This window comes from Solanum dulcamara, chromosome 11 (genome assembly GCF_947179165.1).
Source record: "Solanum dulcamara chromosome 11, daSolDulc1.2, whole genome shotgun sequence".
NCBI lineage: Eukaryota > Viridiplantae > Streptophyta > Magnoliopsida > Solanales > Solanaceae > Solanum > Solanum dulcamara.
Window position 1 is genome coordinate 51,870,202 of NC_077247.1, and position 72,089 is coordinate 51,942,290.

The window sequence follows — 72,089 nt, forward strand, 5'->3', positions numbered from 1 at the left end:
ACAATCAGTATCAATGGAGCCAACAAAGGGATATAATGCTGCACATCATTTCTGGCAATTTGATTGCACATTAAACATGGAACAAAAATGAACAAGTAACATGTTCTAATAGACAAACAAGAATCACACCTACCCCCTCACCCACCCCACCCACCCCTTTTTGTTTGTTTGTGGTGATAAGTCAAACAAAGTGGAAACTCTGAGCTGGTGATGAGAAGCATTTCTAACAAATAGCATAGCATTGGAGTCAATAGCTTCCTTTCCAGTTCATAGAAAAATGTTACAAAATCAGACTATGTAATCAGTTGACAAAAAATTCAGTAATCCTAAGAAGTGCAACATTTCTCAAGTTTGATCTAGTCCATGGTCTGCAATCGAAAACTAAAAGGAACCAAACGCAGTCCTCTGATTACATGTGCTCCCACTTCCTCCACTCATCAAAGAAAAATAAGAAAATTTTGTCACTTCTTCAGAGCCTATTCAAGCTTTTCCTTAATCCCCTCATTCTAATTAATAATTTCTAGTATTTCTTAAAACTGTTAGAACGTTAGTGTTCAAATGAAGCTAGTTCCTATAAGATGTGGATTGTATCTCATACAAGTTAGACCTGCTGGCAGGCAGCCTTAGCCAAAGACCAGCATTATTTACAATCACTCATTCTCTCTTCAGTATCTTATCTCTCTCCGGTGGTCGTTCCGGAGTGAACATGCCTCTTTTTGGCAACTGATCAAGAAGACCTCTTTCCAATGTCATGCCTCTTTTTGGGAACTGGTCAATAAGACCTCTTTCCAATATCATGCCTCTTTTTGGGAACTGGTCAATAAGACCTCTTTCCAATGTCATGCCTCTCTCTGACAACCATTCTAATAGAGTCACGCCTCTTTCCTATAACTTTCCGACAGAGTCGTGACTATTTTCAGATGATTGTCTGGTCGTGTCACGCCTCTTTCTGAGGAGCGTTCCCACAACATCGAGCCTCTTATTGGTGATTATTCCTGTACTTGCACCTCTTTTTGGTCATTTTTCTCACATTAACATTCACTTTCCTGGTAAGCTTCTATCTACTAGAACTTCTCTAGCCAGATCTTCCAGTGATGTTCAATTTCTTATATTTTCATTATAAGCAAACTAAGGTGGCTTCCTCACTTTGTGCTTGACTGGTGTCCAATATTAGATTATGTAGGTGTTAGTAAAAAGTTAGTCCCTCACCCATTAAATAAGAGATGTGAATTATTTTTTCAGAAAACAACCCAAACCAATTCTCACGAGACAACCCCTAACAAGTAAACTCAATTCTATAAAAGTAAATCCAAAGAGTCACACTCGTTTCCCAGCCCCAAAACAATTAAAAAATAAATGCCAACAAAATATCTCACCTTAAGTTCCACAGAGATCATTGAAGGCTCCAAAGTCAAATCATATAAAGATCTTGGGCAGTTTAGGTTCAAAAACAGTGGATATATCTGAGATCTACTTCGCTGATCAATGTCGGAAGAGTGTCAAAATTCATCGTTATGTTATTAACTAATTTATGCATTGGTCCTTTGGAAGTAAATCTTGAATTGATATCTGCATTACGAAGGGTAAGGAAAACAAAAACACCATAAAAAATAAGCATCCGATATAGTAAATGCTAACCAAAGATTAGGTTTCCGTTTTTTTTGTTTAGGAAAATATATTGAAATAAGTGGATAAAGATCTATTGAAGGACCTGCAAATTAAACAGTGGTTTTTAGGTAAACAAAGTGTACAAAAGATAACTAAAATCACATCTCTTATCCATCAATTTGGGCTTGTATACCTTCACTATGTAAACATCACGACCTGAGATGTATCCGGAGAGCTTGAATGAACCATCGATAGCATTCAATTTATTAAGGGAACTCAGATGAATCCCAAAACCACTGGACAATAGTGGCAATGGGGAAGGAGAAGCACGCATGCAAAGCAGGTCATCCTCACTGCATGCAAATGAACAAAATCTAAGAAACCAGCCAAGAAATATCCTAAGTTAGCTGGTATAACAGAGACGGACCTTTCAATATCAACAATTCTGAAGGAGACACTGGGATGCACAAGGGCAGTTCTTAGCAGAGACTCTTTCAGAGAATGCGAGACCCTCTTTGGGCTTCCAGATTATATATGCAAACCAAAAGATCAAACAGAGTACAGATTTAAAAGCAAAGTACGTAAATCAATATTGTTCATTTGTTTGAATTGTGAGAAAACTAGAAGTACTTGGAATGCGTTTGCTTCCTTCGAACTGGTTGGTTGTAAAATACATCACGAACAATGAATGCAAAAAGAAAAATCCCAACAAATTTCCTTGTTAGCAAACAACAGTCAACTCATGTGTCAGGTAGGCTAATACAAAATTACCTGTTGTACCAACATCTTGTCTACAATCATCAATTCCAAGGTACAAACACTTGCCATCCTGTTAACAATATCAAGAACAAAGACCAAGTTAGTAGTTTTACACCTATCCTAATGGATACTACCAACTGAATCACAAAAGAACTTTACCTTCAAAACCTTGTGATATTCACTTGGCCTCCTTGAGTTTTAGTAACAATTTCCAACAAAGAAGCATCAGAAATATAGCTCATAGCCTCTCCTTTGAAGCCAAAGCTTGCTGGGAAAGCATGCATATCATCTGAATGGCTGTATTTTGATGTCGCTGGTGTAAAGGAAGCATACGACACCATAATTAGAATGGCCAGACAAAAAGGAAATAGAACAGAAGATGAAAGAAACAGGCGCATATACTGTCTCCATAAACTGGGCTAAAAGTCCTATGCGCCAATGTGTATGTTCCAGCTCAACTTCAGTACAACACTTTGCAAAAAGATTATCATATATTTCTCCCATCAGCACCAGTCCATCTCATGAAACACAAAAGAAAGTACAACTTCAGATGATGAAGTAAAATAATAAACTGATTAGAACTTTCTGCAAATGCATTAGATCAATGTCGAAGAAACTAATACTTACCATAGTCGTCCACCTTAACATAGCAGGTCCCATTAACATAGCAGGTCCCACTGTCTATAGCAACATATACCTGGTGGAAACTAGGTTAAGTTCAAACTAGGAGTACACTTCTTATAAGATAACAAACATAAAAAGAACAATCCTATAAGGAAGTAAATCTCATGGAAAAAAGAAATAGAGTTGCGATATAAGAATATTCATTTGGAATTTATTTTTACTTATGATACTAGAATGGAGCATCATACTAAGAGGAGAAAAGGTATATCAATTTTCACATAAATATATGCCCTCATTATCAGAAGTAGCAAACAAAGGAACATAAGAAATCACTGAAGAGCCTCACCGATCACTGCCTTTTGTGCAACTAGTCTAAGTGATTTCAATTGCATAAAAGCAAAGCTTGCCATATTCTCAGCAGCCCACCTCTATTGATCCTCAAAACTTTAACAAAATCAGAAATAAAAACATAATTCCCCATTCTATTACATGGGAAAATTTTCAAATTCTAAGAAATAATAAAAATCAAACAGTCTAGACCATGTAAAAGAAACTAACCAGTGAGGGTGTTTACGGAAGTCTGTCCAATTGAGTGTCTTCATTCATATACTACAAATCACAACTTCTTTTAATTAAACTAAATTTTTTTAGAGTTGTGCGAGTGGGGCCTTCCATTTAGAAGGCTCCAAAGTCAAATCAGATAAAGATCTTGGGTAGTTTAGGTTCAACAAAACAATGGATATATCTGAGATTGACTTCACTGCTCATCGCTATGTTATTAAGTAATTTATGTATTGGTCCTTTGGAAACAAATCTTGAATTGATATATGCATTACAAAGGTCAAGGAAAACAAAAACGCCTTAAAAAACAAGCATCTTATATAGTAAATGCTAACCAAAGATTAGTTTTCCATTTTCTTTGTTCAAGAAAATATACTGAAATAAGTGGATACAGAAATATTGAAGGACCTGCAAATTAAATAGTGGCTATTAGGGAAACAAAGTGTAGAAAAGATAAACTTACCACATCTCCTATCCATCAATTTGGGCCTGTATACCTTTCACTGTGTAAACATCAAGACCTGAGATGTATCCTGAGAGTTTGAATGAACCATCACTTGCATTCAATTTGGTAAGGGAACTCAGATGAATCCCAAACCCACTGGATAATAGCGGCAACAGAGAAGGAGTAGCACGTGTGCAAAGCCATGAAAATGAACAAAATCTTAAGAAATCAGACAGGAAATATCCTTAAGTTAGCAGGAATAACAAAGACGGACCTACCAATATCAGCAAAATTGTATGAGACATTGGGATGCACAAGGGCAATTCTTAGCAGAGACACTTCATAGAATGCAAGACCCTCTTTGGGCTTCCAGATTATATATGCAAACCAAAAGATCAATCAGGACAGAGTACAACTTTAGAAGTATATTTGATTGAATTGTGAGAAAACTAGAAGTACTTGGAGTGCATTTGCTTCCTGCGAACTGGTTGGTTGTAAACATCACGAACAATGACTACAAAAAGAAAAATCCCGACAAATTTACTTATTAGCAGTCAACAGTGAACTCTTGTATCAGGTAGGCTTATACAGAATTACCTGTTTTACCAACATCTTGTCTACGATCATCAATCAAGGTGCAAACACTTTCCCTGTAAACAATGGCAAGAACAAAGACCAAGTTAGTAGTTTTATACCTATCCTAATGGATACTACAAACTAAAACTCAAAAGAACTTTATCAAAATCTCATGATATCCACATTTGGCCTCCCGTGAGTTTTAGTAACAATTTCCAACAAAGAAACATCAGAAATAGAGCTCAGAGCCTCTCCTTTAAGGCCAAAGCTTGCTGAGAAAGCATGCATATCATCTGAATGGCAGTATTTTGATGTCGCTGGTGTAAAGCAAGCATTCGAAACTATAGTTAAATGGCCCGATGAAAAGGAAGCATAACAGAAGATGAAAGAAACAGACACATATACTGTCTCCATAAGCTGGGCTATAAGTACCTAAGCACCTATATGTATGTTCCAACTCAACTTCAGCTAGAATAAATAAGCAAAATAACTCAACATACAGTAGTGATCAACAAAAAATATATTTTTGGGACGTGGTACAGGAAAAGAAAGTATCTTATTTCAAATGAAGCACCAGGAATGCGATGTACATGAACATTTTACAACAAAAGCAAAACAAACGTAAGCATCAATATTTTGTATTGTGTACAGCCATACCAGTTTACCTAATAACAAGTAAAACCACAAAATAAGAAATAAAAGAACATCTGTAAAAAGATACCAATGAACACAAATGGTCAAGCAGCCTATTAGTTGAGTAATGCATGCAATCAACTTTTGCCCAAAATTGATGAATTCATGAGATCAGAGACCAACTTTTGCCCTTCAATGATCAGAGACCAACTTTTATCTCTAATTAACCCTACAATGTAAAAAGACACATTTAACTCTAATTAGCCCTACAATGATCAGAGACCAACTTTTGCCCAAAATTGATGAGTTCATGAGATCCCACTTGACCAACTGGGATAACAAAGTCATTGACATTCAAGAAAAAACCAACAAGGTCAGTGCGTAAGTCTTAACAAATTTATTTGACAAAAAAAGTCTCTGTTTACTCTGTTCTAATCTGAGATTTTCCATAAATGGCATTTCTATCATCATTGAAGCAAATTCCTGGGATTGTATCTAGCTCTTTAGCTCAAGAATTCATGCCTGAATTCTTCAAGTTAGTACTAGGCACTCTTTCACTAGCTATCAACCTTCCCAACACCAACAATCATCGCGGATTTCAGGTAAAATTTCGCAATACTATCAGTATAATTTAACATGTTATACGCTTTCAGAGCATATCTAAATAATTAAGATAAATGTCTTTCAGGCAAGGAGAATTATTGTGAACCTACTAAGAACACTCATAGAAGAGAGAAGGGCTTCGAAGAAAATGAAACACGATATGCTTGGTTACCTGATGAATGAAGAAGCAAACAGATTCAAATTAACAGATGATGAGATGATTGATCCTCAAAACATGAACAAAATCAGAAACAAAAATATAATTCCTCATTGTCTTACATGGCACAATTTCAACTTTTAAGAAACAATCAAAATCAAAAAGTCTAGACCATGTAAAAGAAACTAATCAGTGAGGGTCTTTACGAAAGTCTGTCCAATTGAGTGTCTTCATTCATATTCTACAAATCACAACTTCTTTTAATTAAACTACTTAATTTTTTAGAGTTGTGCAAGTGGGACCATCCATTCAATACCTAGTAAAGTCATAAAGAATATTGAAACTTTGAAAGGGTAAATTACACCTTGGTGGCATTAGCATCGAGACTGTGCGAAATCGTACAGGATAACCCCTGACTGAATTGAACTCCAAACAGCCTCAGGCATTTTCTTAATGCTCCCCATCTCCCTAAAAAAGTAAAAACAAATTCTTGAACATCCTTAACATACAACAAAATTTTTTTTAAAAGACTTCTTGAATTTTCTTGATATGTTCCATGACAGTAAACATGTAACCTCAAAAAGCCAACAAGTTCTTGAACTTTTCTTTTAAAAGCTTGAATGCAAGAATTCCAAGAAAATCTTACAATATCAAGTTCTCGAATTTTCCTTCTTTCTTTTTTATATGGATGGAAGAATACCAAGATAAAGGGAAGATCAGTAGTATTACTTGAGCAGATAGAACGGCGGGAAACATAATTCTTGAACATCCTTAACATATGCTTTTAAGAATGCCAATATATTTGATTTCCTTAAAATATGCCAAGAATTAGCAAGATAATGGGAAGAGCAGTAGCATTACTTGAGCAGATTCATCGCCGCGAAAATTGATTTAGGGCTTTCATCGGACATCGTCACCGGAACAGTTAAGATCAGCAATCCGGTGGCGTACTCTAAGATACGCCGGTAGCGAATGGCTTCCGTAATATGATGGAGGTGTTCTAAAATGAGCAGCTGGTGTCTCTTTTATAGATTTCGAACTAGTTAATACACGCGGAAAAAAAAATAGTTAATACAAAATATATTATTTTTAAAATTTTTTTTGTTCTAGTACTTATTCATTTTTTTATACAGTTTTCAAACTAGTTAATACACGTTGAAAAAACAAAAAACTAGTCAATACAAAATATATTATTATTTTTTGTAAATTTTTATTCTACTACTTATTTATTTTTTAATAAGAGGAGTCTATTCCATAAATAATGTGAAAATTTATCATCATATATAACTTAAATTATTTAATTTGTGCAATTTTCATAAATTGATTATGATTTAAAATTTTAATCCTGTTACAAGATTATAAATTAATATTTTATACATATTACATAGATTTTTTAAAACTTAAATATAAAATTTAGTCTAAAGTAACTATATTTTAAATTCGTAGTCGAAACTATACATCTATCTCTAGTGACAGTAATCTCCATTCGAAATATTTAGTATTGTTTTATTTAACTTAAACTAGTAAATTAATCAGCACTTGGCGCGACAACAAATTAAATATTTTTTGTATTATTGAGTATAACAATCATTTTAAATGATACGTAGTATATATTTAAAAAAAATAGTCACTTTTTGAATAGCAAGTGTTCATAATTCTAAAACATACAGAGAGAGTATAAAAAAGACACTATGTTCATAGATTGGACATGAAAAACTCAAAAAAGACACTGTGTTATAGAGTAGACATGAAAAACCATCGTCAACACTCAACAATGAATTAATTAAAAAGAGACTATATTCTTAATCATTCCAAATACACCACATAGTAGATATAAATACAATCAAATCAAACAATTGTAGAATAAGTTATATCGATCATGATTACGAAAGACGCAAAAAAATATCTTAAAACATTAAATAAATAAAGATTAACTCACATCTTATGTTTGGAGATCCAAAAATCATTAGAGATTTTGCATAGTGACCTTGAAATGATTAGCCTTCAAAAAAACAAGTCTGAAACATCCAATTTCTTAAATTGCTTGTACAATTTCTAATCTTAAAATAACAACTAAATTAATTATCATTGATATCTGAGGCCCTTCTTTCATGAATTCTAATACATGTCCCTAAATTGGATAACATAAAAGAATTTATGTAACCCATGTCTCCCTTGTAGAGTTTAAATACTTAATTGTGTGACCACCAAGAATCTCTCTACATATAACAATAAAATCAAATTAACACCATACGTTATAGCATATTCATAAGCATTAAAAAATAAAATTAAATTATAGAAATTCAAGGATTGTATAACTCAAATATGCATAAAATAATTTTTTTTAAAAAATCACTTAAATATAAATTCAATTAATTATTGAATAAAAGCTCAAGCTTGCACGATGAAGACGGTCTCTCCATGCTGCTTAAGAAGTAAAATGTTCAGGATTTTTTTATTTTTCAAATATCATGACCCACTATAGAAGAAATCGATAGTTAGGCAATTCAAGTCCCAAACAAATCTGCATTTTAAAAAAAATATATTTAAAGTTAAAACTCTCAAAATTCAAGAGGAAATTCAAATGTATCAAACTAAAAAATGTTCAACAGAATTACCATCAGCTATATAAGTGAGTTTAGGAAAGATATTGTCCTACTAAATAACACAAAGTGTCAATCGTGATAAAACAATAAATACACCATCTTTTTTCACCAACTTACTGTAAAAATCCCAAAAAGCCTCTATGAAATATTTTGCAGTCTATTTTCACTACTTATGATGAAGTAGTATGTGATTGATTATGTGTACCCTACTTGAAATTCAGATAAAGAATCATTTACTTAACCTATTAAGCACGTAGTTTTGAAGGTAACCAAGAAAATCAAACCCCACGACTTGTGAAGTTATAAATCTTTACTACTTGGAAGGAGGATAACTGACGTTACCAGATAAATAGAGGTGCCTGTTCATTTTTATTTGAATTTTCAAGCAACTATTTCCACATAGAAACTATAAGCAAAGTGTTCACGAAATACCGACCAAGTCTATTGCTTCTATAAAGAGATATACCGGAGGAACATAGTAGAAATGTGAGTAATATAATTGATACAGGTACATATCTGTATTCACGATTAATCAAAAGAAATGTGATTGCAATATAAACTCCATAAAAGAACTAATGTATGAAATCTCTACACTAAGCTACTAAAATAGCTACAGATGGCCAGTAAATCAAAAAAGTATTCCACCACCTGATCCAGTGCGATTTTCGCCCTTTTCATTCAATGTTAGAGAATGCTGAGGATTTCTCCATACATGTAGAAATCATCCATATTACATTCAACCCAAAGAGGACATGCTATGTCAATCAACTCAAAAAATAACATAATAAATGAATTAAGTGAGGGAAGGTAGATTCATTTCAACACAGAAGAATATAATGATCATGTTAGCAATATAGTGATTTAAATATGGGATAAACAGAGAAGGAACAATATTATTTCTTGAACCTCAATTTGGTGTGAATTTATTTAGTTTAATGTGTCGGGTTCAGATTAAAGAGGAAAGTGGGTAATTTTTATTTAAATTGGGTAATTTTGGTTGATTTGGAAAAAAATCGTCCAAGTGAGGGATATATTTGCTAAGTTTGGTAAGGGCTAGTGTATAAATAACCGGATTAAGATGAACTTAACTAATAAATGAAATGAGGGGTACTTTTTATCCTATTTATCAATAAACAATTGTAGGAACTAGGAACTTCACGTTACGTTATCAGAATTAGAAAATAGAAAAGTAACGTAAACCAATCACCTTTTCAGATTATGCGAACAGTCAAACTCTAAGTTAGAAAAGTCATTTTTTAAAACTGGAAACAAATGTCACCTAAGTAGTTTACCTTAACTTGGCATTGAATGGACTCCACATAGCAATGATCTCATAGAGTGGCTTGAAATATAAACAACTATACATTTGTCTCCATCTTTGAGTAAGTTGTTGATGTAATGGGAAATTGAAATGGAAAACTAATAGAAGTGAATAACAGAAGTTTGTCTAAAGATGACATACAAAGGAAAAAAATGTATAAAAGCACTATCTTTCAGAATTTCGTTGGCAGCCTTCGGGTCATCTCCTCCGGTTCTTGTTGATGTATAATCAAAAGAAAAATGAGAGGGGTGGAGTAAATTAAAGGGAGGCGCTAATTGGATGAAGGGAGTAACGTCAAAACAGGGGAGTTAGTTAAGTGGGTTGCAAATACATTATTCAGAGAACATGACACGACATTTAAGCAAGAACATAAGCAAGATTCCACATGAGAAAGATTAGGGTTAATTAAATGAAGGAGTGAAATATGAGAGCTAGTTGAACATGAATGAGGTCATGACTTCCAAAATAAGTTGGAAGCTATTCAAGTTTCAAGGCCTCATAATTCAAAAGAGAGAGCCTCTAGCACTGTCTTGTTATTGAAGGTATTAGAACAAAAAGATTTCCCTTAGAAGTAACAATTCATAATTCACTCGTTATATTCAACCTAATTAAAACATAAAATGGACCTTAAGAGACAATATGCACAACTCACACTTGAAAGCCTTAAACCCTCAAAAATCCTTCTTGCTTTCAGCAAGACGGAACACAAAAATGATATAAACTGTAGTATTGATACCTCAGAATGGAATAACTAGACTGAGAAGAAGTGGTTTTCATGCTTTGTTTTCCACACTTAGACGGGCATATATCCTTCAGAGGGAGGAACAGGAACGCTAAAGAGACTAAGCTCTAAAGTGTAGTAAAAGGTTCGACAATGTAGGTGAGCAATCTCTCTCAGCCCTTGTGTATTTACTATACAATGTAGCTTTATTCCCAATAATTCCTAATCCCGATTCTTATTTCCTAATAGATGATGTCACTTCCTAATCCTGTATTAACAACTACAATCAGTACTATATTACCTTTTCCTTATAAGACTGATTAGCAAATGGTTTACATGTACTTAACTTTTTGAATGTATAATATGACAGAGACAAGTATTAGAAAATGTTACCGCAAGAAGTGTGACAGATGTTGGTTGCTTAAATTCCCGCTTTAACCAAAACATATAACTTCATGCTAGAGTTAGGTTCAACTTCAACGAATGTTGCAAAATCTAGTAGAATGGAATTTCAGGTAAATGACAATTTTATCAAGTTCCATAGACTGGTTCTGATGAAAATCTAAACAAAGATCCATAACTTACCTGGTAAATGATCTTGAAGCTTGAGAATGAACGTTGCATATCCAACCCAGTTTTGAATTTGGTCAGCATAGTTGTGTAGTAATTGCTAACCAATTTCAGGCATGATCTGCAAAAGCATGGTCAAAGACTCAAAATCAGTGTTACCTATTTTATATATAGAGTTTCAAGTCTTCTTCCTCACATGCCAAGCAGCACAAGGCAAATCTATTTCGCATTAGATGATCATAAACGTACCAATTCTTGCCCCGGATCAAGATAGGTTGTTGTCCTCTTTTGTCCAGATAAGACCTGATAATTCACTAAGTTACAGACTCCACGTTGAAACGACACATCAATGAGTGTTTAGACAATCATTACCTTCTCACACAGTTCTTCCAAAAGAATTCGCTCATCTGCAGCATGCCGTAGAACATGACAATAGGTGTAATGCTCAACGAAGATAAATGCTAGAATCAAACAAAAGATCATAATCCTTGACTATGCAAAAAGGGATGCACATTTATTTTGACATGGGCCTCAATTTCTACATAAGAATATACTCCACCAGACGGTCACATAGTTATGGAACAAAAGATAAAGTACCCTATATCACTCTCCTTTTCTTCAGAAATATCACAAAATTGCAACACAAAAGAGTAAGACATTATTTGGTTAAAGTATTAGACATGCAGGTAATGTTAATGTGGTGATAATAATGTAAAAACTGTTATGTGGTAAATAATAATGTAGGGATCCTAACGCAGTGAATAATAAATGAGTTTCCTTCTCTCATGCATCACATTTGAATTGTCATCAAGTTCAAGAGACTCCCTAAATGAGGCACCCTCCATTGATCTGCCAGCTACAATAGACTCATCCTCCCATCCTGAACCTAACAGGCAGTCTGATTTATAATTGGAGCTAGCTGAAGCACTGAATTCTGGATTTCCAGTTGACACTGACTGTGCAATGAGCAAGAGAGCCATCAATTTACCTATTACTTCTAAAACTCATAGCTATGTTATTAAGTAATTTATGTATTGGTCCTTTGGAAACATATCTTGAATTGATATCTGCATTACGAAGGTCAGGGAAAACAAAAACACTGTAAAAAAACAAGCATCCGAGATAGTAAATGTTAACCAAAGATTAGTTTTTTGTTTCTTTTGTCAAGACAACATACTGAAACAGGACGTGAGATGTATCCTGAAAGCTTGAATGCACCAACACTTGCATTCAATTTGTTAAGGGAACTCAGATGAATCCCAAACCCACTGGACAACAAAGGCAAGGAGAAGGAGAAGCACGTGTGCAAAGAAGGTCATCCTCACTTGCATGCAAATGAAAAAAATCTAAGAAACCCGACAGGAAATATCCTTAAGTTAGCTAGTGCATCAAAGGCGGACCTTTCGATATAAACAATTTTGAAGGAGACACTGGGATGCGCAAGGGCGATTCGTAGCAGAGATTCTTTTGGAGAATGAAAACTCTCTTTGGACTTCAAGACAGATCAGAGTACAACTTTAGAAGTAAAGTATGTAAATCAATATTTTTTACTTGTTTGATTTTGAGAAAACTAGAAGTACTTGGAGTGCATTTGCTTCCTTCGAACTGACTGGTTGTAAAATACATCACGAACAATGACTGCAAAAAGAAAAATCCAAACAAATTTCCTTATTAGCAAACAACAGTCACTCATGTATCAGGTAGGCTAATACAGAATTACATGTTGTACCAACACCTTGTCTACAATCATCAATTCCAAGGTACAAACACTTGCCGTCCTGTAAACAGTGGCAAGAACAAAGACCAGGTTAGTGTTTTGGTACCTATCCTAATAACTACCAACTAAAACTCCAAAGAAATTTACCTTCAAAACCTTACGATAGAAATTATGTACAGCAGCATCAATACAATAGAAAAGATGATGCCAGTCCAACATTTTGCAAAAGATTACCATATCTTTCTCCCATCAGCACCAGTCCATCTCGTGAGACACCAGATCCTTTAAAAGAAAGTACAACTTCAGGTGATGAAGTAAAAAAATAAATTGAGCAGAACTTACTTTCTGCACATCAATAGATCAGTGTCAAAGAAACTAAACTTACCATTGTCATCCACCTTAACATAGCAGGTTCAAATCCCTATAGCAACAGGTACCTGGTGGAAACTAGGCTAAGTTCAAACTAGGAGTACACTACTTATAAGAATAACAAACATAAAAAGAAAGGGCCTATAAGGAAGTAAATCTCATGTTAAAAAAAATAGAGTTGTGATATAAGAATATTCATTTGGAAAAAAAAAATGATACTAGAACGGAGCATCATACTAAGAGGAGAAAAAATAGTATTAATTTTCATATAAAGCATATGCCCTCGTCATCAGAAGTATCAAACAGAGGAACATAAGAATTCATTGAAGAGCCTCACCGGTCACTTCCTTTTGTGCAAGAAACACACATATTCACAGGAGCAATCAGTCTAAACGATTAAAACTGCGTGAAAGCACGACTTGCCATCGTTAGTCACTTAACTATGACGTTTTCAGCAGCCCACCTCTACTGATCCTCAAATGAAAACACTAACAAAATCAGAAAAGATGAAGCATATAATTCCCCATTCTCTAACATAGCACAGTTTTCCATTTTTAAGAAACAATAAAGTCTAGACCATGTAAAGGAAAATGGCCAGTGAGGGCGCGTTACAAAAGTCTGTCCAATTGAATGTCTTCATTCAAAATAGTACAAATCACAATACCTAATTTTTTTAGAGTTGTGCGACTATGGCCTTCAAGAACAACTCCACAAATTTCCATTCATTACTTAGTAAAATCATAAAGAGTATTGAAACATTGAAAGGGTAAATGAGTACCTTGGTGGCACCAGCATCAACAAAAAAACAAATTCTTGAACATCCTTAACACACACTGCGAGAATAACAACATAATTTTCTTTAAAAGATTTCTTGATATGTGCAATGCCAATATATTCTTGAAAACTACAATTTCTTTGATTTCCTTAAAATATGCTTTTAAGAATAGCTACAAGTTGTTGATTTTTTTTTCTTTAAAAGAATGCATGCAAGAATTCCAAGTTAATCTGACAATATCAAGGTAATCTGATTTAGGGTTCCAAGAATACCCATGTAACTTCAACGCGTTCTTGAATTTTCCTTTCTTTTTTAATGGATGGGAAGAACAGTAGCATTACCAATGTAAGTAACTTCAAAAAGTTCTTTCTGGAAAAAGTTCATCGGACATTGTCATCGGGGCTGTTAAGATCAGCAATCGGCGGCGTACTCTAAGATGCGCCAGTAGTGTATATGATAAGCGGGCTTCCATAATATGATGGTGGTGAGTTCTAATATGCGTAAGTGGTCTCTCTTTTATAGTTTTCGAACTAGTTAAGACGCGGAAAGAAAAACACTAGTAATACATTGATACTTATTTTTTTAATTTAATTTAATAAGAAGAGTTTATTCCATTAATAATGTGAAATTTGTTATCATCATATATAATTTAAATTATTTAATTTGTGCAATTTTTATAGGTCGATGCAAAATATGAAATTTATGGTTAGAAATTTCATCCCTAAATTATGAGATTATTAATTAATATTTATATATATTAAATAGATTTCCTAAAAATTAAACATCTAATTTAGCCCAAAGTAAATGTATTTCAAATTTGTAATTGAACTATACATCTGCTTTTAACGATCATAAGCTTATTTTCAACTTTCAAAATAAAAATAGATTAATTGTAAAAATAAATTAATCAGTTAAAACTTTGTGTTTGTAAGACAAAAAAGAAATCTCAAGTGATTATATTAACCGTCATCAGGTGAACCAGTCACTAAGATGATTAACTGAATCTCTTCATACAATGTATTTTATGTGGATATTATTTTTTTATGAGCTCATTTTATATTTTCTTATATTTGGAAATTATTTTAATTTTTAAATTCTTATTTTACCTTAAAATATTTTTTTTACCGCCACAAATATAATTACAGATTTAAGATTATATAAATTTTAAAATTCTATTTATCTTACTTTTCACATTGTGCAAAAGATGAAAGTTGCCGAGATGAGAATGTTGAGATGGATGTGTGGGCATACCAGGAGCGACAGAATTAGAAATAAGGCTATTCGAGACAAGGTAGGAGTGGCCCCGGTGGAAGACAAGATGCGTGAAACGCGACTGAGATGGTTTGGGCATGTGAAGAGGAGAGTCCCAGAGGCACCAGTGCGGAGATGTGAGAGGTTGGCCATGGATGATTTCAGAAGAGGTAGGGGTAAGCCGAAAAAATATTGGGGAGAGGTGATCAGACAGGACATGACGCATTTACGACTTACCGAGGACATGACCTTAGATAGGAGGGTGTGGAGGACACATATCGGGGTAGAAGGCTAGTACATAGTGACATTATTCTCCCTTATCTGTAGGCGTATTAACGCACTATGATTTCTTGTACTCTGATTTAGGTTATTTATGTTATGTATGCTATGTTATCTTATGTTATTTATGGTATTTATGCTATTATTTGACGATATCTACTGTTTTTTGGTGCTTTGATTATACTATTGTTTGGAACTCTTCCGTTATCTACTTTTCTACTTTTCTACTTTTAATATTCTTGTCTGACCTTTTTTTCCTATGCTTCTATTGAGTCGAGGGTCTTTCGGAAACAGCCGTCCTACATTGGTAGGAGTCAGGTCTGCGTACACTTTACCCTCCCCAGACCCCACGATGTGGGATTTCACTGGGTTGTTGTTGTTGTTACTTTTCACATTGAATCAAATATAACAACATAAATTGAAAACATGTTTCCTTATTTAATTTAGTATAAGTTTTGTCGTAAGATAATATGGATGAAATAACAGGTCAAAACTATAATGTTCCTCATGTATTTCCTTTTTTGTTCTTTTCTTTTTGACACAAACACAAATTGAAAAAACGAAAAATTACACCTAATAGATCAATTGTGAAACTATTTATCCAAATTAGACCAATTCAAATTATTTATTCTTAATAGACTCATGACCCAAAATATTTATCCTCTTACCACACTCTTTAATCTTTTTAATGATATCATGCTGACATCAGCATCACTGATACTCTTTGATACCATCAGAGTATATTATATACTCTCATGGTATTAAATGCACGAAATAATTAAAAATAAGGATATAAAACTAATAAAATATTCAATGATAAATAATTTGCTTTTAAGGGGTATAACAATAATCATCCCTAAAAAAATAGGTCAATAAAGTAATTTGATTTATTTTTGAAGGACATCAAATATAAGATAAAAGATCACAAATTTTAATTCACAATAAGACGCATGCCTAAAATTAAGACAGACCATATCTTAGGAATTTGGTCCATTCAAATACGTTTGGTAAAATCACAGGTGACAAATACGCGATTTGGAATAAGATGGACTCAACCGAGGATTAACTGAGTTAATAGATAGATTATTAATAGGGAAACCTATATAGATATACTATATTAAAAACAATTATAATACATATTACAGAGAACAATTTATAAAATACATGTAATACAAATTTTATTGATGAATAATATATTTATCACACATTTTAATACACTTATAATTCATTGTGTCAATTTCTTACAAAACAAACATTATGTATTTTAAAAACACTTATAATACATTTATATAACATGCATAATTCATTTTTAAGACGTAATGCAGATTTATCATAGTATTGCTATGTATTACTATAAATAATAAATAATAAAAAAATATCGCTAAAATTAATAATTATTTATTAAAAAATTAATAATTTTTCCTTATTAATAACCAACGTTGCTATGCATGTTTGAATAATTATTGGGTTGAACTGCTTCATGGATTGATTTTGGGTTAGCTTTTGTCACGAACTCTTCGTAATTATGTTACAGGAAATTACGCAACATGTTCCATAAAGTGTGAGGTCTTAGTGTTTTTGTCCCCTATTTTTTCTTTTTTTAAAAAAACACGCCTTTCTTCCTCTTTATATATAAAATAAATATAGCTTTGTCCCTCTAACCCTCAGATGTTTTTAAACAACTCATCTTAGCACCTACAAATTTAATTTTATCTAATACAAATAATCTAGACCTCTATTCATAATTATATCCTAGATTTTATTGAAATAAGGCCACCCTAACTTATTTTGTGTTTAGACCATCAACATCATACAAACTACTAAAGTAGATTTCACGAAAAAAACAATCATATAAAATAAAATTTTTTAGATTCAAAAAATGTCAAAAAAAAAACACCTGAACTATGCAAAATTGAACATAGATACCCTAATTAATAATTTGATCAAAAATGCTCTTACCGTTAATTGTTTGATCCAAAAATACTTTATTGTTACTTAATGGATAAAAAATAAAAGGGTTAGAGAGTGGGACGTACAAATTTAATCATCTCACCAGTTGAATGATATTACAATTAAATTACCTATTTCATTTTGTAGCATTTCTTTACATTATAAACAGTGAGTTAATCAAACTTTACATGAAAACCGTACAATATATTCCCTTTTTCCATTTTTTCTTGTGTGAACGTATTGAGATATCTAGAGAGAGAGAGAGAGTGTTTTAATGCCACCAAAAGTTAGTGTTACATTTAGTACATACATTTATTTGTTAAATCTGTATAGATGTACCATGCTCCAAATCATGATTATCTTTCAATGTGATGGTAACAGACTGCAGAGCACCTAAATTGAGAAGACGGACGAAAATAGTCGGTCATCCATGAGCACACTAACAAAACAAAAAGATATTGCAGTCATTAATAATATGAAATTCCTCTCTTAAACATACCATCAAATGCAATTCCAACACAATTTTGTGTCTGTTCCACTCTATCCATATCGGAGTTATTGTTCTAACACAAATGAAAACAAAGACATCATGAATAACAAAAAATAACGTAAATCACTTTTGGTTCTAATTTCCTGTTTTTGCACTTTTCTTATGTGGGTGTGGGTGGAGGCGAGAGAGCATCAAGATAGCTCCAAATTAATAAATTAAATAACAATTTACTCTTGCAAGCCTTGTTGTTCAGGACCCGATTCACTAATGGGGGAACTATTGATGATACGGGGGCACTATTGATGATACATCAGTATCAGCAAGCTGTGAGTTGCAAATGCATTATTTAGAGAACATGACACGACATTTAAGCAAGAACATAAGCAAGATTCCATGAGTAAGATTAGAGTTAAATGGAGGAGTAAAATATGAGAGCTAGTTAGTGTCGATGGACTAACCTGTTGAATAAATTCTAACAAATCCACATAAGTTAGATTAACTCCCAAAATACACGGACATGTATTATAAAGAAACAAATCATTTTTCTTATGAAACATGTGCAAGAGAATCTTGTTAGCTAGTGGAGTATTTCCTAAAACAAGAATGATGTCATGAATGACCTTCCAAATTAAGTTAGAAGCTATTCAAGCTTCAATGCCATTTAATTCAATAAGAAAGAATATCTAGCATTGTCTTGTTATTGATGGTATTAGAACAAAAAAGCTCTTTCCTTAGAAGTTACAATTCGTAATTCACTTTCTATAATTAACCCAATTAAAACATAAGACAATGCGCACAAATGACACTTGAAAGGCTTAAACCCTCAAAAATCCTTCTTGCTTTCAACAAGATGGACAAAACTGATAACTGTGCAATTGATACCTTAGAATGGAATATCTAGCCTGAGAACTAGTGCTTGTCATGCTTTGTTTTCCACATTTATACAGGCATATATCCTTCAGAGGAAGGAATATGAATGTTGAAGAGGATAAGCTATAAAGTGTAGTAAAAGGTTTAAGAATATAGGTGAGCACTCTCTCCCAGCCCTTGTGTATTTATACTACTCAGCGTAGCTTTATTCCCAATAATTCCTAATCCCAATTCTTATTTCCTAATAGTTAACGTGACTTCCTAAATCCTGTATTAACAACTACAATCAATACTATAATACTAAGACTCATTTGCAAATGGTTTACATGTACTTAACTATTTGAATGAATAATATGATAGAGACAAGTATTAGAGAATGTTACTGCAAGAACTGTGACAGATGTTAGTTGCTTGTGAATCAGATTTAAATTCCTGCTTTGACCAAAACATATAACTTCATGCTCAGAGTTAGGTTCAACTTTAATGAATGTTGCAAAATTTAGTGCAATGGATTCTGGTAAATGGCAATTTTATTAAGTTCCACAGACTGGTTGTGTAATGAAAATCTAAACAAAGATAGTAACTTACCTGGTAAATGATCTTGAAGCTTGTGAATGACTGTTGCAGATCCAACCCAGTTTTGAATTTGGTCAGCATAGTTGTGTAGTAATTGGTAGCCAATTTCAGGCATGACCTGCAAAAGCATAGTCAAAGACTCAAAATCAATGTTACCTATTACCAAAATTAACGTACCAATTGTTGCTCGGAATCAAGATAGGTTGTTGTCCTCATTTATCCAGATAGGACTTGATAATTCAATAAGTTACAGACTCCTAGTACTTGTGGGATTTCACTGGGTATGTTGTTGTTTCTTTTTGTTACAGACTCCAAGTTGAAATAACACGTCAATGAGTTTTTAGACAATCATTACCTTCTCACGCAGTTCTTCCAAACAAATTCACTTAGCTGCAGCATGCTGTAAAACATTACAATTAGCGTAATGTCCAATGAAGATAAATGGTAGAATCAAACAAAAGATCACAATCCTTGACTATATAATGCAGATAACTGAGTGCTACATAGTTATGTGGAAATTACTTTTTCTTACGCGGCCAACAAATATTATACTATTTATACATGACACCAACTTCATGTTTAATAGAAGTTTCAATCCCACTTTCAGCAATGTAAGGATTAACATCTTGAAACCTGGTCCCGAGCAAAGGATCTGGTGGCAGAGGAGACGGTTCTGGACTAAAAGATGGTAGGCCAGAACCATAATTTTCAGCAGTCTGTTTAAAGAAGTCCATAAGATGATCATATTCATCTAGAATGTCCTTGGTTAATGAAGACTTTTCTGAATCTCCTGACAGAAATTTTGACCTCTGCAATGCCTTGCTCTGAGTTTTGCACCTGGAGAACTTCTCAAAATATATTTCCTTGCCTCTAGGAGACCTATGATTTAAGACCTGATTAACATCATGAGCTACTTCAAATTTAACACTATAATCATCTTCAGGGTGGTTTTGTTTAGTTCTGCATTTACTTTTTTCAAACTTAATATCTTCATCACTATCAAAAGATGATCCATCATGTATCAGGCTTCTATGCAAAGACCAGCTCCGCATAAATGGTTTCCTTTTCTCATGCATCACATTTGAACTGTTATCAAGTTCAACAGACTCCCTAAATGAGGCATCCTCTGTTGATCTGCCAGCTACAATTGTTTAAGACTCCTTCCCATCCAGAACCTAACAGGCAGTCTGATTTCTAATGAGAGAACATTCTGAATGCATCAGCAAGCTGTGGGTTGCAAATACATTACTCCGAGAACATGACACAACATTTAAGCAAGAACATAAGCAAAAAACCATGAGAAAGATTAGAGTTAATTGGAGTAAAATATGAGAGCTAGTTAGTGTCGATGGACTAACTTGTTCAATAAATTCTAACAGATCCACAACAGTTAGATTAACACACAAAATACACGAAACCTGTATTATCATGAAAACAATCATTTTCTTATGAAACACGTTCAAGAGAATCTTGTCAGCTAGTGGAGTATTTCCTAAAACATGAATGATTCCATAAATAGTTTTCAAATTAAGTTGGAAGCTAATCAAGTATCAAGGCCTTATAATTCAAAAAGAGATAACGTCTAGCATTGTTTTGTTACTGATGGTATTAGAACAAAAAACTTTTCCCTTAGAAGTTACAATTCATAATTCACTAGCTATAATCAACCCGATTAAAACATAAAATGGACCTTAAGAGACAATGCCCTGAAATGACACTTTAAAGGCTTAAACCCTCAAAAATCCTTCTTGCTTTCAACAAGATGGAGCACAGAACTGATATAAACTGTTATTGATACCTCAGAATGGAATAACTAGCCAGAGAAGAAGTGCTTGTCAGGCTTTGTTTTCCACATTTAGACAGGCATATATCCTTCATAGGAGGAATATGAAAGTTGAAGAGAATAAGCTATATAGTGTAGTAAAAGGTTTGAGAATGTAGGTGAGCAACTAATCCTGTATTAACACCTTTCACTTCTAAGACTGCTTGGCAAATGGTTTACATGTACTTTAACTTTTTGAATGTATAATATGACAGAGACCAGTATTAGAGAATGTTAACGCAAGAAGTGTGACAGATGTTGGTTGCTTGTGAATCAGATTTAAGTTCCGGCTTTAACCAAAACATACAACTTCATGCTCAGAGTTAGGTTTAACTTTAATGCATGTTGCAAAATTTAGTGCGATGGAATTTCTGGTAAATTTCAATTATATCAAGTTCCATAGACTGGTTGTGTGATGAAACTCTAACAAAGATCGTAATTTACCTGGTAAATAATCTTGAAGTTTGAGAATGATTGTTGCCGATCCAACCCCAGTTTTGAATTTGGTCAGCATAGTTGTGTGGTAATTGGTAACCAAATTCAGGAATGACTGCAAAAGCATGTTCAAAGACTCAAAATCAATGTTACCTATTATAAAGACTTTCAAAACATCCCCACAAGACTTAAAATCAATGTTACCTATTATCAAAATAATCGTACCAATTCTTGCTCAGAATCAAGATAGGTTGTTGTCCTCATTTTTCCAGATAGGGCCTGATAATTCAGTAAGTTACAGACTCCAAGTTGAAATGACACTTCAATGAATTTTTAGACAATCATTACCTTTGTAATGACCTTGAGGGTGATTTTCGTAAATTTGTACAAAACACGCGTGAACAATAACACGCGTGAACAGTAACTTTTTGGGCAGAAAATGCCCCTTTCTTCCCATTTCAATATTTTTTTCAACATTTGTTTGAGTTCTTGAACTCCTTGAGGTGATTTGAGAAGAGATTTTCGAGGCAAAGTGTTGGGTAAGTGATTTTTGACCTAAAACCTTCCTTTTTCATTAAGTTTTTGACGATTTTAACTCTTAAATTTTAGTTTCAAACCCCAAAAATCCTTGTTTCTTCCCTAATCCGAATTTAAGGAAAATTGTGATTTCCAACTCGTTTTGAGCTCTATTTTTATGGGTTTTTCAACCATGAGTTCCTTATTACCAATAGAATGGGATTGTTCAATAAATTTACAGATTTGACCCTTTTCGAAAATAGTTAATTTTTGGACCATTTTACCCCCGGTTCCGAAACCTATCAATATGGGTGTCATTGGACTCCTTGTGACGTGTATGTTTCATTGTTGATAGTGGATTGTCATTCCGGGCGCTGAATTCGAGATTTGCTTGTCCGGTGGAGGTATTTGAGTGCGGTTTCGGCAATTGAGGTAGGTTTGGCTATCTTTCTTTGAGATTGAGATGGGGTAATTTGTCATTCATATGTTATAGACTTTGGGATGGGGTTGTAGTATGAGTTGAGAATGTTATATATATTGTGATGTCCGTGTGGAGGCTTATTTATTAATGTGTTGCCGTGACGGGGTTTATTTGTATTACATAGCCCGTGTGGGGGCCTTATTTGTTATCTTATTTGCTTTGAGAGCATGTGAATTATGATTTGCCTAAAAGAGAGGCTTGAGTATATTATTTGACTTGTGATGCCGCCTGAGAGATTGAGTTGGGGTTTTTGAGCATACTTGGGTATTGAAATATTGTTGAGAAAGGGGTGAATATTTAAATGAAAGTGTGTTCTTCCCGTTACTATTTATTGAGGGTGAATATCATGTGTAGGTTAAGTTTTGAGAACTTTGAACCTTATACCACATGTGAGTTGATTATTACTTCCATGCATATGTGTTTTGATGCATTCATCCTCATTCATCATATCATGAAACATGGGAAGTTGAGAAATATGGAAATTCTTTTTGAGAAAGAAAAATGAAACACCTTTAAACCTTTGTATCTTGAGTCCCTGACCGAGGCAGTTTTCCGGCAGGGTAGTGGATGCATTGTGATCCCAACCTTTGTATCTTGAGTCCCTGACCGAGGCAGTTTTCCGGCAGGGTAGTGGATGCATTGTGATCCTAACCTTTGTATCTTGAGTCCCTGACCGAGGCAGTTTTCCGGCAGGGTAGTGGATGCATTGTGATCCCTTGACCACGAGGAGGTGGCAAGGATAATGAGATTGAGGTATATGGTCTGCGAGACCCCCATGGGTCCTGCTTGGTAGCACAGCTCGGCAGGTGTATACGACAGGCTGTGATACAGTTTTGATTCCACCGTACCACCACATCATTGCATCATCATATTGCATTGCATTGCATTGACATTTGTGCTGCTTGAATTATTTGATTAATTGTGATTATGAGTTGTTATTATACTTTATTCGTGCCACTATATATATAAACTGGCGGCATCGATGCCGAAGTGGGACTTTTCTATATGCAGGTGGAAGCGTTCCTTAGTTTATTTCATAGGTTTGATTAATTCCTTATACTCAGTCAGCTAAAACCTACTGAGTACATGTGAATTGTACTCACCCCTACTTCTGTGTCCCTTTTTGATGCAGATACTAGTCGGGGTACCCCACGTGGCAGTTAATATTCTAGCGGATTGTGTAATTCTCAGATTAGTGGTGAGGTCCCAGAATTCGGATCGTCACTAGTCTATCTTTATTTTTCAGTCTTTTGTATCATTCAGAGACTTATGTTGTATCTTCAGATTCGAACCTTGTATTAGATGCTCTTTATACTTATGACACCAGGTTTTGGGATAATTTCTTCATTGTTTTTTTTTCTTTTTATTTAAATCGTGGAATCACTTTCCCCTTTGGGAGTCTTGTATGAATTTTATTTTTAGGGTTACACATCAGATTGGGTTTTGAGATGTGTGCCATCATGACCTCAGTTTTTGGGTCGTGACAACCTTGTCTCGCAGTCTCTTCCAAACGAATTTGCTCATCTGCAGCATGCTGTAGAACATGACAATGACTGTAATGTTCAACGAAGATAAATGCTAGAATAAGAAAAAAACATCATAATCCTTGACTATGTAAAAAGGGATGCATATGAGGATATTAATAATGGACATTTAAATACTGCCAACCAAATGTTGCATTAGTTATGTTGAGCTTATTTTTTCTTATGCGGATAACTGAGTGCTACATAGTTATGCAGATATTACTTTTTTTTACGCGGCCAACAAATGTTTTACTATTTATGTGGAAGTTTATGCTGAGATTTTTATTTGCTAATGGGTCCAACCAAACCATCCCTAAGAGAAACAATCGTCTAAAGTAAATGTATTATAAGGAAATTCATGAGAAACCACTAAGCAAAGGCCATAATAGACCTAATCAATTATAGCAAGTGTTGTGTTCGCCACAATTGGAATAACCTTCTTATCAACCTGTTGGAGAGCTTTGGCACCCTCCAGGCAATTTTTATTAATGGTGTCAGGAACTAATGAATCACCAACAAAATGCAAGACGCCAGAAGTGACATTGAGTATAGTATCCTAATTCTTAAGATTCTCTGTTCCAGTATCGCTCTGCATCTCATATTAGAAAAGGTAAAAGTCCATCATCTTAACAAAATAGAGAAGAAGTCACAAAAACATCTGAGATATAGCTAAGGTACTCAACTGTAATCTCTGGACGAAAGTCCCTCCATTTTATCACAAAATCTAAGAAATTTTGAGTTTTTGTTGGTGCAAATTCTGAAAATTTGAGTAAAATTGCAAGGCGTGACAATTCTATTACAAGATCAGAACATAAGCAAGATGGAATTAGAAAAAGACTATGTGGCCTAGGGGACTTAGAAAGAGACATTGTAGTCTCTAGTGCTTTCATGATTAATAAGAATGCAGTCTAAGAAAATCTTGAAAAGTGGGTGAAAGAAATAAAGCTAATTAACTGAAACACACTAGAAAATTCAGCTCTTATTCAGTCAGGATTGGTTAACCTTCTTTTGACTACCAATTGTGTGTACTTGTGCACTCCCAGCACTCCCCTTGAGTTTGTAATTTGCTATTCCAGATGTTAACAAGTTTCATTTTCACACTTGGCCAAAAGAGAGAAACATCAGGTTGTGTAAGTTACAAACATATTTGAGATGATATCAGAAAGAGACCTAACCCTCCCAAGAAATTTGATAACGTTACCTTTCATCAGATAATACACCGTCACCACAACTTTGGGTGGAAGATTGATCACACTGATGGGACGACTGCTGTGGAAGCTCTGAGCAGATAGCTTTTGTAGAATGCTGCAGTCTCCTTACAGTTCTAGTTTCTGCACGGTGGAAAAGAACACTAATTAGTTGCACACATTTTCTGACATCGTTGATTATTAACACAATCAAGCACTCAAGGACAAATTACCTGGCATTGTATGAAAGGGGTCGCGCAGAGCTTCTGGATTTCCAGTTTACACCAAATGTGCAATGAGCAAGGGATCTATCAATTGACCGACTTGAAATTTCAATCTGACCGAGGAATCTGGACTCACGATAATATTCTGTGAAGATCGAATCTCTCTCCGGACAGTGCACTCTCCAGTCAGTTTCTTTGGCTGTGGGGAAGGAAGCTCAAGTGTAGCTTTGCAACTCTGGGCCCTGCACCTCTTTTTCTTGAACTCATAATTCACAGGTTTATCTGAAAAGAGGAGTAGGGAATGGGATAGCAATAGATGAGAGGAAACTTCAACAACTATATTCTTAAGAGTAAAGAAAGCGAAAAAACTACACGATGTCATAGCACTGAAATGTTTTGCACCATCTGATGCATAAGTAACTCTCTTCCACAATTTGTTTCCTCCCCCCCCCCCCCTCTTTTAGGGAGGTAGGTGGGGAACTACAGCCTACAGGGAAGGGAATGTGGAGTGGGAAAAACCACATGTACAAATAACATCAAACAAAATGAATCCTAAGTGTGCATAAAAATGGTGATATCTCAATTGCTCTCACCAGCAGAGTTACCTTCAGTCCAGAGATTCATGGCAGTATCCACAATAAAGAGAAAAACCACAAACACCCACACACCCCGCCTTTTTTTCTTTTTCTGTAGCGATAAGTCAAACCACTCCTCTCTTAACCTACATATGGTACACAAAGTAGAAACTCTGAGCAGGTGATGACCAACACTTTTGACAAACAACATGGCATTGAAGTCAATAGCTTCCTATCCAGTTCATAGAAAAATGTCTACAGAATCAGACAATGTAATCAGTTGAAACAAAGGCTCCACAGAGGTCTTTGAAGGCTCCAAAGTCAAATCATATAAAGATCTTGGGCAGTTTAGGTTTAACAAAAACAGCGGATATATCTGAGATCTACTTTGCTGCTCAATGTCAGAAGCACTGTCAAAACTCATAGCTATGTTATTAAGTAATTTATGTAGTGATCCACTGGAAACAAATGTTGAACTGATATCTGCATTACGAAGGAAAACAAAAACACCATAAAAAAACAAGCATCCAATATAGTCAATGTTAACCAAAGATAAGTTTTCTGTTTCTTTTGTTAGGACAACATACTGAAATAAGTGGGTATAGAAATACCGAAGGACCTGCAAATTAAATAGTGGATTTTAGGGAAACAAAGAGAAGATTTGATGACTTATCACATCTCTTTATCCATCAATTTGGGCCAGTGAAGGTACCTTCACTGTGTAAACATCAGGACCTGAGATGTATCCTTAAAGCTTGAATGCACCAACACTTGCATTCAATTTGTTAAGGGAACTCAGATGAATCCCAAACCCACTAGACAACAATGGCAAGGAGAAGGAGAAGCACGTGTGCAAAGCAGGTCATCCTCACTGCATGCAAATGAAAAAAATCTAAGAAACCAGACACGAAATATCCTTAAGTTAGCTAGTGTATCAAAGACGGACCTTTTAATATAAGCAGTTTTGAAGGAGACACTAGGATGCGCAAGGGCGATTCTTAGCAGAAACTCTTTCGAGAATGCAAAACCCTCTTTGGACTTCAAGACTATATATGCAAACCAAAAGAACAGTCAGATCAGAGTACATCTTTAGAAGTAAAGTATGTACATCAATATTTTTTACTTGTTTGATTTTGAGAAAACTAGAAATGCTAGGAATGCATTTGCACCCTTCGAAAAAGGTTGGTTGTAAAATACATCACAAAAAACTGACTGCAAAAAGAAAAAAAAAGGTCAGTCCGGTGCACTAAAGCTCTCGCTATGCGCAGTCAACTTTCCTTATTAGCAAACAACAGTCAACTTATGTATCAGAATTACCTGTTGTACCAACATCTTCTCTACGGTCATCAATTCCAAGGTACAAACACTTGCCACCCTGTAACCAGTGGCAAGAACAAAAACCAGGTTGGTAGTTTTACACCTATCCTAATAGATACTACCAACTAAAACCTCAAATAACTTTACCTTCAAAACCTTACGATATCCATTTGGACTCCCATAAGTTTTGGAATTGCCAAAAAGAAACGTCAGAAAGAGCTTCTCCTTTAAAGCCAAAGCTAGCTAGGAAAGCATGCATATCTGAATGGCTGTATTTTGATGTCGCTGGTGTAAAGCAAGCATCCAAAACCATAGTTAAAATGACCAGACAAAAAGGAAGCGCAACAGAAGATGAAGCACCAAAAAATAATAATAAAAACAAGAACATCTGTAAAAAGATAATAATGAACACAAACCGTCAAATAACCTATCAGTTGAGGTAATGCATGCAATCCTATAGATAATAACAACCATTCCAAGGTATGAACATCATAGTTGTCGGGCATAATAAATTATGTACTGCAGCATCAATACAATAGAAAAGATGATGTCAGTCCAACATTTTGCAAAAAGATTACCATATCTTTCTCCCATCAACACCAATCCATCTCGTGAGACACCAGATCTTTCGAAAGAAAGTACAACTTCAGGTGATGAAGTAAAATAATAAATTGAGCAACATTTTTTGCACACCAAAATGCATTATATCAATGTCAAAGGAACTAATACTTATGTAACACCCCCCAAAATTCTTCACTAAGATTCGGACCCTTCTTCGAATACGTGTAGGATCGAACCCGACTATTGTGAAGTGTATGCATGAGTTAGGATGCGTTCCCAAGGAATTGACGAGTGTTAGAGGTGATGTGGGGTCACAAAGGATCCCTAGAACCAAGCTAAGTCCAAAGAAATTCGTCTTGGCTAAGTTTTACGATGAGTTCGTACAAGGGGTCGACTTCTAACGACCATATCTTTTGAAATATGACAATCTGGGTGGCCCATGACCTATTAAATTAAAGGTCTTCAAGTCTTCCTTCCAACGCCGCCAAGATTGTAATTTTTGGAGTTCGGAGTCAAAAGTTATAACTCTCCTAACACGGACTAGTACTGCAGGAATTTCAGGCTTGGGTGGCAACTGATGGAAACCTAGGCTTGGCGCCGCAGTGGCGCGATGCGCCACTATCGCGCCAGGAACAAGCCTCAGTAGTTTGGTCCCTGGCGCGGCGCGCCACTAGGAGATGTGCAGGGTTTTCAAGCCTATTTTCTAGAACCCAGAAAATATAGGCTTGGCGCTGTAAGGGCGCGACGCGCCACTATCGCGCCATAAAACAGCCTCAGTAGTTTGGTCCTTGGCGCGACGCGCCACTATCAGATGTGCAGGTTTTAAGCCTAACTTCGACTTGGCGCCGCAGTGGCGCGACGCGCCACTATCGCGCCAGGAGCGTTTTATCCTGTTTTCCAGATTTTTGGAGAAAGGGCAATTTGGGTATTTTCCCAAATTATATATATACACAAGCCTTGAACGTTTTGGACCATTATTTCATCCCCTCTCTCTCTCTAAAAGCCCTAGAAATTTCCCTCTCTTCTTCTTCTCCATTTCCTACAAGGATTTGCTTCAAGAACTTCAAGAATTCAAGCCTTCCATTGAAGACCCAACATCAAAATTTTCTTCAAAGTCTTCACTAAGTTATGTAAGGCTAACTCAAAGCATGGGTTGAGTCCACCCATGTGCCCTACACCTTCTTTGAGATTTATTGTTCATAAGAATGAAGTTTGTTGATAGAGTTAGGTCCAAATAGGTCCTTTCCATCTATTACCCTAATTTCTATTATGTTGATGTTGTGGAGTCAAGAAAGTGATGTGCTACATGTTGGTATGAGTTGATTGAGATGAGAGGTTGAACATATATTGTTAATTTCATAACTATGTTGATTATGATAAAGAATGTTAATTTTCTTAAATATGTTGCTTATCTTGAATTGTTGATTTAAAAACCTTGGAGTTGTGATGAGTCCTAAAGATTTGTTAAATAAAAAGAGGAACGATTGGATATGTTTGTATGTTGACATAATTGCATATTTAATCTACTCTTGAAAGATGTGATTGGGATTGATCGGATAGTATGATTGGGAGAGGTTTGATTGTGATAGAGTTGATGAGTTGACAAAGTTGTAAATGAGACTTGTCGATATGATTAGATTGAGTTGATTGGATGAAGTTTTATGAGCATTGAGTCTTGGGAGGAGTACCGAACACCGAATTGGGTAAGAGTATATTCCATACTCGAACCCCATGAACTACGCCGCCCACGCAGGAAGGGATTGAACCGTTAAAGTCGGATGTTTACCATGGGATCGAACCGTTAAAGTCGGATGTTTCCCATTTTATTGTCCTGAAATGATAGGACTTGACTGATCGATGGGATCCATGATTGGTTGATTCGTTCATACCCTGGCAAAGTATGAACGGACGTGGCAACAACGTCGGTTTGTTGTACTATCACTGGCTCATAAGTGATGGTTGTCGAATAAGAGAAACTCCCATATAGGTCTTGATAGTACTCTGAGTCGGATTGAGTTGTTCTTCTTTCTGAGTTGAGATTTCTGAGTTGGTTTGATCTTTTCTGATGTTGTTTCATTCGGCCATTTTACATACTCGTACATTCCATGTACTGACGTCATTTAGCCTGTATCGTTTCATGATGCAGAGACAGGTACTAGAGATTATCAACCGGCGCACCGTTGAAGATCTACTCACTCCTAGCCAGTTGGTGAGTTCTCCTAGTTTCCGGAGGATGCCGAGACTTTCTTTATAACTTGTTTTGTTTCCTTGATTTTTGGTTGTTGGTAGCCATGGGCTTTTCATTGGCACCTCCCAGACTGTTGATAGAGGCTTCATAGACCAGAGTGTGAAAATGTTGATTTGTTCGTTTTGACTAGTTCTATTCTAGCTGTCTGTTGATTTGATAGTTGTTTGGCCTTTGGCCCTATATTATGGATAGTATTCCTATGATTGAGTCTTCCGCTCATAGAATGTGAATGAATGAAAGTGTGACTGGACCAGGTGGTTCGCTTGAAAGCCAGAAATGGCTTTCGAGTGCCGGCCACGCCTAGGGTACCCTCCCGGGGCGTGACAACTTACCATTGTCATCCAATGCCTATACCAACAGATATCGGGTGGAAAGTGGAAACTGGATTAAAGTTCAAATTAGAAGTACACAACTTATAAGAATAACAAACATAAAAAGAACAATCCTATAACCCTTGCACAGTTGTACACACCAGCGTTGAGGCTGTTGAAAACCAACTCCTTAACAACCCTTGTGAAATCATACAAGATGGCAGGTACAGATTGGAGTGGGAAAATTGTAAGGAAATCTGGTTCTTTTGGGGTTATAGTTGATGGTTGGTTCTGAATTCCATCTCTACTACAGAACCGGATGTGAGAGTTTCTTCTCATCCAGCTCCTCGCAAATAAAAGGATTCAAAAAAATGCAAGTTGAATTAAGCTAGAATAGTCAATCTTAAGTTAAGATATATATATATGTATTTACTGAGTAATACCTTGAACGTGGGCTTCTTTGAGATTTCATTAAATCTATTAGTAATTTGTATATCTTGTTTGAATAAATAACTAAACTTTGTAGTTTTCTAAATACTAAATAGAAATAAAAAAAATTGTATTATTATACCAAATTCTTATTTTGTCCTTTATTGTATTGTCCTAAATTTTGCAATAAAAAAAGTTTTCACGGGCGAATATTTACTCTTTCAATCCCTATTTCATTTGTAGGGTTAACTCGTGCCTTCTCAGATCTCAGAATACATGAATTAATCTCTGGTTATGGCAGGTGCAGATTGGAGTGGGAAAATTGTAAGGAAAATTTTCTACTCACTTGAAAACACAACGAAGTTTGCTTCAACTCCTCAACAATGAGAGAACATTCTGAAGGCAACAATGCATCTCCAAATATAATTGCACCTACCAAAATAAATAAATAGAACGGCAACATCAGGAATCAATCCATCAATTATGCATCACCCCCAAAATTAGTTGGATTGCTATATTGATCCTCATTCCTTTGTATTTCTTCCATTCTATCCACATCGAAGTTAATTGTTCCAATACAAATGTAAACAAAGACATCAGAAATAAAGAATAATATCTTAAATCACTTTTGGTTCTAATTCTTTTTCTCTCTTTTTCTTTAGTGGAGGTGGGTGGCGAGAGAGCATCAAGGTAGCTACAAATTCATAAATTAAATATTAACTTACTTTTGCAAGCCTTGTTGTTCAGGACCTAATTCACTGATGGAGATACTATTGATGATCCATCTGTATCCGCAAGCTGTGGGTTGCAAATACATTATTCAGAGAACATGACACAACATTTAAGCAAGATTCCGCATGAGTAAGATTAGAGTTAAATGAAGGAGGGAAATATGAGAGCTAGTTAGTGTTGGCGGACTAACCTGTTGAAGAAATTCTACCAGATCCACATCAGTTAGATTAACGCCAAAAATACACAGAAACTGTATTATCAAGAAAACAACCATTTTCTTATGAAAAACATGCAAAAGAAGCTTGTTAGCTAGTGGCGTATTTCCTAAAACATGAATAGTTTTCCAAAGTAGGTTGGAAGCTATTTGAGCTTCAAGGCCTTATAATTAAAAAGAGAGAAACTCTAGCACTGTCTTGTTACTGGTGGTATTACAACAAAAAATGTCTTCCCTTAGAAGTTACAATTCATAATTCACTCGCTATAATCAACCCAACTAAAACATAAAATGAACCTTAAGAGACAATGCACACAAATGACACTTAGAAAGCCTTAAACCCCCAAATCCTTCTTTCTTTCAACAAGATGGAGCACAAAACTAATATAAAATGTTGTATTGATACCTCAGAATGGAATAACTAGACTGTGCAGAAGTGCTTTCCATGCTTTGTTTTCCACACCTAGAAAGGCATATATACTTTAGAGGAAGAAATAGGAATGCTAAAGTGAACAAGCAATAAAGTGTAGTAAAAGGTTCGAGAATGTAGGCGACCAATCTCTCTCAGCCCTTGTGTATTTATATTATACAGCGTAGCTTTATTCCCAATAATTCCTAATCCCGATTCTTATTTCCTAACAGTTGATTATACTTCCTAATCCTGTATTAACAACTACAATCAATACTATATTAACTTTTCCTTCTAAGACTGATTTGCAAAAGGTTTACATGTACTTAACTTTTTGAATGTATAATATGACAGAGACAAGTATTAGAAAATATTACCGCAAGAAGTGTGACAGATGTTGGCTGCTTGTGAATCAGATTTAGGTTCCTGCTTTAACCAAAACATATGACTTCATGCTAGAGTTAGGTTCAACTTTAATGAATGTTACAAATTTAGTAGAACGAAATTTATGGTAAATGGCGCTTTTATCAAGTTCCATAGACTGGTTGCAATGAAATCTAAACAAAGATCTGTAACTTACCTGGTAAATGAGAATGAATATTGCAGATCCAACCCCAGTTTTGAATTTGGTCAGCATAGTTGTGTAGTAATTGGTAACCAATTTCAGACATGACCTGCAAAAGCATGGTCAAAGACTCAAAATCAATGTTACCTCTTATAAAGAGCCCCACAAGACTCAAATTCAATGTTACCTATTATCAAAATCAATGTACCAATTCTTCCTCGGAATCAAGAAAGGTTGTTGTCCTCATTTGTGCAAATAGGACCTGATAATTCAATAAGTTACAGACTCCAAGTACTTTTGGGATTTCACTGTGTATGTTGTTGTTGTTACAGACTCCAAGTTGAAATAACACGTCAATGAGTTTTTAGACAATCATTACCTTCTCAGGCAGTTTTTCCAAACATTCGCTCATCTGCAGCATACTGTAGAACATTAGAATTAGCGTAATGTCCAATGAAGATAAATGCTAGAATCAAACAAAAGATCATAATCCTTGACTATATAATGCAGATAACTGAGTGCTACATAGTTATGCGGAAATTACATTTTCTTACGTGGCCAACAAATATTATACTATTTATGCGGAAGTTTATGCTTATTTATATTTGCTAATGAGTCCAACCAAACCATCCGTAAGAGAAACAATTGTTTAAAATAAATGCATTATAAGGAATTCATGAGAAACCAAGAATGGCCATAATGGACTATGCAGCGGCCAGAATAGTCCTGATCAATTATAGCAAGTATTGTGCCTGCCATAATTGGAATAAACTTCTTATCAACCTATTGGAGAACTTTGGTACCCTCCAGGTAGTTTTTATCAATGGTATCAGCAACCAGTGAATCACCAACAAAATGCAAGACGAAAGAAGTGACGTGAGTATAGTATCCTGATTCTTAAGATTCTCTGTTCCAGTTCTGCCTTGCATCTCATACTGGAAGGGGTAAAAGTCCATCATCTATACACGATAGAGAAGTCGCAAAAACATCTGAGATATAGTTAAAGTACTCAATTGTGATCTCTGGACGGAAATCCCTCCATTCTGTCCCAGCATTAAGAAACTTTGAGTTTTTGTCGGTGCAAATTCTGAAATTTTGAATAAAAAAATGTCAGACATGACAATTCTATTACAAGATGGAATTTGAAAGAGACTATGTGGCCTTGGAAACTTAGAAAGAGACATGGTAATCTCTAATTCTTTCATGATTAATAAGAATGCAGTCTAAGATAATCTTGAAAAGTGTGTGAAAGAAATGAAGCTAATTAACTGAAACATGCACTCGAAAAATTCAGCTTTCAGGTTAGGAACAAATGGCATGAATGGTTTACCTTCTTTTGACTCCCCATCGCGTGTACTTGTGCATTCCCCTTTAGCTTGTAATTTGTTATTCCAGATGTTAACTAGTTTCATTTTCACACTTGAACTGAAGAGAGAAACATCAGGTCGTGTGAGTTACTACGACTTATTTGATTGAGATAATACCAGAAAGAGACCTATTCCAAGAAAGTTGATAACATGACCTTCCATGAGAGAATACACCATCACCACAACTTGGGGTGGAAGCCTGATCACATTGATGGGATGATTGCTGTGGAAGCTCCAAGCAGATAGCTTCTGAATGCTGCAATCTCCTGAAAGCTCTAGTTTCTGCACGATGGAAAAGAACATTAATTAGTTGCACATGTTTTCTGTCATCACTGATTATTAATACAAACAAGCACTCAAGGACAAATTACCTGGCATGAGTGGCACATCATGAACAATCTTAATATTGTTATTTCCTGCTGCCATTCTTGAGGACTGCCCCATGGCAAAGAACTTCTTATTGGCTTGGTAAAATGGGTGAGCTGATTGACATCTTCTACTCTTCTTCTTCCTTATAAGCTCATCTGTTTTACCTCGATTTCCAACATCAATCCATTTACCCGAGTTCCCATCCACACGAGAGGAGAGCATCGCTCATGGTGTCATATAATTATTAAGACTTTCTTCACCATGAGAATGTAAATGTGACAAATCATCTCCGTCATAATAGACTTCAGAAGGACCTGAACTATAAACGTCCCATGCATCAAGTGCCTCTATACTGCCCATATCCCTCTTTAGAACAAGCATAAAAATCGAGATCAAACTTTGCAGGATTTGGGAACAAGCAGTCCTCTTTTCCCATATTATTTATGGCAGGAACCAAGAGATTATGTTCCATGTTTCCGAAATTACACGTGACACCAACTTCATGTTTAACAGAAGTTTCAATCCCACTTTCAGCAATGTAAGGATTAACATCTTGAAACCTGGTCCCGAGCAAAGGATCTGGTGGCAGAGGAAACGGTTCTGGACTAAAAGATGGTAGGCCAGAACCATAATTTTCAGCAGTCTGTTTAAAGAAGTCCATAAGATGATCGTATTCATCTAGAATGTCCTTGGTTAATGAAGACATTTCTGAATCTCCTGACAAAAAATTTGGCCTCTGCAATGCCTTGCTCTGAGTTTTGCACCTGGAGAACTTCTCAAAATATATTATCTTGCCTCTAGGAGGCCTATGATTTAACACCTGATTAACATCATCAGCTACTTCAAGTTCAACACTATAATCATCTTCAAGGCGATTTTGTTTAGTTCTGTATTTACTTTTTTCAAACTTAATATCTTCATCACTATCAAAAGATGATCCATCATGTATCAGGCTTCTATGCAAAGAAAACCTCCGGATAAATGGGTTCCTTCTCTCATGCATCACATTTGAACTGTTATCAAGTTCAAGAGACTCCCTAAATGAGGTATCCTCAGTTGATCCTGAAAAGCATGATCCTGAGTCCAGAATCCTCTGCCAGCTACAATTGTTTAATACTCCTCCCATCCGGAACCTAACAGGCAGTCTGATTTATAACTGGAGCTAGCTGAAGAACTGAATTTGTTATCCAGGAAATCATCCTCTGTAGGTAAAACATTATATGAAAGGGGGAGCGCAAAGTTTCTGGATTTCCAGTTCAGACCGACTGTGCAATGAGCAAGAGAGCAATCAATTGACCGAGTTGAACTTTCTATCTGACAGAGGAATCTGGACTCAGGATCATGCTTTTCAGAAGCACTTCCTCACAGAATATTCTGTGCAGATCGAATCTCTCTCCTGACAGTGCACTCTCCAGTCAGTTTCTTTGGCTGCGGGAAAGGAAGTTCAAGTGCTGCGTTGCAACTCAGGGCCCTGCACCTCTTTTTCCTGATCTCATAATTCACAGGTATTTCTGAAAAGAGGAGCAGGGAATGGGATAGCAATAGATGAAGAGGATACTTCAACAACTATATTCTTATCTAGGTTTTCCAAAAGTAACAACAACATACCGGTGAAATCCCACAAGTGGGGTCTAGGGAGGGTAGAATGTACGCAAACCTTACCACTACCTCATGGAGGTAGAGAGACTGTTTCTGAAAGACCCTCGGCTCAAAAGTCACAGTTCCAAGTACGAGAGAAAAACAATATATATAGCATGATGAAATAAATAAATAAAAAAATAAATAAATAAATAAATAAAATGCAATGCAAAATTTACAGGACAAGAATAATAACTATAACAAAGTATTGCGATAATCAAAGGCAATAGCAACACAACTATAAAGGCGCGCCTAGACCTACGACTACCCTAAACCGACACACGGCTTAAGTGATAGATGTATCCTGAAAGCTTGAATGCACCAACTCTTACATTCAATTTTTGTTAAGGGAACTCAGATGAATCCCAAACCCACTGGACAACAGCGGCAAGGAGAAGGAGAAGCATGTGTGCAAAGCAGGTCATCCTCACTGCATGCAAATGAATAAAATCCGTCTGTTTGCGTATCAAAGATGGACCTTTCAATACCAAAAATTTTGAAGGAGACACTGGGATGGACAAGGGCGATTCTTAGCAGAGACTCTTTTTGTAAAATGCAAGACCCTCTTAGGACTTCTAGATTATATATGCAAACCAAAAGATCAATCAGATCAGAGTACATATTTAGAAGTAAAGTCTGTAAACCAATATTTTTTACTTGTTTGACGAGAAGTACTTGGAATGCTTTTGCTTCCTTGGAACTGGTTGGTTGTAAAAAAATCATCACGAACAATGACTGCAAAAAGAAAAATCCCAAGAAATTTCCTTATTAGCAAACAACAGTCAATTCATGTACAGATACTTGTTGTACCAACATCTTGTCTACAATTATCAATTCCAAGGTACAAACACTTGCTGTCCTGTAAACAATGGCAAGAACAAAAACCAAGTTAGTAATTTTATACATATCCTAATGGATACTACCAACTAAATCTCAAAAGAACTTTACCTTCAAAACCTTACGATATCCATTTGGCCTCCAATTTATTTTGGTAACAATTTCCAACCAAGAAACATCACAAAAAGAGCACAGAGCCTTTCCTTTAAAGCCAAAGCTTGCTGCGAAAGCATGCATATCATATTTTGATGTTGCTGGTGTAAAAGAAGCATAAGAAACCATAGTTAAAATCGTCTGATCTAATGCATTTCGATGTGCACATATACTCTCTCTATGAAGCACCAGGAATGCGATGTACATGAACATCTTACAACAAAAGCAAAAAACAAATGTAAGCATCAATATTTTGTGTTGTGTACAACTATACAAAGTTTTCCCAATTACTAGTAAAACCACAAAATTATAGATAAAAGAATGTCTGTAAAAAAATATTAATGAACACAAACCGTCAAATAGCCTACCATTTGATCTCCTATAGATTACAACAACAATTCCAAGTTATGAACATCATAGTTGTCTGGCAAAAGAATTATGTACAACAGCATCAATACAATAGAAAAGATGATGTCAGTCCAACATTTTGCAAAAGATTACCATATCTTTCTCCAATCAGCACCAGTCCATCTCGTGAGACACCATATCCTTTAAAAGAAAGTACAACTTCAGGTGATGAAGTAAAATAATAAATTGAGCAGAACTTTCTGCACATAAAAATGCATTAGATCAATGTCAAAGAAACTAAACTTACCATTGTCATCCACCTTAACAGAGAAGGTTCCAATGCCTATAGCAACAGATACCTGGTGGACACTGTGTTAAGTTCAAACTAGGAGTACACTACTTATTAGAATAACAAACATAAAAAGAAGAGTCCTAATAGAAAGTAAATCTCATGGAAAGAAGAATTAGAGTTGTGATATAAGAATATTCATTTGGAAAAAAGATAATGATACTAGAATGGAGCATCATACTAAGAGGAGAAAAAATAGTATCAATTTTCATATAAAGCAAATGCACTCGTCATCAGAAGTAGCAAACAAAGGAACATAAGAATTCATTGAAGAGCCTCACCGGTCACTACCTTTTGTGCAAGCAACACACAAATTCGCAGGAGCAATCAGACTAAACGATTAAAACTGCATGAAACCACGACTTGCCATCGTTATTCAGCAACCCGCCTCTACTGATCCTCAAATGAAAACATTAACAAAATCAGAAAAGATGAACCATATAATTCCCCATTCTCTTACATGGCACAGTTTTCCATTTTTATAAAACAATCAAAGTCAAAAAGTCTAGACCATGTAAAGTAAAATGGCCGGTGAGGGTGTTTATGAAAGTCTATCCAATTGAGTGTCTTTATTCAAAATACTACAAATCACAATACTTAATTTTTTTAGAGTTGTGCGAGTTGGGCCTTCAAGAACAACTCCACAAGTTTCCATTCATTACCTAGTAAAATCATAAAGAGTAAATGAAAACCAACTTCTCAACAACCCTAGTGATACCCTCACCGAATTGACCCCCATCTCCTGCGAGAATCACACACACTGCGAGAATAACAACATAATTTTCTTTAAAAGGTTTCTTGATATGTGCAATGCCACTATATTCTTGAAAACTACATTTCTTTGATTTCTTTAAAATATGCATTTAAGGATAACTACAAGTTCTTGATTTTTTTTTCTTAAAAAGAATGCATGCAAGAATTCCAAGTTAATCCGACAATATCAAGGTCTCAAATTCCAAGATAATCTGATTTAGGGTTCAACGAGTTCCAAGAATTTCAAGATATTCTGATTTAGGGTTCCAAGAATACCCATGTAACTTCAACGAGTTCTTGAATTTTCCTTCTTTCTTTTTTAACGGATGGGAAGAACAGTAGCATTACTTGATGGCCGAGAAAATTGATTTAGGGAAGAATACCAATGTATGTAACTTCAAAAAGCCAACAAGTTCTTTCTGGAAAAATGCAGACAGATCAACAGAAGACTTAAGCAGGGTTCATCAGACATCGTCACCGGGGCAGTTAAGATCAGCAATCCAGTGGCATACTCTAAGATGTGCCGGCAGCATATATGATAAGCGGGCTTCCATAATATGATGGTGGTGAGTTCTAAAATGCACAAGCAGTGTCAGTTTTATAGTTTTTGAACTATTTAATACACGCGGAAAACCCTCGGCTCGTGGAGGCAGAGAGGTTGTTTCCGAAAGACCCTCGGCTCAAGTGCAACAAATCCAGGTACAAAAAAGGAGACAGTAATGGAGAAATCAATGGTTAATTTAGTGAGAGGTGACCACCCCTGGAACAAAAACCCTCAGATCCCTGTTAGCCTCATTCTTTCCCTTCTGAGCTTTTGCTTTATTCATTTCCCAGAACTTTTGTTTATATAGTACCCTGAAGATGTTAGAATACTCCATCCATTAAAATTGACAAAAGGGTTATAGGGTTTCTTACAGTAATGGAGTCCAGTAAATTGAGGCTCAGATCTGTGCTTAAGCTCAGGAAAAAAGCGAGTCCAACCACGCCATGGCTGCAAAAACCACCAGAAAATCTGGTGGCATACCCCGCCAAGATACGGGCCGGATAACGTCAAATGCCCGATTAATCAGCTCATAAGGGAATAAAAATTGACATAAATCATCATCGCCTCTTTCAAGCCGTCTGTTTATACTCACCCTCATCGCTTCCACCAGCTCCACCGGCAACATTCAATGCTCTGGCTGAAGCATTAAAATAAAGAAAAAAAAAGTGGAAGGGCATAGAAACTCTTTGACGATATATAACAACAATCCAAGCAAGCTGTTAATAATATACTCCCTCCAATAAAATTGATAGAAGGATAGTTGGGATTCTTACAGTAATGCAGAAATCATTGGCTGAATACAGAGAGAAGCAATCATCCATTCAATGAAAAATCATCACCTCTCTGTAGCCAAATACTTCCCCTTTTGAGCTTTTGCTTTGTTCATTTTCCCAACCGTTAGTTTCCCTAAACTGACTGAGAAAGTTGGGCTCAGATCTGTGTTAAGCTCAGGAAAAAAGAGAGTCCAACAACGCCATGGCTGCAAAAATCACCAGAAAATCTGGTGGCATGCCCTGCCAAGATACGGGTCGGATAACCTCAAATTCTTGAATAATCAAGATCAGCTCAGACGAGAATAAAATTGGCAAAAATCATCATCGCCACTTTAAAGCCACCGATTATACTCACCAACGCCGCTTTCAGCTCCCCCGGAAACATTCAATGCTCCGGCAGAAGCATCAAAAAATGAAAAGAAAAAAAAAGAGTTGAATGGCATAGAAACCCTTTGAAATGATATATAACAACAGTCCAAGCAAGCTGTTAATAATATACTCCATCCATTAAAATTGATAAAAGGGTTGTTGGGATTCTTACAGTGCTGGAGAAATCATAGGCTGAATGCAGATAGAGGCAACCACCCTTTCAATGAAAAATCCTCAACTCTCTGTTTCCTCATTCTTCCCCTTTTGAGCTTTTGCTTTGTTCATTTTCCCAACCTTTAGTTTCCTAAACTGACTGAGAAAGTTAGGCTCAGATCTGTGTTAAGCTCAGGCAAAAAGAGAGTCCAATAACGCCATGGCTGCAAAAATCACCAGAAAATCTGGTGGCATGCCCTGCCAAGATCCGGGTCGGATAACCTCAAATGCCTGGATAATCAAGATCAGCTCATACGGGAATAAAATTGGCAAAAATCATCATCGCCTCTTTAAAGCCACCGATTATACTCACCAATGCTGCTTTCAGCTCCCCCGGAAACATTCAATGCTCCGGCAAAAGCATCAAAAAAAGAAAAGAAAAAAAAAGAGTTGAAGGGCATAGAAACCCTTTGAAACGATATATAACAACAACCCAAGCAAGCTGTTAATAATATACTCCATCCATTAAAATTGATAAAAGGGTCGTTGGGATTCTTACAGTGCTGGAGAAATCATAGGATGAATGCGAATAGAGGCAACCACCCTTTCAGTGAAAAATCCTCAACTCTCTGTTGCTTCATTGTTTCCCTTCTGAGAGCTTTTTGCTTTTTGATTCTCAACTCTCAAAAATTTAAATTATCGAGTGGGGCCTTCAAGAACAACTTCACAACTTTCCATTGAGAGTATTGAAACATTGAAAGGGTATTTTTTCTTACAGAGTTCCAAGAAAATGTGACAATATCAAGTTCTTGAACCTTCCTTCTTTCCTTTTTTATGGATGGAAGAATAGCAATATATAGATCGGCGGAAAATTGATTTAGGGTCTAGGGCTTTGATCGGACATCGTCACCGCGACAGTTGTACCTTGGTGGCACCAGCATCGAGACTGTTAAAAATCAACTCCTCAACAACCCTTGTGATACCCTCACTGTATTGAACCCCATCTCCCTAAAAACTAACCATTGTCATCCACTTTCACATAGCAGGTCCCAATGCCTATAGCAACAGATACCTGATGGAAAGTGGGTTAAATTCAAACTAGGAGCACACTACTTATAAGAATAACAAACATAAAAAGAACAGTCCTATAAATTTCATGGAAAAAAGAAATAGAATTGTGATATACGAACGGAACATCATACTAAGAGGAGAAAAGGAACATAAGAATTCAATGAAGAACCCCACCGGTTACTGCCTTTTGTGCGACTAGTCTAAGCAATTAAATCTGCATATAAGGCTATAAGCCCACAGCCCACCTCTATCGAAAGTCTGTCCAATCACAACATTTTTCTAGAGTTGTGCAAGTGGGGCCTTGAAGAACAACTCCACAACTTCCCATTCATTACCTAGTAAAATCATAAAGAGTATTGAAACATTGAAAGGGTAAATTAGTACCACCTTGGTGGCACAACATCGAGTCTGTTGATACCCTCACCGAATTGACCCCCATCTCCCAAAAAATGTACAAACAAATTCTTGAACATCCTTAACACACACTGTGAGAATAATAACATAATTTTCTTTTAAAGATTTCTTGATATGTGCAATGCCAATATTCTAGAAAACTACAATTTCTTTGATTTCCTTAAAATATGCATTTAAGAATAACTACAAGTTCTTGATTATTTTTTTCTTAAAAAAATGCATGCAAGAATACCAAGTCATTCTGACAATATCAAGTTCTCGAATTCCAAGAATAATCTGATTTAGGGTGCAACGAGTTCCAAGAATACCCATATAACTTCAACGAGTTCCCGAATTCCAAGATAATCTGATTTAGGGTTCCAAGAATACCCATGTAACTTCAACGAGTTCTCGAATTTTCCTTCTTTCCTTTTTAATGGATGGGAAGAACAGTAGCATTACTTGATCGCCGGGAAAATGGATGGGAAGAACAGTTGCATTATTTTCATCGGACATAGTCACGGCGGGAAAATGGATGGGAAGAACAGATGCGGCGGTAGCATATATGATGGTGGTGAGTTCTAAAATGCGTAAGTGGTGTCAGTTTTATAGTTTTTGAACTAGTTAATACACGCGGAAAAAAAAACTCGTTAATCCAAATATATTGTTTTTAATTTTTCTATCGTAGTACTTATTTATTTTTTAAAACACGAAGAGTCTATTTCATTGATAATGTGAAATTTATTATCATCGTATATAACTCAAATTATTTAGTTTGTGCAATTTTTGTTGGTCAGTTCAGATTATGGCTAGAAATTTTAATCCTACTTTATGAAATTATAAATTAATATTTTATTCATATACTTCAGGTGATGAAGCAAAATAATAAATTAAGCAGAACTCTGCACATCAAAATGCATTAGATCAATGTCAGAGAAACTAAAACTTGTCATTGTCATCCACCTTAACATAGCAGGTTCCAATGCCAATAGCAACAGATTCACACTACTTATAAGACTAACAAACATAAAAAGAACAGCCCTATAAGGAAATAATTCAGATAGAGTGTCATTTACTTAACCTATTAAGAACGTACTTTTGAAGGCAATCAAGAAAATCAAACCCCACAACTTGTGAAGTTATAAATCTTTACTACTTGGAGGGATAACTAACGTTACCAGATTAATGAAAGTGCCAGTTCATTTTATTTGGATTCTCAAGCAACTATTTCCACATAGAAACTAATCCACGCGATATGTTCACGAAATACCAATCAAAGACTTGCTTCTATAAAGAGATACGCTGGAGTATTATAATTGATACATGTACAGATCTGTATTATGGATTAAGTGAGTCTATATCCTTTTGCAATTAGCAGTAGTACATTAATCAAAAGATTAATAGAAGGATAGTTGGGATTCTTACAGTAATGCAGAAACCCTTTGACGATATATAATCAGAAACCCTTTGACGATATATAACAACAATCCAAGCAAGCTGTTAATAATATACCCCCTCCAATAAAATTGATAGAAGGATAGTTGGGATTCTTACAGTAATGCAGAAATCGTTGGCTGAATACAGAGAGAAGCAATCACCCTTTCAATGAAAAATCATCAACTCTCTGTAGCCTCATTCTTTCCCTTTTGAGCTTTTCCTTTGTTCATTTTCCCAACCGTAAACTGACAGAAAAAGTTAGGCTCAGATCTGTGTTAAGCTCAATAAAAAGAGAGACCAACAACGTCATGGCTGCAAAAATCACCAGAAAATCTGGTGGCATGCCCTGCCAAGATAGGGGTTGGATAACCTCAAATGCCCGAATAATCAGCTCAGAAGGGAATAAAATTGGCAAAAATCATCATCGCCTCTTTAAAGCATATGCCCACGTCATCAGAAGGGAATAAAGCATATGCCCACGTCATCAGAAGTAGCAAACAAAGGAACATAAGAATTCATTGAAGAGCCTCACCGGTCACTACCTTTTTTGAAAGAAACACACAAATTCGCAGGTGCAATTAATCTAACCGATTAAAATAGCATGAAAGCACGACTTATCGTTAGTAGTTTAACTATGATGTTCTCAGCAGCCCACCTCTACTGATCCTCAAACATTAACAAAATCAGAAAAGATGAACCATATAATTCTCCATTCTCTTACATGGCACTATTATCCATTTTTAAGAAACAATCAAAATCAAAAAGTCTAGACTGTAAAGGAAAATGGCCAATGAGGGTGTTTACGAAAGTCTGTCCAATTGAGTGTCTTCATTCAAAATACTACAAATCACAATTCTTAATTTTTTTAGAGTTGTGTGAGTGGAGCCTTCAAGAACAACTCCACAAATTTCCATTCATTACCTAGTAAAATCATAAAGAGGATTGAAACATTGAAAGAGTAAAACATGAATGATGTCATGAATAGTTTTCCTAATTAAGTTGGAAGCTATTCAAGCTTCAGGCCTTATAATTCAAAAAGAGAGAACCTCTAGCATTGTCTTGTTACTGATAGTATTAGAACAAAAAATCTCTTCCCTTATAAGTTATAAGTTACAATTCATAATTCACTTGTTATAATCAACCCACTTAAAGCATAAAAAGGACCTTAAGAGACAATGTGCATAAATGACACTTGAAAACCTTAAACCCTCAAAAATCATTCTTGTTTTTAACAAAATGGAGCACAGAATTGATATAAACTGTTATTGATACCTCAGAATGGAATAACTAGCCTGAGAAGAAGTGCTTGTCATGCTTCATTTTCCACATTTAGACAGTCATATATCCTTCAGAGGCAGGAATATGAATGTTGAAGAGAATAAGCTATAAAGTGTAGTAAAAGGTTTGAGAATGTGGGTGAGCAACTAATCCTGTATTAACAACTACAATCAGTACTACAATTCCTTTCCCTTCTAAGACTGATTTGCAAATGGTGTACATGTACTTAACTTTTTTAATGCATGATATAACAGAGACAAGTATTAGAGAATGTTACCCGCAAGAAATGTGACAGATGTTGGCTGCTTGTGAATCAGATTTAAGTTCCTGTTTTACCCAAAAGATATAACTTCATGCTCAGAGTTAGGAGGTTTAACTTTAATGAATGTTGCTCTAAACTGACAGAGAAAGTTAGGCTCAGATCTGTGTTAAGCTCCGGCAAAAGAGAGTCCAACAACGTCATGGCTGCAAAAATCACCAGAAAATCTGGTGGCATGCCCTGCCAAGATACGGGTCGGATAACCTCAAATGCCCGAATAATCAGCTCAGAAGAGAATAAAATTGGCAAAAATCATCACTGCCTCTTTAAAGAATATGCCCACGTCATCAGAAGGGAATAAAGTATATGCCCACGTCATCAGATGTAGCAAACAAAGGAACATAAGAATTCATTGAAGAGCCTCATCAGTCACTGCCTTTTTTGCAAGTAACACACAAATTCGCAAGTGCAATTAGTCTAAACGAGCTTGCTCAGTTGGTTAAGCACCTCCACCCACGACCGGTAGGTCCTGGGTTCGAGTCACACTGGAGGGGAAGTGTGGAAACACTATAAATCCTCCAAAATGGAGGGTAAAAAAAAAAAATTAGTCTAAACGATTAAAACAGCATGAAAGCATGACTTGCCATCGTTAGTCACTTAACTATGATGTTCTCAGCAGCCCACCTCACCTCTACTGATCCTCAAAACATTAACAATATCAGAAAAGATGAACCATATAATTCTCCATTCTCTTACATGGCACTATTTTCCATTTTTAAGAAACAATCAAAGTCAAAATGTCTAGACCATGTAAAGGAAAATGGCCAGTGGGGGCATTTACGAAAGTCTGTCCAATTGAGTGTCTTCATTCAAAATACCAAAAACCACATTTCTAAATTTTTTAGAGTTGTGCGAAGGGGGCCTTCAAGAACAACTCCACATCTTTCCATTCAATACCTAGTAAAATCATAGAAAGTATTGAAACTTTGAAAGGGTATTTTTCTTAAAGAGTTCCAAGAAAATCTGACAATATCAAGTTCACGAACTTTACTTCTTTCCTTTTTTTAGGGTTTTGATCGGACATCATCACCGGGACAGTTGAAAATCAACTCCTCAACAAGCCTTGTGGAATCATACAAGATAACCCCTGAGAGAATTGAGCATCCTTAACACACACTACAAAATTAAAACAAATTCTTGAACATCCTTAACACAAAATACAAAATTACAATTTCTTTAAAAGATTTCTTGAATTTCCTTAATATGTTCTTGAGAACTACAGTTTCTTTGATTTCCTTAAAATATGCATGCAAGAATTCCAAGATTAATGAGTTCTGGATGGAAGAATACCACAATAATAGGAAGAGCAGTAGCATTACTTGAGCAGATTGATCGCCGGGAAAATTGGTTTAGGGTTTTCATCGGACTTCGTCACCGCCCACCGGAACAATCCGGTGGCATACTCCAAGATGCCGGTATCGTATATGATTGGTGGTGAGTTCTAAAATGTGCAGGTGGTGTCGATTTTATAGTTTTCGAACACGCGGGAAAAAATAGTTAATACACGCGGAGTAATCTAAGATGCGCCGGTAGCGTATATAGCTTATATAGTTTTCTAGTCACATGAGGAGAAAAGGAAAAATTAGTTAATACAAAATATATTATTTGTTGTAAATTTTTATTATAGTACTTATTTATTAAAAATAAAAAGAGTTAGTTGCATTGATAATGTGAAATTTCTTATCATGTATAACTTAAAATTATCTAACTTGTGCAATTTTCATAATTTAATTCAGACAATGAAATTTCTCGTTCAAAATTTTATTCTTAAGTTTATAAATTAATATTTTATGCATATTAAATAGATTTCTTAATTAAATATAGATTTAGTCCAAAGTAATTGTATTTCAAATTCGTAGTCAAACTATACATCTATCTCTGGTGATCGTAATCTCCTTCAAAATATTTAATATTACTTTATTTAATTTAAACTAGTAAAATAGCAAGTGCTTCATGCAGCAACAAATTAAATATTTTTTGCATATTTGAGTATTACAATCATTTTAAATGTTACGTAGATTATATAAAACAATTAATTTCTGGACACTTGTCCCGTATAAATTTGTTAGAATGATATTATAAGGCAAGGCAATCTATGACCTAGATATAACTCTAGAAGACAAATTAAACTCAACCAGATCACTGGACCTATTACAAGGGCAAAAGTAAAGGTAGCTAAAGCTAGTGTTTCTGCAACAAATGTTATTCATGATTGATACAATAACTCAAGCTAGCTGAAGCACTGAATTTGTTATCCAGGGGATCATCCTCTATAGGCAAAACATTAGATGAAAGCCATCAATTTCTGGATTTCCAGTTCTCATTGACTGTACACAACGAACAAGAGAGCCATCAATTTACCGACTTGAACTTTCGATCTGACAGAGGAATCTGAACTCGGCATCATGCTTTTCAGAAGCACTTCCCCTAGAATATTATGTGAAGATAGTCTCTCTCCAGACAGTGCACTCACCACCTAGTTTTTATGGCTGCGGGGAAGGAAGTTCAAGTGAACTCTGAGCCCTGTACCTCTTTCTCCGATCTCATAATTCACAGGTATATCTGAAAAGAGGAGAAAGGAATGGGATAGCAATAGATGAGGAGGATACTTCAACAACTATATTCTTATCAACGTTTTCCAAAAGTAGCTTAAGAGAAAAGAAAGTAATAAAACTACACGATGGCATAACAGTGAAATGCTTTGCACCATCTGATGCATAAGTAACTCTCTTCCGCTAACCAACCTTCCCCCATTTGTTTTCCACCCCCCTACCCCCCCACCCCCCACTTCTTTTAGGGTGGCAGGTGGATGGCTACAGGCTACATGGAAGAGAATGTGAAGTAGACAAAGCCACATGTACAAATAACATCAAATACAATGAATCCTAAGTGATGTTGTATAAAAATGTTAAGTACAATTGCTCACAGCGACATAGTTACTTCCCGTGCAGAGATTCGCGATAGTATCCTCAATAAAGATACTTCCAGTACAGAGATTCGCGATAGTATCCTCAATAAAGAGGAGGACGGGCCAATCCTACAAATAACACTAAGAACCAAACAGTCACCATAAGAGATTCTTGAAAAACACAACAGAATAACTTTATCAAAGACAATCAGTATCAATGGAGCCAACAAAGGGATATAACGCTGCACATCATTTCTAGCAATTTGATTGCACATTAAACATGGAACAAAAATGAACACGTGACATGTTCAAATAGATAAACAAGAACCACACCTACCCCCCCCCACACACACACACCCGCCCTTTTTTTTTTCTTTGTAGTTATAAGTCAAACAAAGTGGAAACTCTGAGCTGGTGATGAGAAGCATTTCTAACAAATAGCATGGAATTGAAGTCAATAGTTTCCTTTCCAGTTCATTGCAAAATGTCTTACATAATCAGACAATGTAATCGGTTGAAAGAATATTCAGTAATCCTAATAAGTGCAACAACTCTCGAGTTTGATCTAGTCCATGATCTGCAGTCGAAAACTAAGAGGAACCAAACGCAGTCCTCTGATTACATGTGCTCCCACTTCCTCCACTCATCAAAGTAAAATAAGAAAATTTTGTCACTTCCTTAGACCTATACTATATTTTCCTTAATCCTCTCATTCTAATTAATAATTTCTAATATTTATTAAAACTGTTGGAACATTAGTGTTCAAATGAAGCTAGTTCCTCTAAGATAAGGATTGTATCTCATATAGGTTAGACCTGTTGGCAAGCAGTCAAAGCCAAAGACCGACACCATTTACAATCGGTCCTTCTCTCTTCAGTATCTAGATACTCTCTCCGGTGGTCGTTCTAGAGTGAATATGCCTCTTTTTGGCAACTAGTCAAGAAGACCTCTTTCCAATGATAGTTCTAGAGATGTCATGCCTCTCTCAGATAACCATTCTAATAAAGTCACGCCTCTTTCCTATAACTTTCTAACAGAGTCGTGACTATTTTCATATGATTTTCTGGTCGCGTCGCACCTCTGTCTGAGGAGCGTTCACACAACATTGAGCCTCTTATCGGTGATTATTCATGTACCTGCTGTCCAGAAAAGACAAATGCAATTCATTCAGCTCGAATATTGCCTTTTGTCTCGCTTTCTCTCAGCCACTAGTGGCTTATGTAGTGGTCGGCATTCCTACGTGCTCATATATACTTTTTTTCATCAAATGGATTAGAGTTTTCAAAAAAGTAGAAGAGGTTCAATTCCAACTTTTTGGAAAATGCTAAAAAGAAAGATACCCCTATTGTCACTCCAAAAAACGAGACTGTATTCACCATCGATCATTCCAGCTCGCCATATCGAGGGCCGGATACGGCATTCGGGGCAGATGCACCTCTTTCTGGTCAATTTTCTGATAGTAAAGAACATTCACTTTACTGGTAAGCTTTCATCTACTGGAACTTCCCTAGCCAGATCTTCCAGTGATATTCAGTTTCTTATGTTTTCACTATAAGCAAACTAAGGTGGCTTCCCCACTTTGGGCTTCCCCACTTTGTGCTTGATTGGTTTCCAATATTAGATTATGCTAGGTGTTAGTAAAAAGTTAACCTCACCCATTAAATAAGAGATGTGAATAATTTTTTTCAGAAAACAACCCAAACCAATTCTCACGAGAACACAAACTCAATTCTACAAAAGTAAATTCAAAGACTCACACTCGTTTTCCAACTCCAAAACAATTAAAAAATAAATGCCAACAAAAAATCACACCACAGATGTCTTTTAAGGCTCCAAAGTCAAATCATATAAAGATCTTGGGTAGTTTAGGTTCAACAAAAACAGTGGATATATCTGAGATCTACTTCTCTGGTAAATGTTAGAAGAATGTCAAAACTCATCTCTATGTTATTAAGTAATTTATGTATTGGTCCTTTGGAACCAAATCTTGAATTGAAATTTGCATTATGAAGGTCAAGGAAAACGAAAACACCGTAAGAAACAAGCATCCAATATAGTATTGTCCAGAAAAATATACAGAAATAAGTGGATACATAAATATTGAAGGACCTGCAAATTAAACAGTGATTGTTAAGGAAACAGAGGGTAGAAAAGATAACTTATCACATCTATTGTCCATAAATGTGGGCATGTATACCTTCACTGTGTAAACATCAAGACCTGAAATGTATCCTGGGAGCTTGAATGAACCATCACTTGCATTCAATTTGTTAAGGGAACTCAGATGAATCCCACACTCACTGGACAATAGTGGCAATGGAGAAGGAGATGCATGTGTGTAATGCAGGTCATCCTCACTGCATGCAAACGAACAAATTATAAGAAACCAGACAGAAAATATCCTTAAGTTAGCTGATTCAACAAAAATGGTTTCAATATAAATAATTTGAAGGAGAATATGTACAAGAGCAGAGACTCTTTCAGAGAATGCAAGACCTTCTTTGGGCTTCCAGATCATATATGCAAACCAAAAGATAGATCAGGTCAGAGTACAACTTTAAAAGTAAAGTATGTAAATCAATACTTTTCATTTTTTTGAAAACTATAAGTACTTGGAGTGCATTTGCTTCTTTCGAACTGGTTGGTTGTAAAATACATCACGAACACTGACTGCAAAAAGAGAAATCCCAACAATTTCCTTATTAGGAAACAACAGTCAATTTATGTATCAGGTAGGCTTGTACAAAACTACCTGTTGTACCAATATCTTGTTTACAATCATCAACTCCAAGGTACAAAGACGTGTCGTCCTGTAAACAATGGCAAGAGCAAAAACCAAGTTAGTTATTTTATACCTATGCAAATGAATAGTACCAACTAAATCTCAAAAGAACTTTACCTTCAAACCTTATGATATCCATTTGGCCTCCCGTGAGCTTAGTAACAAATTCCAACAAAGAAACGTCAGAAATAGAGCTCAAAGCCTCTCCTTTAAAGCCAAAGCTTGCTGGGAAAGCATGTATATCATCTGAATGGCTGTATTTTGATGTTGCTGGAGCAAAAAAGGCATAAGATACCATAGTTAAAATGTCCAGACAAAAAGGAAGCACGACAGAAGATTAAAGAAACAAGCGCATAAATTGTATCCATAAGCTGGGCTTAAAGTACCTAAGCACCAATATGCATGTTCCAACTCAACTACTCTCTCTCTCTCTCTCTCTCTATATATATATATATATATATAGGTTAGGAAAGAACTAGTGGATATTCAACTTTATAGTGGGACTCATAATACAAATTGTATTTTGCTTTTCCTCCTACTTTTCTTCCCACTTTTTCTTTTCCTCTTTTTCTTTCCACACCACTTTGTCCCCCTCTAAGTTTTCCTCTTTACACTGCTATAAATAACATTAGTATTGTGAAAAATGATATATGGAAGAATTCTCTCAACTATCACTTACTATTTCTTTCTCCTTCTTATTTTGCTAAGTTAGTTTATTTTATAACACGTTATCAGCACGAGCCTCCATCGCTTTGAGCTATATTTTTAAGATGGTAACAAAAGGGGTAAGAATTTTATTTTCTTAAAATGTCTAATATTTCTAAACTTGAATTTGTTGCTCTTGACATATCTAGAAAAGGCTACTCATCATGGGTACCAGATGCCTAAATACATCTAGAATCGATGGGTCGGCCCGTTGGTTCTTTGCCGCTTCTTGAAGTGAATCAGACAAATTATAACCAACGAGAAAAAGGTCATGGCCCTAGTCGTGGTTGTGGTCGTGGTCATGATCGAAGAAGAAATTATAATCATAATGCTCGACTGGCACCGAGAAATGATCAGCGGTACAAAAAGAAGAGTGAAAAGCCAGAAGCTTTACCAAAGAAAAATTTTGAAAGTATATGTCATAAATGTGGAGATATGGGGCACTGATCGCGGACTTGCTAGTCATCAAAACGTCTAGTTCAGTTGTATCAGGCATCCTTGAAGAGGGCAGAAAATAATCTAGAGACAAACTTTATCTCTGAAGATAATATTGAACTTATGCATCTGGATGTAGCTGATTTCTTCAATTTCCCTGAAGGAAATATGAATATCGATAACCCTGATAATATTTAAATAATTTTTTTTTGTATGTACTAAATAATATGTTTGTATTTTTCTAATTCATGTAAATAAATAAAATTTGTGTAATGAGACATATTTTAATTATAATATTTACTTTATTTCTTTTTGAAGAAAATTATAGATATGCCTAAAATTTTGTTTGGATCAATGATCAATCACAAGGATATTTGTGTAATTGAAAGTGGAGTTGTCATGCCATTTTTAAAGACGAGAAATATTTTTCCAACTCGCTTAGAAGAAAAATTAAATGTTACTACAATTTCTGATAATTCAAAAATAATTGAAGGCTCCAAAAGAGCTACTATAGACGATGCACTATTTTTTTCTAAATTCCCAAGAAACTTGTTAAGTTTTAAAGATATCCGTAGAAATGGATATCATGTTGAGACACTAAATGAAATGAATATTTTGGTATAATCAAAAGTGTCTCAGGCCAAAAATATATTTTGAAAAAATTACCAACTTTGTCGTCTGGCCTATATTATGCAAAAATTAGTGCAATTGAAGATTGTCGGTTTGATGAAATAATTTTCCCGCTATTAGGGGTAGAGAAAAAGGACCCCGCAAGAGAAATTGCGTGAAAGGTTTCATCACTATCTCATTTTGATCCACGCACCCGCACATGTGAGCAGGAGGTCCAGAAGATCATCCACTTACAGAACATAGCAAATCAAATGTCAGATGCATTTATTGATTTGAAACAGATAACTAAGTTACATATCCCTGCAGTGAATGTGCCTATCCAGATTGATGTCCCAAAAGGACCATCTACTAGTATCATAGCTTCTGAATCTCAAACACGCCTGAAGCGTGGTACACCATTGGGTTCAAAGGATAAAAATCCTAGAAAGAGAAGCGTAAGGAATAACAAAAATACTACTACAAAAGAACCCCGGAAGAAGGTCAAGATTTGAGTGATCCTGATATTCCTGAAGAAAAATGAACCCGAGACTCAAGTGAATGAAGAACTTTCAATAAGTTCTACCGGTGATGAGATAAATTTAGATCAATCGAAAATTACGGTGAATAATGTTTTGCATATAATGTTGCAATTAACCTCATACAAGATAGTGAAAGTCTTAAGCCTAATTCCGTCGAAGAATGTCGACATAAATATGATCGGCCAGAATGGCAAAAGACAATTCAATCAAAATTAGACCCATTTGTTAAACATGAGGTTTTTGGACCTGTAGTCCAAACCCCTGAAGGTGTAAAACCAGTTGGCTATAAATGGGTGTTTGTGCGAAAACGAAATGAGAAAAATAAATTATAAGATACAAGGCACGCCTTGTTGCACAACGATTCTCTCAAAGACCCGGGGTCAACTATGAAGAAACATATTCATCTGTTATGGATGGAATAACTTTTTGATATCTCATCAGTTTAGTTATATATAAGAATCTTGAAATACATCTAATGGATATAGTTACAACTTACCTTTATGGTTCACTTGATAATGAAATTTACACGAAAATTCCAGAAAGATTAAAATTGCCTGAAGCATGTACTAAGTCTCGGAAGATGTACTCAACGAAACTGCAAAGATCATTATATGGTCTGAAACAATTGAGGCGTATGTGGTATAATCGCCTTAGTGAGTACTTGATAAATGAAGGTTATATAAATGATGTCATTTGTCCATGTATTTTTATTAAGAAAACGGAATCAGAGTTTGTTAGACTCGCCATTTTTATTGATGACATAAATCTTATTGGAACCCCTGAAGAGGTCCAAAAGGCGATTTAATATCTAAAGAAAGAATTTGAGATGAAAGACCTTGGAAAGACACAACTTTGTTTAGGTCTTCAAATTGAACATTTAGTAGACGGGGTCTTTGTCCACCAATCTGCCTACACTGAGAAAGTCTTAAAATAATTTTACATGGACAAAGCACATCCATTAAGTACTCCAATGGTTGTTCGATCACTTGAAGTGGAAAAAGATCAATTTCGACCTCCAGAAGAGGATGAAGAACTTCTTGGTCCTGAAGTACCATATCTCAGTGCTATTGGTGCACTTATGTACCTTGCTAACGCAACCAGACCTGATATAACATTTTCTATTAATTTTCTGGCAAGGTATAGTTCATCCCCAACGCAAAGGCATTGAAACGGTATCAAACATATTTTGCAATACCTAAAAGGTACCATTGATATGAGTTTGTTTCATACTAACAAAGATTGTGCAAACCTTATTGGTTATGAAGATGCAGGTTATTTATCAGACTCACATAAAGCTCAATCTCAAACAGGCTATCTATTTACACACGGAGGAACTGCTATATCATGACAATCTACAAAACAGTCTATTGTTCCTACTTCTTCAAATCATGCTGAAATAATAGCAATTCATGAAGCAAGTAGAGAATGTGTGGTTGAGATCGATGATACAGTTCATTAAAGAAAGATGCGGTCTGAGAAATGATGTCAAAATACCCACAGTTAGAGATTAACGCACAAAATAAGCGGAACCTGTATTATCAAGAAAATAATCATTTTCTTATGAAACACGTGCAAGAGAATCTGGTTAGCTAATGGAGTATTTCCTAAAACATGAATGATGTCATGAATAGCTTTCCAAATTAAGTTGGAAGCTATTCATGCTTCAAGGACTTATAAATCAAAAAGAGAGAACCTCTATAGCATTGTCTTGTTACAAATGGTATTAGAACAAAAAAGCTCTTCCCTTAGAAGTTACAATTCATAATTCACTTACTATAATAAACCCAATTAAAACATAAAATGGACCTCTTAAGTGACAATGAGCACAAATGACACTTGAAAGGCTTAAACCCTCAAAAATCCTTCATGGACCTCTTAAGTGACAATGTGCACAAATGACACTTGAAAGGCTTAAACCTCAAAAATCCTTCTTGCTTTCAACAAGATGAAGCACATAATGATATAAACTGTGCTATTGATACCTCAGAATGGAATAACTAGCCTGAGAAGAAGGGCTTGTCATGTTTTATTTTCCACATTTAGACAGACATATATCCTTCAGAGGCAGGAATATGAATGTCGAAGAAAATAAGCTATAAAGTGTAGTAAAATGTTTGAGAATGTAGGTGAGCAACTAATTCTGAATTAACTACAATACTTTTCCCTTCTAAAAGACTGTTTTGCAAATGATTTAAATGTAAACTTTTCGAATGTATAATATGAAAGAGACAAGTATTAGAGAATGTTACCCCAAGAAGTGTGACAGATGTTGGCTGCTTGTGAATCAGATTTAAGTTCCTATTTTAACCAAAACATATAACTTCATGCTCAGAATTAGGTTTAACTTTAATGAATGTTGCATAATTTCGTGCAATGGAATTTCTGGTAAATGGCAATTTTATCAAGTTCCATAGACTGGTTGTGTGATGAAAATCTAAACAAAGATCGTAACTTCCTGGTAAATGATCCTAAAGCTTGAGAATGGATGTTGCAGATCCAACCCCAGTTCTGAATTTGGTTCAGGCATGACCCTGCAAAAGCATGGTCAAAGACTCAAAATCGATGTTACTTATTATAAAGAGTTTCAAGACTTCCCCACTAGCTAAACGGCATAAGGCAAAGATAAACTCTATTTCACATTAGATGACCATAAACGTACCAATTCTTGCTTGGAATCAAGATAGGTTGTTCTCCTCTTTTGTCCAGAACTCCAGATAGGACCTGATAAGTCACTAAGTTATAGACTCAAAGTTGAAATGACACATTAATGAGTTTTTAGACAATCATGACCTTCTCACACAGTTCTTTGAAACAAATTCTCTCATCTACAGCATGCTGTAGAACATGACAATGAGTGTAGTCGTCAATGCACATAAATGCTAGAATCAAAAAAAAGATCATAATCCTTGACTATGTAAAAAGGGATGCACATTTATTTTGACATGGGTCTCAGTTTCTACATAAGAATATGCTCCACCAAACAGTCACAAAGTGATGAAACAAAGATAAAGCACCCTATATCACTCTCCTTTTCTTCAGTAATATCACATAATTGCAATACAAAAGAGTAAGACATTACTTGGTTAAAGTATAGTCATGCAGGGAATGTTTATGCAGTGATAATAATGTAGAAACTGCTATTTGGTAAATAATAATGTTGGGATTCTAGCGGTGAATAAGAAATGAGTGATGCTTTGCAGGGACTATCTACATAAAAGGTAATTTTTGCCTGTAAATACTCATGTCCTTGCTTTGTTGACACATTTTTCTTATTCCATATTCTAACCCACATAAAAAAATACATAGATTCTCGCATAAGTCATGAGGATATTAATAATGAACAGTTAAATACTGCCAACCAAATGCAGCATTAGTAATGTCGACCTTATTTCTTCTTATGCGGATAACTGAGTGATACATAGTTAGGCAGATATTACTTTTACTTACACAGTCAGCAAATATTGTATTATTAATGTGGAAGTTTATGCTGAGATTTAAATATGCTAATGAGTCCAACCAAATGATCCCTAAGAGAAATAATCTTTTTAAGCAAATGCATTATAAGGAAATTCATGAGAAAATGGCCATAATTGACAATGCAAAGGCCAGAATAGACCTGATCAATATAGCAAGTGTTGTGTTCACCACAATCGGAATAAACTTCTTATGTTGAACTTTGGCACTCTCCAGGCAGTTTTTATCAAAGGTATCAGGAACCAATGAATCACCAACAAAATGAAAGAGACATTGAATATAGTATCCTGATTCTTAAGATTCTCTGTTCCAGTATCACTCCGCATCTCATATTAGAAAAGGTAAAAGGGTCCATCATCTTAACAAAATAGAGAAGAAGTCACAAAAACATCTAAGATGTAGCTAAGGTACAACAACAACAAAAAACCCAGTATAATCCTGTCATGTGGGGTCTGGGGAGGGTAGAGTGTACGCAGACTTAATCCCCACCTTGAAAGGTAGGGCGGCTGTTTCTGAAAGACCCTCGGCTCAAGAGATGAAAACATGATAAAAGGGACAGATAGGGACAAGTATATCGAAAACAAGATGAAAACAAGGAATAGCAAAAGTGAGAAAGTCATGGTAGAAATAGTACGGAAAGAAAGAGGCATTAACTACTATAAATAAATAAGGTACTCAACTGTAATCTCTGGCGGAAGTCCCTCCCTGATGTCATACCATTGAAATGCTTTGCACCATCTGACGCATAAGTGAGAAAGTCATGGTAGAAATAGTACGGAAAAAAAGAGGCATTAACTACTATAAATAAATAAGGTACTCAACTGTAATCTCTGGCGGAAGTCCCTCCCTGATGTCATACCACTGAAATGCTTTGCACCATCTGATGCATAAGTAACTCTCCTCCACTAACGAAAACTTTCCTCCCCCCCTTCTTTTAGGGAGGTAGGTAGGGAACTGTGCCTACAGGGCAGGTAGGGAACTGTGCCTACATCTACAAATAACATCAAACAAAATGAATCCTAAGTGATGTTGCATATAAATGTTGATATCTCAATTGCTCTCGACGGTAGAGTTACTTTCAATCCAAAGATTCGCGACAGTATCCTCAATAAAAAAAAAGAACCACACACTTCACCTTTTTTTTCTTCTTTTTGAGGCGATAAGTCAAACCACTTCTCTCTTAACCTACATATGGTACACAAAGTAGAAATTCTGAGCAGGAGATGACCAGTACTTTTTAAGAAATAACATGGCATTGAATTCAATAGCTTCCTATCCAGTTTATAGTAAAACGTCTATAGAATCAGACAATGTAATCAGTTGAAACAAAATTCAGTAATCCTAAAAGTGCAACAGTTCTCAAGTTTGATCTAGTCCATGGTCTGCAGTCGAAAACAAAGAGGAACCAAATGCAGACCTCTGGTTACATGTGCTCTCATTTCCTCCACTCATCAAATAGAAATAAGATTTTGTCACTTCCTCGGAGCATATTCTAGCTTTTTTAATCTCCTCATTCTAGTTAATGATTTATAGTATTTATTAAAACTGTTAGAACATTAGAGTAGTGTTAAATGTTCAAATGAAGTTACTTTCTCTAAGATCCAAGCATTAATATATATTTCTCTCTTTTATTTCTTCAAAGAAGAGAAAAGATACTAACTCAGTAACTCTAACCTGAAGGACGTAAGTTGATACCTTTTGAAACAAAGGATACATAAAAAAGTATCCTTGAAAACTCTTGAGTCTCTAGAATAATGTAAAAGATGAACAGTGTTAGCATATTTAATCGGTCAAAGCTGTGTTTCCAACCTCCACAGCTGAAGAATGAAGATCAACCTAAATTTTTTGGTAAGGCTCAATTTCTTCTGAATAACAGAAAATTTTATTGTGAATTAGATGGCCCAGATTTGACCTACAAGTTTGAAATTCCAGAGAATATGAGCCACCCCTCTACCCTGATCCCACTCTAAAATCAAAATACAGCTGGATGTCACAATCTCCTAAAGATAAGCAAGGCTCCAAGAAGATTGATGTAGCAAATATCTAGATTTATGAAAATTGATGTAAATTTGAAGGGGGGAAAAAATACTGCAAAATCTATTTAAAGGGAAGCAGAAGCAAAAACCAGGAGTCAAAGTTCAAACATGAAGAGTTGTCAGTCTTAGAAGCAGCAAACACATTGTAATGAGGAATACAACACTACAATCAGTAAAACAAATATGTATGACATGTCCTTGCTAACAGTGGTCTGTTTGGTTTTGCCACCAAAAGAAGCTAGAAACGTTGTTTCATTGTTCTCCCATAATCAATGGGAGAGAGTATTTTAGACTTATCCCATCTCTTTATCCATCAATTTGGACAAGTATACCTTCACTGTGTAAACATCAAGACCTGAGATGTATCCTTAAAGCTTGAATGAACCAACGCTTGCATTCAATTAGTTAAGGGAACTCAAATGAATCCCAAATCCACTGGACAACAAAGGCAAGGAGAAGGAGAAGCATGTGTGCAAAGCAGGTCATCCTCACAGCATGCAAATGAACAAAATCTAAGAAACCAGACAGGAAATATCCTTAAGTTATAAAAGGAGACCTTTCGATGTAAACAATTTTCAAGGAGACATTGGGATGCGCAAGGGCGATTCTTAGCAGAGACTCTTCTGGAGAATGAAAACTCTCTTTGGACTTCAAGATTATATATGCAAACCAAAAGAAAAATGGGATCAGAGTACAGCTTTAGAAGTAAAGTATGTAAATCAATATTTTTAACTTGTTTGATTTTGAGAAAACTAGAAGTACTTGGAGTGCATTTGCTTCCTTCGAACTGGTTGATTGTAAAATACATCACAAACAATGACTACAAAAAGAAAAATCCCAACAAATTTCCTTATTAGCAAAGAACAGTCAACTCATGTATCACGTAGGCTAATACAAAATTACCTGTTGTACCAACATCTTGTCTACAATCATCAAATTCCAAGGTAAACCCACTTGCCGTCCTATAAACAATGGCAAGAACAAAGACCAAGTTAGTAGTTTTATACCGATCTTAATGGATACTACCAACTAAATCTCAAAAGAACTTTACCTTCAAAACCTTAAGATATCCATTTGGCCTCCCGTGAGTTTTGGTAACAATTTCCAACAAAGAAACGTCAAAAATAGAGCTCAGAGCCTCTCCTTTAAAGCCAAAGCTTGTTGGGAAAGCATACATTTCATCTGAACGACTGTATTTTAATGCCGCTGGTGTAAAGCAAGCATATAAAACCATAGTTTAAATGGCCAGACAAAAAGGAAGCAAAACAGAAGATGAAGCACCAAGAAAAAGGGGAGGGGGATCCACACACACACAAATATATATATATATATATATATATATATATATTGCAAATGAAGCACCAAGATTGAGATGTATATGAACATCTTACAATAAAGCAAAAGCAAAATGTAAGCATCAACATTTTGTGTTGTGTACAGCCATACCAGTTTTCCCAATTACAAGTAAAACCACAAAATAATAAATAAAAGAACATCCGTAAAAAGATATTAATTCCCTAGGAGTGAATAGTGGAAACTGGGTTAAAGTTCAACCTAAGAGTACGCAACTTATAAAAATAAAAAACCCAAAAAGAACAGTCCTACAAGGAAGTAAATCTCATAGGAAAAAGAAATAAGTGTTGTGATATAAGAATATTCATTTGGAAAACAAAATAAGATACTAGAATGGAGCATCATACTAAGAGGAGAAAAAATAGTATCAATTTTCATATAGAGCATATGCCCACGTCATCAGGAGTAGCAAACAAAGGAACATAAGAATTCATTGAAGAGCCTCACCAATCTCTGCCTTTTGTGCAGGCAACACACAAATTTGCAGGTGCAATTAATCTAAACGATTAAAACTGCATGAAAGCACAGTATCTTAGTCACTTATCTATGATGTTCTCAGCAGCCCATCTTTACAGATCCTCAAAAACATTAACAAAATAAGAAAGATGAACCATAATTCCCCATTCTCTTACATGGCACAGTTTTCCATTTTTAAGATACAATCAAAGTCAAAAAGTCTAGACCATGTAAAGGAAAATGGCCACTGAGGGAGTTTACGAAAGTCTGTCCAATTGAGTGTCTTCATTCAAAATACTACAAAACACAGATTCTTATAATCAAACTACTTAAATTTTTTAAAGTTGAGCGAATGGGGCCTTCAAGAACGACTCCACATATTTCCATTCAATACCTAGTAAAGTCATAAAGAGTATTGAAACTTTGAAAGGGTAAATTAGTACACCTTGGTAGCTGCAGCATCGAGGCTGTTGAAAACCAACTCCTCAACAAGAAGATAACCCCTGATCGAATTGAACTCCAAATAGCCTCAGGTATTCTCTTAATGCTCCCCATTTCCCTAAAAAAGTAAAAACAAATTCTTTAACATCCTTAACATAGGCTGCGAGAATGAAAACATAATATATTTATTTTTTAAAGACTTCCTGAATTTCCTTGATATGTTCCATGAAAATAAATTCTTAAAAACAAATCATATCAAATACAATGAATCCTAAGTGATGATGCATAAAAATGTCGACTACAATTGCTCTCACCGACGGAGTCACTTCCAGTCCAGAGATTCGCGATAACATCCTCAATAAAGAGAAGGACGGGCGCCAGTCCTACAAGTACCATTAAGAACCACCTAGTCACCACAAGCGATAAGCTTTATCAGATTAACACAATCAGTATCAATAGTGCCAACAAAGGGAGTTAAATGTTGCTCATCATTTCTGGTAAATTGATTGCATATCCTACATGGAACAAAAATGAACTAGTGACCTGTTCTAATTGACAAGACACCTCCCCCCCCCCCCTTTTTTTTTTTCTTTTTTGTGGCGATAAGTCAAAGCACTCTCTCAACCTACATCTGATACACAAAGTAGAAATTCTCGGTAGGGGATGATCAGCACTTTTTAACAAATAACATGCCATTGAAGTCAATAGCTTCCTATCAAAATGTCTACAGAATCAGACAATGTAATCAGTTGAAACAAAATTCAGTAATCCTAAGAAGTGCAACAGTTCTCAAGTGTGACCTAGTCCATGGTCGGCATTCCTCTGGTTACATGTGCTCCTACTTTCTCCACTCATCAAAGAAATATAAGAATTTTGTCGCTTCCTCAGAGCCTATTCTAGCTTTTCCTTAATCCCCTCATTCTAATTAATAATTTATGAAGTTCCGGTTTTTCAGTTAACATCCTTAACATACACTGCGAGAATGACAACATAATTTACTTTTTTTTAAAAGACTTCTTTAATTTTCTTGATATGTTCCATGAAAATAAATTCTTAAAAACAACAATTTCTTAACTATGCATTTAAGAATACCAATGTATCTACAAAAAGCCAACATGTTCTTCAACATTTCTCAAAATTCAACATGCACTATCCAGTTCTTGAATTTCCTTTCATTTTAATGGATGGAAGAATATCAAGATAATGGCAAGAGCAGTAGATAGATCGACGGGAAAATAGAAAGAAAAAATCATGCATGCAAGATTTCCAATATCAAGATAATGGGAAGAGCAGTAGAATACCAACAATTTGTTAAAATTTCAACGTGCAATATCGAGTTCATGAATTTCCTTCTTCTTTTTAATGGATGGAAGAATATCAAGATAATGGGAAGTGCAGTAGAAAACCAATAGATAGATCGCCGGAAAAATTGATTTGGGATTTAGGGTTTAGATCGAACATCGTCACCGGAACAGTTAAGAATACCAACAAGTTCTAGTTCTTTCTCTTTCTTAATGAATGGAAGATAATGGGAAGAGCAGTAGTATTACTTGACGATTTAGGGTTCCTATCAGACATCGTCACCGGGACAGTTAAGAGCAGCGATCGGTGGAGTACTCTAAGATGCACCGGTAGCGTATATGATAAACAGGGGAAAATAGGCGGTCGGTGTTTGTGTTCTAAAATGAGCAGGTGGTGTCTGTTTTATAGTTTTCGAATTATACACGTTAATACACGCGGAAAAAAAACACGTTAATACAAAATATATCAATTTTTTGTGAATTTTTATTCTAGTACTTATTTCTTTTTTGGATAATTATTGTTATACTCTAAAAAAAAAAAATTACCATTGAATACCCCATTACTTTCATACCTCTTATTTTTAATTATTTCACGCATTTGATACCATGAGAGTATATAATATACTCTGATTGTATCAAGCAGTTTCGCTGAAGCACTGTCTCTTCCTTCTTGATACCATCAAAGTATATTATACTCTGATGGTATCAAGAAGAAACTGCTTAATAAATTGCTTATAATATATTCTAATGGTATCAAAGAGAAACAAGGGAAGGAGCACTGACATAAATACACGTTTGATACCATGAGAGTATATATATACCTTGATGGTATCAAAAGGAAAGAGACAGTGCTTCGGCGAAACTGCTTGATACCATCAGAGAGGAGCAGTGATGCTGACGTCAGCATGTCAGCATGCACGAAATTAAAAGAAAAAAAGTAGGGTAAGAGGGTAAATAGTTTGAATAATGAGTCTATTAAGGGTAAATAGTTTGGGTTGGGTTCAATTTGGATAAATAATTTCACAATTGGTCTATTAGGTGTAACTTTCCCTTTCTTTTGGGATAATTATTTTTATACCCCAAAAAAAAAATTATTTACCATTAGATACTCCATTACTTTCATACCCCTTGTTTTTAACTATCTCGCGCATTTGATAAGCATAAGAGTATATAATATAATCTGATAGTATCAAACAGTTTCGCTGAAGCATTGTCTCTTATTTCTTGATACCATCAGAGTATATTATACTCTAATGGTATCAAGAAGAAACTGCTTTATAAATTGCTTGATAACATCAAAGTATAATATACTCTGATCGTATATTCTGATGGTATCAAAGAAGAACAAGGGAAGGAGCACTGACGTAAATACACGTTTGATACCATGAGAGTATATATATACTCTGATAGTATCAAGAAGGAAGAGACAGTGCTTCATCGAAACTGCTTGATACCATCAGAGTATATTATATTCTAATGGTATCAAAGAGGAGCGGTGATGATGACGTCAGCACAACGTCATGTGCGAAATTAAAAAGGAGAAAGTGGGCTAAGAGGGTAAATAGTTTGGGTCATGAGTCTATTAAGGGTAAATAGTTTGAGTTGAATCCAATTTTGGGTAAATAGTTTAACAATCGATCTATTTTGTGTAGTTTTCTCTTTAATTTATGCAATTTTCATAGGACGATTCAGAATATGAAATTTATCATTTTTGTAAATAGATTTCTTAAGTTATGAGATTATAAATTAATATTTTATATAGATTTTTTAAAAATTAAATATTTAATTAGCCCAAAGTAAGAGTATATCAGTTTCATAGTTAAATACTACATTTATCTTTTTTTTTAACTTTAACTAGACGTCTTTTTTAACTATCGATCAATCACGAAAGTAAACACTTCGTAATTGTCATTGTTCGATTACTTTCTTTTTTTATTAAGTGTTGCATAGAGACATGGACATTATCTAAATTGTTTTTCTATTGGCTTTTGATCTTACCACTTACAAATTAAGTATGTCTAATATAAATGATCTAAACATCTATTCAAAGTTTTCCTAGATCTAATAAGGTAAAATGAGGTCACCCCAACCTATTGAGTGCTCAAGCTATCAACATCATACAATCTCCTAAAACATTTCACAAAAAAAAAATTATATATTATATTTAATTCTAGATGAGTCTTTCTCCCCCATTAGTTAATTATGAAACCTATTACCACGTGACCTTTTATTTCCTTATTAGTTCATGAATGTTAATTGTTACGATCTCCTATCAATTCATGTGACAATTTTTTATTTCTAACTCAGTCATATAAATTAATATCTTTTTATATTCATAAAAATGTCAAAAATGCTCTTAATTATGCAAAATTAAACAAAAATGTCCAACCGTCAATAATTTTATCGAAAAATGCCCCTACTTATAAAAAATGAAGAGGGTTAGAGAGTGGGACATACAAATTTAATCATCTCAACAATTGAATAAAGTTACAATCAAATTGCCTATTTCATTATCTATACACACTGAGTTACTCTGGCTTTACATGAATACAAATGTGTGTGTCGAGAGGGAGATTGAGAGAGAGAGTTGCTTCCACCAAAGCTAGTGTTACATTTAAGTACATACATTTATTTGTTTAATCTGTATAGATGTACCATGCTCCAGATCCAGATTATCGCAGACTGGATACCATCAAATGTAAGTTTCAATACAGATATTTCTTGAAATGTAATTTTAATATAAAGGGGATTCAACATTTCATATGTATAACAAAAAAAATATATTTTTTCCCTATTTACATGGTAACATTTCTCGACTAAGGAAATTCAATTGACCTCCCTTGCCTCCTTTAGATCCGCCACTCAAAAATGTCCCGTTTTCCAGGTTACTAATTCTTCTTATCATGGATTGGTATACCTATGGTTATCTTTGTAGGTGTTCTGGTAAAATAAACAGTCTTATGTATAGAAGGTTAAAATCAAATGAAAATGGATAAGTAGACCTATAAAATGGATAGAGCCCCAAGATATGCACGAACATCACTGTTGAAATAGCCAAAACCTTGGAGATCCCCAATTACCACAAACTTTTCCCTTCCCGGTGAGGTCCTGATTCATCAAGACATACAATTACATAATAATTGACATATATTTTTAGTGACGGAGGGAGTATATTATACTAGGAGTATTAGATTGTGTACCTTGAACAGAGTTCGTCTAAAGCCAAGACAACAAATCCTGTAAATCAAAACAATGACTTAACTATTGTGTGTAGACTATTTTAGTTTTTTTCTGACTCTTGTATTGTGTTGCAGATGATATGGACAGTTTCCTGAGAGTATGTTGTGATAGCAGCTGCAATGAGTCAAGTTGTTTGCTTAAATCAGTTTTGGTTCTAATTCCCTGTTCTTTCTCTTTTTCTTATGTGGGGGTGGGTAGAGACGAGAGAGAATCAAGGTACCTCCAAATTGATAGATTAAATATTAACTTACCCCTGCAAGTCTTGTTTATTCAGGACCCAATTCACTGATGGGGGTACTATTGATGATCCATCTGTATCAGCAAGTTGTGGGCTGCAAATACATTATTCAGAGAACATGACACATCATTTAAAGCAAGATTCCATGAGAAAGATTTAGAGTTAAATGAAGGAGAAAAATATGAGAGCTAGTTAGAGTCGATGGACTAACCTGTTGAATAAATTCTAACAGATCCACATCAGTTAGATTAACGCACAAAATACACGAAACCTGTATTATCAAGAAAACAATCATTTTCTTATGAAACACGTGCAAGAGAATCTTGTTAGCTAGTGGAGTATTTCCTAAAACATGAATATCATGAATAGTTTTCCAAATTAAGTTGGACGCTATTCAAGCTTCAAGGCCTTATAATTCAAAAGGAGAGAACCACTAGCACCGATGGTATTACAACATAAAAGCTCTTCCCTTTTAAGTTACAATTCACAATTCACTTGTTTTAATCAACCCAATTAAAACATAAAATGGACCTTTGCGCACAAATGACACTTGAAAGGCTTAAACCCTCAAAAATCCTTCTTTCTTTCAACAAGATGGAGCCCAGAACTGTTATTGATACATCAGAATGGAATAACTAGCCTGAGAAGAAGTGCCTGCCATGCTTTGTTTTCCACATTTAGACAGGCATATATCCTTCAGAGGGAGTAATACCTTTCCCTTCTAGGACTGATTTGCAAATGGTTTACATGTACTAAACTTTTTGAGTTTATAATATGACAGAGACAAGTATTAGAATGCTGCCACAAGAAGTGTGACAGATGTTGGCTGCTTGTGAATCAGATTTAAGTACCTGCTTTAACCAAAACATATAACTTCATGCTCAGAGTTAGGAGGTTCAACTGTAATGAATGTTAGAAAAGTTAGTGCAACAAAATTCTGGTAAATGGCAATTTTATCAAGTTTCATAGACTGGTTGTGTGATGAAAATCTAAACAAACATCGTAACTTACCTGGAAAATGATCTTGAAGCTTGAGAATGATTGTTGCAGATCCAACCCCAGTTAGTAGTAACCAATTTCAGGCATGACCTGCAAAAGCATGGCCAAAGACTCAAAATCAATGTCACCTATTATCATAATGAACGTACCAATTCTTGCTCAGAATCAAGATAGGTTGTTGTCCTCATTTTTCCAGATAGGACCTGATAATTCAATAAGTTACAGACCCCAAGTTGAAATGACACTTGATGAATTTTAAGACAATCATTACCTTCTCACGCAGTTCTTCCGAATGAATTCATTCATCTGCAGCATGTTGTACAACATGACAATGACTGTAACGTTTGATGAAGATAAATGCTAGAATAAAAACTAAAAGATCATAATCATTGACTATGTAAACAGGGATGCACATTTATGTTGACATGGACCTAAGTTTCTGCAGAAGAATATCCACTAGATGGTCACAAAGTGATGAAGCAAAAGATAAAGCACCCTATATCACTCTTCTTTCCTTCAGTAATATCACAAAATTGCAATACAAGAGAGTAAGACATTATGTGTTAAAGTAACAGTTACGAGGTTATAATAATGTAAAAACTATTACGTGGTAAAAAATAATGTAGGGATTATTACGCGGTGAATAATAAATGAGTAATGCTATGCGGGGACTATCTACATTAAAGGAAATTTTTGCCTGTAGATACTCATATCCATGCATTGTTGACAAAAGAGTTTTTATTCCATAGGCTATCCCGCATAAAACAATACTTGCATAAGTCTTGAGGATATTAATAATGAACAGTTAAATACCGCCAACCAAATGTTGCATTAGTTTTGTCGAGCTTATTTTTTCTTATGTGGATAACTAAGTGCCACATAGTTATGCAGATATAATTTTTTCTTACGCGGCCAACAAAAGTTATACTATTGATGCGTAAGTTTATGCTGAGATTTATATTTGCTAACAAGTCCAACCAAACGACCCCTAAGAGAAACAATCGTTAAAAGTAAATGCATTATACGGAAATTCATGAGAAACCAAGAATGGCCATAATGGACTATGCAAAGGCAAGAATAGACCTAAACACTTAAAGTGTTAGCCACAATAGGAATAAACTTCTTATCAACCTGCTGGAGAACTTTGGCATCCTCCAGGCAGTTTTTACCAATGGTATCAGGAACCAATGAATCACCAACAAAATGCAAGACGACAAAAGTGACATTGAGTATAGTATCCTGATTCTTAAGATTCTCTGTTCCAGTACAGCTCTGCATCTCGTAATGGAAAAGGAAAAATTCCACCATCTTAACACCAAAAACAAAAATAAATAAGCCGCAGAAACATCCAAGATATAGCTAAGGTACTAAACTATTATCTCAGGATGAAAGTTCCATCATTTTGTCACAGAATCTAAGAAATTTTGAGTTTTTGTTGGTGAAAATTCTGAAAATTTGAATAAAAATTGCAAGGCATGACAATTCTATTACAAGATCAGAACATAAGCAAGATGGAATTATAAAAAGACTCTGGCCTAGGAGACTTAGAAAGAAACATTGTAGTCTCTAATGCTTTCATAATTAATAAGAATGCAGTGTAAAAAAATCTTGAAAAGTGGGTGAAAGAAATAAAGCTAATTAACTGAAACATGCACTAGAAAAATTCAGTTCTTATTCAGGTCAGGAACAAATGGCAGGATTGGTTAACCTTCTTTTGACTCCCAATCACGTGTACTTGTGCACTCCCTGCACTCCCCTTGAGTTTGTAATTTGCTATTCCGGATGCTAACAAGTTTCATTTTCACACTTGGCTTGAAGAGAGAAACATCAGGTTTTTTAAGGTACTAACATATTTGAGATAATATCAGAAAGAGACCTAACCCTCCCAAGAAATTTGGTAACATTACCTTTCATCAGAGAATACACCGTCACCACAACTTTGGGTGGAAGATTGATCACACTGATGGGACGACTGATGTGGAAGTTCTGAGTAGATAGCTTTTGCAGAATGCTGCAGTCTCCTTACAGCTCTAGTTTCTGCACGGTGGATAAGAACATTAATTAGTTGCACACATTTTCTGACATCGTTGATTATAAACACAAACAAGCACTCAAGGACAAATTACCTGGCATTGGATGAAAGGGGTTGCACCGACTTGAACTTTCAATCTGACAAGAGGAATCTGGACTCAGGATCACGCTTTTTGGAAGCACTTCCCCACAGAATATTCTGGTGAAGATTGAATCTCTCTCGGACAGTGCACTCTCCAGTCAGTTGTTTTGGCTGCAGGGAAGGAAGCTCAAGTGTAGCTTTGCAACTCTGGACCCTACCTCTTTTCTTGATCTCATAATTCACAGGTATATCTGAAAAGAGGAGCAGGAATGTGATAGCAATAGATGAGGATAGGAAACTTCAACAACTATATTCTTAAGAGAAAAGAAAGCGAAAAAACTACATGATGTCATAGCACTGAAATGCTTTGCACCATTTGATGCATAAGTAACTCTCTTCCACAAACAAAACCTTCCACAATTTGTTTCCTCCACACACACACACCCCTTTAGGGAGGTAGGCGTGGAACTACAGCCTACAGGGAAGGGAATGTGGAGTGGACAAAACCACATGTACAAATAACATCAAACAAAATGAATCCTAAGTGTTGTTACATACAAATGTTGATATCTCAATGGTTCTCACCGGCAGAGTTACTTTCAGTCCAGAGATTCACGACAGTATCCTCAATAAAGAGAAAAACCACACACACCCACACACCCCGTCTATTTTTTTGTGGCGATATGTCAAACCACTCTCTCTTAACCTACATATGGTACACAAAGTAGAAATTCTAAGCAGTTGATGACCAGCACTTTTAACAAATAACAAGGCATTGAAGTCACTGCTTCCTATCCAATTCATAGCAAAATGTCTATAGAATCAGACAATGTAATCAGTTAAAACAAAATTCAGTAATCCTAAAAGTGCAACAGTTCTCAAGTTTGATCTAGTCCACGGTCTGCAGTCGAAAACTAGGAGGAACCAAATGCAGACCTCTGGTTACATGTGCTCCCATTTCCTCCACTCATCAAAGAAAAATAAGATTTTGTCACTTCCTCGGAGCCTATTCTAGCTTTTCCTTAATCCCTCATTCTAATTAATGATTTATAGTATTTATTAAAACTGTTAGAACATTAGAGTAGTGTTAAATGTTCAAATGAAGTTACTTCCTCTAAGATCCAAGTCACTAATATATATTTCTCTCTTTAATTTCTTCAAAGAAGAGAAAAGATACTAACTCAGTAACTCTAACCTGAAGGAGGTAAGTTGATACCTTTTGAAACAAAGGATACAAAAAATGTATCCTCAAAAACTCTTGTGTCTCTAGAATAATGCCAAAGATCAACAACATACCTAGTGAAATCCCACAAAAGTTGGGTCTAGGGAGGGTAGAGTGTATGCAGACCTTATCACTACCTCATGGAGATAGAGAGGTTGTTTCTGAAAGACCCTTGGCTCAAAAGTATCAGCCCCAAGTAAGAGAGAATGCCAAAGATCAACAGTGTTAACATATTTAATAGGTCAAAATTGTGTTTCCAACCTCCACAGCTGAAGAATGAAGATCAACCTAAATTTTTTGGTAGGGTTCAATTTTTTATGAATAACATAATATATTGTGAATTAGATGGCCAAAATTGACCTACAAGTGTGAAACTCCTGAGAATATGAGCCACCCTTCTACCCTGATCCTACTCAAAAATAATAATACAGCTGGATGTCACAATCTCATAAAGATAGCAAGGCTCCAAGAAGAGTGATGTAGCAAATATCCAGATTTATGAAAATTGATGTAAATTTGATAAAAAAAAAGACTGCAAAATCCATTTAAAGGGAAGCAGAAATGATTGGGTAAGCAAAAACCAGGAGTATAAGTTCAAACATGCAGAGTTGTCAGTCTTAGAAGCAGCAAACACATTGTAATGAGAAATACAACACTACAATCAGTAAAACAAATATGTGTGACATGTCCTTGTTAACATTGGTCTGTTTGGTTTTGCAACCAAAAGAAGCTAGAAACGTGGTTTCGCATTGTTCTCCCACAATCAGTGGGAGAGAGTATTTTGTTCTCCGGGGACAGTTGTGATGCAAGGGGCCTCAACTCTACAAAAGTAAAACCAAAGACTCACATTCGTTTCCCAACCCCCCCAAAAAATTAAATCATAAATGCCAACAAAAAATCACACCTTAAATTCCACAGAGGTCTTTGAAGGCTCCAAAGTCAAATGCATATAAAGATCTTGGGCAGTTTAGGTTCAACAAAAACCGTGGATATATCTGAGATATACTTCGCTGCTCAATGTCAGAAGCACTGTCAAAACTCATAGCTATGTTATGAAGTAATTTATGTAGTGGTCCATTTGAAACAAATCTTGAATTGATATCTACATTACGAAGGTCAAGGAAAACAAAAAAAACCGTAAAAAACAAGCATCCGATATAGTAAATGTTAACCAAATATTTTTTTGTTTCTTTTGTCAGGAAAACATACTGAAATAAGTGGATACAGAAATACTGAAGGACCTGCAAATTAAACAGTGGTTGTTAGGGAAACAGAGAAGAAAAGATGACTTATCACATCTCTTTATCCATCAATTTGGGCCAGTATACTTTCACTGTGTAAACATCAGGACCTGAGATGTATCCTGAAAGCTTGAATGAACCATCACTTGCATTCAAACTGGTTGGTTAAAAAATACATCACTTACATTCAAATTAAAAGTACATGGAGTGTATTTGCTTCCTTCGAACTGGTTGGTTATAAAATACATCACAAACAATAAATGCAAAGAGAAAAATCCCAACAAATCTCCTTATTAGCAAACAACAGTCAATTCATGTATCAGATAGGCTTATACAGAATTACCTGTTGTACCGAAATCTTGACTACAATCATCAACTCCAAGGTAAAAACACTAGACGTCCTGTAAACAATGGCAAGAACAAAGACCAAGTTAGTATTTTATTGTAAATGAAGCACCCGGAAATCGATGTACATGAACATCTTACAATAAAAGCAAAACCAACATGTAAGAATCAATATTTTGTGTTGGGTAGAGCCATACAAATTTGCCCAATTAGAATTAAAACCACAAAACCGTAAATAAAAGAACATTTGTAAAAAGGTACTAATGAACACAAACCATCAAACAACGTATCAACTGAGTAATGCATGCAATCCTATCGACTACAACAATCATTCCAAGTTATGGACATCACAGTTGTCAGGCAAAAGAAATTATGTACAGCAGCATCAATACAAAAGAAAAGATGACGTCAATACAACATTTTGCAAAAAGATTACCATAAATTACTCCCATCAGCACCAGTCCATCTCGTGAGACACCAGATCCTTCAAA

General features: G+C 35.3%; 2 protein-coding genes and 6 long non-coding RNA genes across 12 annotated transcripts in view; all 8 read right to left on the minus strand.

Moving 5' to 3' along the window:
- Positions 1-4,748: 4,748 nt before the first annotated feature.
- Positions 4,749-14,065, minus strand: LOC129871960 (uncharacterized). The gene is made up of 3 exons (XR_008762360.1): positions 14,049-14,065; positions 13,136-13,183; positions 4,749-4,890 (listed from the first exon to the last, which is right to left on the minus strand). It is a non-coding gene; the product is annotated as an uncharacterized LOC129871960 (long non-coding RNA).
- A 4,231-nt stretch (positions 14,066-18,296) lies between these two features.
- Positions 18,297-21,828, minus strand: LOC129871955 (uncharacterized). 2 transcript variants are annotated; one of them, XR_008762353.1, is made up of 4 exons: positions 21,728-21,828; positions 19,817-20,688; positions 19,474-19,579; positions 18,297-18,339 (listed from the first exon to the last, which is right to left on the minus strand). XR_008762353.1 is itself a non-coding variant. In XM_055946777.1 (2 exons), exon 2 carries the CDS (start codon positions 20,535-20,537, stop codon positions 20,013-20,015), a length of 525 nt encoding a protein of 174 aa, XP_055802752.1. In that variant the 5' UTR covers positions 20,538-20,688; positions 21,728-21,828; the 3' UTR covers positions 19,647-20,012. The 2 variants fall into 2 exon arrangements, 1 of the variants encoding a protein (XP_055802752.1); XM_055946777.1 differs by lacking the exons at positions 18,297-18,339; positions 19,474-19,579 and having other exon boundaries at positions 19,647-20,688.
- Positions 21,829-21,931: 103 nt separating this feature from the next.
- Positions 21,932-27,376, minus strand: LOC129871958 (uncharacterized). Of its 3 annotated transcripts, none has more exons than XR_008762357.1 (8): positions 27,348-27,376; positions 27,171-27,270; positions 26,937-27,095; positions 25,659-25,931; positions 25,440-25,569; positions 25,241-25,338; positions 24,204-24,249; positions 21,932-21,997 (listed from the first exon to the last, which is right to left on the minus strand). It is a non-coding gene; the product is annotated as an uncharacterized LOC129871958 (long non-coding RNA). The 3 variants fall into 3 exon arrangements; XR_008762356.1 differs by having other exon boundaries at positions 24,204-24,268; XR_008762358.1 differs by lacking the exons at positions 21,932-21,997; positions 24,204-24,249 and adding an exon at positions 24,663-24,995.
- Positions 27,376-28,167, minus strand: LOC129871961 (uncharacterized). Its single transcript, XR_008762361.1, has 4 exons — positions 28,120-28,167; positions 27,689-27,826; positions 27,542-27,599; positions 27,376-27,436 (listed from the first exon to the last, which is right to left on the minus strand). It is a non-coding gene; the product is annotated as an uncharacterized LOC129871961 (long non-coding RNA).
- Positions 28,168-33,429: 5,262 nt separating this feature from the next.
- Positions 33,430-36,334, minus strand: LOC129871953 (uncharacterized). The gene is made up of 4 exons (XM_055946776.1): positions 34,749-36,334; positions 34,533-34,659; positions 34,341-34,435; positions 33,430-34,097 (listed from the first exon to the last, which is right to left on the minus strand). The coding sequence occupies exons 1-4, from the start codon at positions 34,966-34,968 to the stop codon at positions 33,970-33,972; spliced, it is 570 nt and encodes a 189-aa protein (XP_055802751.1). The 5' UTR covers positions 34,969-36,334; the 3' UTR covers positions 33,430-33,969.
- Positions 36,335-37,875: 1,541 nt separating this feature from the next.
- LOC129871962 (uncharacterized) lies at positions 37,876-38,455 on the minus strand. Its single transcript, XR_008762362.1, has 3 exons — positions 38,353-38,455; positions 38,030-38,081; positions 37,876-37,923 (listed from the first exon to the last, which is right to left on the minus strand). It is a non-coding gene; the product is annotated as an uncharacterized LOC129871962 (long non-coding RNA).
- Positions 38,456-58,737: 20,282 nt separating this feature from the next.
- On the minus strand, positions 58,738-59,848 carry LOC129871959 (uncharacterized). Its single transcript, XR_008762359.1, has 4 exons — positions 59,701-59,848; positions 59,553-59,611; positions 59,412-59,469; positions 58,738-59,297 (listed from the first exon to the last, which is right to left on the minus strand). It is a non-coding gene; the product is annotated as an uncharacterized LOC129871959 (long non-coding RNA).
- Positions 59,849-64,706: 4,858 nt separating this feature from the next.
- The window catches only part of LOC129871957 (uncharacterized), a 20,140-nt gene continuing 12,757 nt past the window's right edge, over positions 64,707-72,089 (minus strand). Inside the window, exons 7-18 of one of the 2 annotated variants that reach the window (XR_008762355.1) lie at positions 72,035-72,082; positions 70,917-71,654; positions 68,804-69,041; positions 68,585-68,714; positions 68,386-68,488; positions 67,809-67,985; positions 66,690-66,983; positions 66,530-66,578; positions 65,890-65,949; positions 65,692-65,772; positions 65,401-65,554; positions 64,707-65,308 (exon numbers count right to left, since the gene is read on the minus strand). This is a non-coding gene — a long non-coding RNA (uncharacterized LOC129871957). Of the gene's footprint in view, positions 65,309-65,400; positions 65,555-65,691; positions 65,773-65,889; positions 65,950-66,529; positions 66,579-66,689; positions 66,984-67,808; positions 67,986-68,385; positions 68,715-68,803; positions 69,042-70,916; positions 71,655-72,034; positions 72,083-72,089 lie in introns of both variants that reach the window. The other variant, XR_008762354.1, reaches the window with a different exon arrangement.

Coding starts and splice junctions, on each gene's coding strand:
- LOC129871955 (XM_055946777.1), bottom strand. CDS start 20,537: ATGCATGAGAAAAGGAAACCATTTATGCGGAGCTGGTCTTTGCATAGA.
- LOC129871953 (XM_055946776.1), bottom strand. CDS start 34,968: ATGCTCTCCTCTCGTGTGGATGGGAACTCGGGTAAATGGATTGATGTT. Junction 34,660..34,748: donor TGATGTGCCACTCATGCCAG/GTAATTTGTCCT, acceptor TCCATCGTGCAG/AAACTAGAGCTTTCAGGAGA. Junction 34,098..34,340: donor CGATGGGGAGTCAAAAGAAG/GTAAACCATTCA, acceptor TCAAAATTTCAG/AATTTGCACCGACAAAAACT.